Genomic DNA, 72,089 nt, shown 5'->3' with positions numbered 1-72,089 from the left:
CACAATTGTCATTTATTTTTAGAAATGTATGCAAAAAAGATGAAAGAAAATTAAGAAGAATGAGTTATGATGGTGTTATGCATGTAATAATTGGTTGTTGATGTTTTTGGTGAATAGTATACATGACTCCAAGAGTCATATTAATACATGAGAATTATAGAATTGTGTATGATTTATTAATTTAAATTTTTTATTTTTTAATTGAAATTTCATGATTGGATGGTGGTGTTCTTGGTGTGATTGATACGTATGACTTCAAGAGTGATATTTGCCACATAAAAATGAGGAAAGACATATTGTGGATTATTTATGTAATATTTAAAAATAAAAGATTAAACATTATGGTATACTATTGGTGTTTTCATAATTTCTTTAATTAAAATTTACAACATTTAAATTTCAAAATTAGAAGTAAAATACAATTATCAGGGTTCGAACCATGGCACACCTAGTTATTCAATTTAAAAGTGAAATTCTAGCTACTATGTTACTTTACAAAAAAAAAAAAAAAGAAGCAAAATTATCAATTTGAGACTAAGTTCAAAATTAAATCATCAATTAAGTCATTTTTTTATGACGTTAAAATTCTCATAACATATTCCATCGATCAACATAGAATGATATTTTGCAACATTATTGCTCTTTCATAGAATATCAGGAACAAGTCCCCCGTGAGTTTAACTCAGTTGGTAGGGACATCGCACTATATGTACATGAGTTTGAGTTCGAACTCGGAACACTCCACTTATTTACCTTTAAGGTGAATTTTCTAATCACTAGACTACTTGACAAAAAAAAATATTGGGAACAATAATTTAAGTTAATGTAAAATCATGTCAATAGAAGTTAATAAAGAAAAGAAATTGAGGCACACTCTTTCATCCATAAAAATCACATCTATTAAATCAATTTGATCTCCATCTTTAAAATTAGGTATTTTCCACATTCTAATGATCATAATCTTGAGTCTCCATATTTTATATTTTCTCTTGACGATTATTGTTAGAATCAGAGATACACAAATAAGAAAAGAGAAAGACGGCTAGGGTTTCATAAGAATACCAATAGCTTAACATTACAAAGAGGTTACTAGAGAATATATAATAAAACCTAATGGATTCTAAACTAACAGGCCCAATAAAATAGACTATTATTTTATTATCTAACACCTACTCTCAAACTCACGATGCATCAACAAGAAGCATTGTGAGTTTGTCAAACAAAATACGAAAAAGATACTAAATACTACAAACTTCAAACACTACCCTTCAAGCTAAAGCTTACTAAGCTTTAAGCTTGTTACAAATTAAACGAACAAATCCAAACCAAACAGAAGAATCAACCAATAGAGGGAGAATTGCAATCAATCGGAAGAAATCAGGGAGAAGTGCAATGCAATAAGAAGCCATGAAGAAGTGCAACCAATCAGAAGAAGTCAGAGAGAAGTGCAATGCAATCAGAAGAAGCCAGAGAGAAGTGCAATCAATCAGAAGAAGTCAGGGAGAAGTGCAATCAATCAGAAGAATAACCAAACCACTAATAAAATCAAATCACAATAAATAGAACTCTTCAACTCATCTAAAACATAAAGTCCTCTTGTCTACGACATGTCCTAATCAGCCTCCTGAATTATGGATCCTGAGGAACTTGGGAAAGTCAAACCTTTTTCATAGGAGGCAGACATAGCACGAGGCTGAGTAGAGAGAAACTTTTGAAATTGCTCAACAAGATCAGATGCTTGTGAAGTAGTCCCAGGTGAGTATATGTGACCAATGTTAGAACCCACCATAGTAGGAGCAATATCAGCAACATTGGATGATGGAGACTTAAAATTCATTCTACTCGCCTTCAACAATTTTGAACATTGTGCTTTCCAATGACCTTTTTCCCTGCAAAATGAACATTCATCAACACCAATAATAAAAGACCTCCCATATTAACAACAAAAGAGAAATATAAAGACGGCTAGGGTTTCATAAGAATACCAATAGCTTAACATTACAAAAAGTTACCAGAGAATATATAATAAAACTTAATGGATTCTAAACTAACAGGCTTAATAACATAGACTATTATTTTATTATCTGTACCGGGCCATGGACCAGCGGGTGATTTGTTAAGGTCCAATACGAAAAAGCCCAATCAATTATAGTCCATAAGGTTCACACCAAAATATCTCATGTTTCTCACCATGATGATGACACATAAAGATCACCACCACCTCCATGATCCACCATAACTTGGAGAAGAAGGAAAAGAAGCTTGGAGAAGAAGGAGAAGAAACCGCCCACTACCCATGAATTCCTCCATAAGCAAGGCGGTTATCAAGCAACAAGAAGGAGATGTTTTGCCTATAAATAGGATCTTCTTCAAGAGAATAAGGACTCTCTCATTCTGATAAACCACCATACTTTCATTCTTGTAAAGTTAATCAATTTTTTCTCTGATCATACTTGTATCAATTATCAATCTTGAATAATGCAACCCCCTCTGAATGTTTACCAGAACATTATCTAACACTTACTCTCAAACTCACGATGCATCAATAAGAAGCATTGTGAGTTTGTCAAACAAAATACGAAAAAAATACTAAATACTATAAACTTCAAACAATTATATCATCAATAGAGTCAAATTTTGTAGCCATAATTATCCATAGAAAACATAGAAGATGAGCTATGATGATATACTAATTTAAAAATAAAACATGTTATATTATTGAAAAATAATATTACAGTGTATGCAAAAAAATCAATAGTATACATAAAAAAAAAAATCAATAGTATACATAAAAAATGAAAAAAAAAACTATTAGAAGTGATTTTTTTTTTTTTTTTATCAAAATTGGAGAAAGAGATAGATTAATTTCAAAGGTTTATTTTTTGTGTGCTCAAAATATGCATATCGGTTCGGTTAATCGGTTTTAAAAAATGAAAATCGAATTGAACCAAGTCAGTTTTCATCAGTTTGGTTTTGTTTTTGAACCAAATCATAAAAGATCAAATTTTTTCATATTTGAATTGGATTGGATCTTCAATTTAATCGTTTTTTTTATTCGTGTACGCTCCTATGTATGTGCATCATTTAAAAAAGATAATTAAAAGTGCTATGTCCATATTTAATGGAAATCATGGGAACATGATTGTATAAATCAACGGTCCAGACTCATTTATGTGTCATTCGTCTCTACAAGACTTGTATGTTGTGATTCGTCTCCACAAGACTTGTAAACATGAACATTTTCCTTTAATTAAGCATTTATCAAAATATTGTAATCATATAACTATAAGTGGATGCTTCGCTACATATCTTATTTATATATGAAAAATGCTATATGTCACGAATAAAAGTTCCCGAACACATCACGAATGAGTTGTGCGCCTTATGACTTTACTTATTTCTCTTCATTTGTTAGTTTCTCACCGTCTTATCACAAAACCTCTCTTTATTATGCCAATAATTTATTATCAAAACAGGTGGTTCTAAAAAGTAACGCATGAGTAAACATGAAAGTGACAAATAGCATGCGTTGAATTTTTTACTTTTTATTAGCTATTAGTTGAATTGAATTGAAGTATGGATAACCGGATAAGTAACAAATAATCCCCAACGGTGGATACACAATACACTACTGTATTATTAATTATTTTTTTAATTAAAAGCAAAAAAGTGCTTTGCCTTAAATTAACAAATGAGCTGAATTTGACATACGTGTACATTTTCGTGATCATTTCGGGAGAGGAGTTTCGCACTGTATAGCACTCCTCTTTGTATATGTACCGATATACTGTTAAGGTGAATAATTCTAATAGTTTCACAAATAGTATTTATTAAGATGTGTACCAGAGTGTTCACGATAAGTATTTGTGTGTATATAAGCTATCATATTTTACTATCTTGCTATTAGGGGGCGGGTTCGAACCAAAAGTTGTCAAAATTCAAAAACCGTATAGTCAAAAAATGAAGCCCGATCCGCCCAAAAAATGGAGAATGGTTTAAACGGGTTATTGGGCTGTTTTGATTCAGTTAGAAAAAAATTCAAAATAAAAATAAAATGAAAACACTAACAAACCCAACCTTTAAAATTTAGATCCAGAAAATATGTAACAAGAAATGAGAGAATTATGAAACTAAACAAACTCATGATGAAAGTGTTAAAAATCCTAAATCAACACAAAAAAAGTAAGAAAAAAAAAACTCAAATATAATTAAAAACATAACCTTTGATTTCAAGAAGTTAAACAAACAAAATGAAAAAGGATTAAGTTCTGGGTTTCAAAATGTTTCATAATTGTTTCAGTCTCCATGGAATTGAGGTGAAGTGAGAAAGTGTGAAGATGATGCAGGAGAAGAGCTTAGAGTGTGTATATCGCAAACCCTAGTGCAAAATGCGGTATTTTGATTTACTCATGTTGACGAGTTTCAAGCACAGTCGATCCAGTCCCCTCTATCCGGACTCGCCCATATCAAATTGAATTTTTCAACCCAATGACCCGTATCCATTATAAACAGCCAAAATCTCAGTTTTTTAATAGGATTGTTTTGGGTTGGGACGGACATTGGTTTTTGTCCGGCCTATTTGCTATGGTGTAAACAAATTTTAAAAAGTTATATATGTTATAATATTATAATATATAATAATGAATTATATTCTAAGATCTATATATAAACCTTATTTAGTATTTAGGGTGTGTTTGACCTACCTTAATTTTAACTTTTTTCTCCTTAAAAAAAATAGGGTCAAACAGTTTTTTATTAAAGTTCTTAAAATCAAAAGTGACTTATTTGGTATGAATAAAAACTACACATAAGTGGCTTCTAGCAAAGTTAGTTTCAGCAACTTTTTTTAAACACGCAGAGCTTTTAACTTGAGTCCATCCTTCGAAACTGACCTATGCCAAAATAAATTGCATTTAGTTTTTCTTTCTTCTTGATAGTCGGTTTTGTGTTTGTTCTTTGTGTACAACCATTTATTCTAGGGGGGGGGGGGGGGGGGGGGGGGGGGGGGGGGGGGGGGGGGGGGGGGGGTTAAAACTGCATTTAAGTGGATATATTCTTATTAGTTGAAAAAAAGTCAAGTCAAACGTAACCTAAGACTACTCTATCAATTTACAATTATTAATCTCATAAAATGTCTATTATGATTATGAAGAGGACATATTCTTATTCATATATATTTTGTTGCTGTAACTAACCTTAGAACTGTTTTTACATTTTTACAAGTGAAGAGATGGCTCAGCTCCATCCTGCAGTACCTAACTATGACTTTTCTTTCTTCTTTTGTTAGCATAATAAGGTCACTACACTGATTCTATACTGTACATAAAGTTTTCTTATAAGAGATTTATTGTAAACTAGTTCATGATGATGATGCCACTGTAATCCAATAATTTTGTATGCATAAACTATTTGGTGTACCAATAATCCTTGTCCAAACCCATTCTTTCCCTTCTACAAGTTTTATTTCTGCCAACTGCCACAAGTCATTATGTTAGCTATATAAATAAAATCCGCTTGATCCGCAAAATATAAATACTGGACAGAACAACACATGACAAAGTTTAAGTTATTGAACAAATGTTGTTCCTCGTACCATGTTTGGTGGACAAAACTGTTATTTTGGTATATTTGACAATTTGTGCGGAGGACAAAAAGTTGCCCGTGATTCAATGGGGTACAAGAATTTTAGTTTTTCTCTTGTCTGGTGGCCCCGGCCCCGGGTTTGTCCAGGAACAATTTTAAAATTAAATACAATACAATTGAAGTCGCTTATTTTTTAGCCGATGAAACACAATATATAATGTGGTTATATACTTATATTATGATTTTAATATCATATAATTGGAAATCACAGTGAACTAAGGTTTTTACTTACCCTGCCATCTCTAAGTTCAAATATAGCAGAATCACCAGAAAATGGAACTGGTCTTGTAGATGCCACCTGTGTTTTATAAGATTCAAAAAATCATTTTCATGTCATTATTTTAAAGATTAAATAAACATACTTTTTTTTGACAAAAAATAAATATACTTTTAGTCATTATGAAATTTATATTCTTTGTTTCGAGTCTCTACATCAATTGTTTAGTCATTACTCATTACACATACTACGAAATACAAACACAAATACGAACACTGACACGTCAACACCACCGACAATAATTGAGAAAATGACATAATTGAACCTAATCGTATGTGCCAGTTTCATGACGGTGTCAGACAGTCCGAGGTGTGTATGTGCTTCATAGATTACAAATTGCAAAACTACACGACTTTAGCCCCTAAATGTGGACTAAAAACGTGCAGTTTTATAATTTATAACGACTAAAAAGTGAATACACTATACAGAGACTAAAAACAAAATTCGAGATAAATATAAAGAATATGTTAAAGCATATGTAAATTTTATATAACCAGTAATTATAGACTGACACATACCTTAGGATCACATTTCATGATTAATAAGTCACCAATATTCTCCTGATCTTCTTTAACACCTTCATCATTTAAAGAAGGAAAGCCACAATCCTTCCATTTCCAAGCATTTTTCTCCATATATCTAAGGTACACTTTTCCATCTGAACCAATCAAAAGTAATTGATTCCCTTCAAAGCTAGGACCAGGTGAACCAATCAGTGTTACACCTTTATAAGGTGTTCCATGTTCTATCCAATTCCATTCATTCCATGTATTCCAATTGTATTCAACAAGGCCACCATCTTCTGAAAGCATGAAGATTGAGCCTGTGAGTGATTTCGACATTGGTCTTATAACTGTTCCAGGAAAATTTGATAGAATCAAGTGCTGAGATTGGTAATGTTCATGCCATAAATCATTCACTTTGTTGTATTGGTATAAGCGTCCGTTTCTTCCGGTGACGAAGATTATATTCTCCCGGAACAATTCTTGATCAACTATGCTTGCTACTTTGACATTTGGAGGATTTTTGCAATCCTTCCATTTGAATTTCCTCATGTAAACCTAGGTTGAACATGTAAACATTTAACTTCACATTTTCGATATGTTTTCGTACATATAAATATAGGACATTCCAGTTTTTAGTCGTCCAAATTCTTCTTTTAGTCTCTGCCGTTTAGTTTCCCTTAGTTTGGTGCTAATAGGTCTAACAAAAGCGCTCGTCACATGACGTGGCGTATGTGACTTGTCTATAGCACAAAAAAAAAAAAAAAAAACCAAGACTGACGGCAGAAACTAAAAGTGAATGTTTTGAAAATGTGACGGATCTAAACAATTTTTTCTTTTCAGAGGGACTAAAACTGAAGAGATTGTATTTAGAGAGATTTGTAACTCAGTTCATTTATACGAAATGCTTTGAACTGTAATGTGATAGACTTTAGGAAAACATGTCATTGATGATTTGTAACAGTGTTGTGTTTAAGCATCAGTGTTGTGTTCGGTGCTTGTGTCAGTGTTTCATAGGCTCTATCTGTTTACCTACCATGAACTGAAGTAATCTTCCATTTTTGCTCACAAAGAAGATTGAATCTTCAGTGGTAACCCTTTTCCTTGCTAAACCTGGTAATCGGTCCCACGGTTGACCTCCGACAACAACATTTCTTCCTTTCCTCATATCAGTACAATTCTTCCATGCTATTTCATTTCCACTCCATTCTCTAAGAAGCACACTCCCAAAAGTATCAACCATGAATAAACTTCCATTATAGTTCCCTACTATACCATTCATAGCTGTAGAACTATCATGTTTTAACCATATCCATACATCCTCAATACAAACATGTTCGAAAATCAAACCATCACTTGTCACCAAGAAAAATGACTTTCCTTCAAACATCAATCGCAGGCGAAAGTTTTTACTAATCCAATCATCAGGAAGATTGTATTTGTATTCTTCTGAAGAACTAATAAGTTCATTAACTTTTCCTAGAGATAAGTAATAATGATGTTCTTGGCTTTGTTTTCTTCGACCGGTAACTGAACTTGTTATTCCTGAATCTTTTGACTCGTCTTTTATACCTGTCATACAATTCCGCGGTCCGCGCTCTTCTGTGCAAAATTCTGCATTCCATCCTTCACTCTCTGGTGCATCTAATATGGACCAAACATATTTAGTTGTTGATGATGTTTTTCTTCTAAAGTTTTGTGGCAATGATGGTCCTGCACTTTCACCACCTAGTCCTGATAGATGTAATTCGGCAAGCCTACTGTCGTCTAGTGCAAAGAGTATCCTGCCAACTTGTAACGGTAAGCCTCGTTTACCTCTTGCTGCTTTTGCATGTAAAGGGTGATGATGACTTATCCATGCTTCTCCTGGAAGTTGATTATTTGGAGAAGCGCCTGTTTTCATGTGAGAATTCAATGTCTAGAATGCCATGAATAATTTGAAGGATAAAAGGATAGCATAACTGTCATCAACAGTTTCAATGTATGAGATCATAATATATGAGTCTGTTTGTATTGACTTATTTGAACTTATATACCGACTTAAGGACATGTGAGACTATTTGGGAGAGTTTATGGAATTAGCTTATTACATGTCCGTAAGTTGTTTGCAGCTTATTTCCATTAGCTCTTTGGTATAACTTATGAAAATAACTTATAGCTTGCATGAAAACAGTTTGACTTTAATTTTTTATTTTGTTATAGAATTGCGTATACATAAGCACTTATATGATAAGCGCTTATGTTATAAACACTTAACTAAGCTGTTTAAACAAACTTGTCTTAGGTGAAACAGGAGAAACCCAAACATATCTTGATAATGATAGAATAAAGAACAAGACTGAAATTACCTAATTTTGAAGTTTATATGTAATGAAAGCAATGTATTCATATCATCACATATCTGTCATGGATATTGGATAAGGCTAAAATAGATTATGCATAATTAGATAACTGACCTAATTGTTTTGGAATTTGATATTCAAAAACAGATCCAACTGAAGTAGTAAAGAATAAAGAAATGGAAGTTTCGCTAGATTGATCATCTCTCATAGATGGTGTAATAGATGTCAAATTTTGATGCGGCGGACTTCCATGGACTATCCATTTCCATTTCCTTTGATGTAATCTTCTCTCCACTAAAGTACCTTCCTATATAATCATCAAATATTTTAGAAAAAATGATTTCCAATATACTCCCTTCGGTCCTTTTTATAGGAAACGACTCACTTTTACACCAGATACATCAGTTATTCAATGAACCTAAAAAGTCAATTGTTTCTTAGAAAAAGGACCAGAGGTACGCAGTATATAGTAATAAATTCTCAAATAGTCTCATGAGAGGGAATTCTACATTTTGCCAAGTTACACATGCTTAAGACAACATTTCCTATTTGATATCATGGTTTTAATTTATAGTACCTTGGTTAAAAGAAACAAAGATTCAGAATGATCACCACTTAATCCATGTAAAGTGAAACCCTTAGATGGTATCAAAGATGAAACTTGTGCCTTTTTTTCTTGCCATATATGTCTCTTCCATGATGGTTTTGATTTACTATTATATTCATAAAGATCTCCAGCAGAACTACATTATAACTTATAATTGTTAGTGCTCAACATGGCAGATTATAGCATTAAAAAAACAATAAGTTTTAAGTCAACATGTTTCAAGAAACACAAACATATCATACGCGTGCGCGCACATATACACACCTTATGGTGTATACTACTTCTCGTGTAGAAGCGACATCAGCTATTGCTGCAACGTTTGCTCCACTTGGTTGGCCATGATTTATCCATCTGTTCTATATGTATGGCAAAATAGGGCCTGGATTAGTAATATTTGCTTAGTATTATCGAACTTAAATAATGAATATTTGCTTCAAAACTTGAATTTTTACCTTGGAGGCTCAATCTCTGCAAGTTCTACTAGTGTTCCTTTCTTTGTACAGAAATAACCTCTCCTGTCGATAAACCAACAAAACAAACTAGGCATTAAGAGAAAACTATCATATGATAAGCACTCTTGAATAAGTACTGATATAAGCCATTTGCACAAAATGTCTTTTGAACCTTAAACTAAAATTTAACTAGGTACTCACTTCCTATCATCGGAAGACACACCAGACTTTATCAATATTGGATCAGTATCTGTGATTTGATTGAGTGTATGTGTGAATTCAATCCAAACTGGTTGTGAAATTTCACCAAGTTGCACATGCATCTGCCAAACAAAAAACATTAATAATTAGTCAATATGTGGGACAAAGGTACTTCTTTGGTTCCAACAACTTGCAAATCTTAAACACTTATCATATAAGTACTTATGCATAAACTATTTCAATAACAAAAGATAAAACAATGTTTATTCGTTTTCATATAAGCTATCCTGAAGAGCTTATGGAAATAAACGAAAAACAGCTTATGGACATGTCATAAGTTGTTTCTAAAAGCTGGCCCTGATAATCCAGAGTTCAGCCGCCACATAAGTAAAGTCTAACTCTAACCAAGAATCAAACTTGGATTCTCCTAAACGATTCGTCCTAAGGGGAGCTCATTAATCACATGATCCCAATCACTTGGTTGTCATACAAGTTCTTATGTCAATAAATAAATAGAAATAATTCAATCCAAACAATCATAACACTGACTCTTTTTTTTTTTTTTTTGTTTACAATGCAACAGAGGATCGAATCAGGACCTCATGCATACTACCCAAATTCCTCACCACTAGACCAAACCCAGTGAGTAGTGACTTATGACAACACGGACTTTTCTAAGCTATATGAATAATAAGAGTTTCTCAATGAAATGGAAAATTAAGAGAAGTGATAAATAGTTATAACCTGATAAAGATTTCCTGATTCAGATAAAGCAAGAATTTTCTGACAAATGATAAAAACTGCAACTGCATGTCCTTGTGATATAGGTAAATCATGAGGAGCAATCACCCATTCTAATCCATTCCAAAACCTCTCATAGATACATCCACTTTCACCAATGATCCAAACAGAAGTCTCAGACATTTTTGTCAAAGAAATTCTCTTTCTCAAAGGCAAAATAACTCCCAAACTCATCTTTTTCTCATCCAATTCATGTTCTTGCTCCAATCTTTCTTCACTATTAACACAAGGAATCAAATCACATGGTAGTTTCACTTCAATCCATCTATCATCTATTTCACTAAACTTCCAAAACTTATCAGTTTTCTGCTCAAATCGTCGATCACTTTGTCGAAAAAACTTATATGGATAACATGAAGAAGAAACCTCAACTTTACAAAATCTAATAGACAAGAATAACCATATACCATATATCAAATGGAACATTGACATGGTAGCATAAGAAGAGGCACATATAAAAAACAGACGGTCCTAGATATTAGGATTTGTTTGTTTTCCTAAGAACAAAGTTGCTTGGTTGATTTGTTTGTTTGTCTGTATTTTATACCATAAGAGGTAGGTAAAGGTACCTCATATGGGCCATGAATTTATATGATCACTTGCTGAAAGAGGTAGAAAAAGTTGATTATTTGAGAAGGGTATGTTTGTGGGGCAGAATCATATTATCATATGGTAATAGCTACGGTTTAAGATACTGAAATTCTCAGATTCTATGTAACTACTACAAATATTAATCAGTGGTGGATGTGAATGGATTCTGTTTTTTTTTCTTTCAATTATATAAATAATGAAATTATTATTTGATGAAAATAAGATGACATAATCTGTGTTTCATGAGGTAGTTTAACTACCGTGGAACTTTGTTAGTTTATTTGTACATGATAACAATGGAGAGAGCCTTCATCACTTACAAGGCTTTGAATAAATTTGTCAACAAAGACTTTGTACTTAGTACAACCGTACTGTACAATACAAGAATATTAGAAGGAGAAAGAGAAACATGTTTTAGATAATCTAGAGTTTAACCGAGAAATAAATAAATTTAGCCGATAATTTTTTAATCAAAATTTAAATTCGGATTTGTAGTTCATTAAACACTTGAGATCATATATTTATTTTTGTTGACAAAAGATCGCCAACTCGGTTGATCATCGTAACAATATTGGTGTTAAGACACATTTATTATTTGTTACATATATGCACATAACCTCTACCTTTAATTTATTAATGTTTGAAATTAATATTTTATTATTATCAAAATGAGTTGCTCAATTTAGAAGTTAAATTCAATTTACTATCGTTTTTTGGATCTCAATTTTGCCTCTTCTTTTTTAGTAGAGTTTTAGCTCTTCGTTAACACCTAAAAGAGTTTATAAAACATTTTTTTTTCAAATATAAAACATTTCTTTACAAGTAAATCTATCTTAATTAAGAAATTTTAATTAAGATCAACGGTTGACAAGATAAAAATTTCTTCTTGATGGTGGTTGAAGGTTAGGAAGAAAGATTTTACGTTTGATTTTTTATAACTTTTATAATATTAGAATTTTGTCCTCTTAGTACCTTTTAATATATATTTTAGCTTATTCAAAAAATAAAGATATCTCCTTCTGAAAAACTATAATTGAAAATCAAATAGAAAACTACCAACTAAAACTAAATTCATGTTATTTTCATTTTTGAGCCCTTGATTTAATCATTTCATTTTTGAGCAAGAATTTAATTTTTGTGCAACCTACAATATTTTTTTTTTGACTAATACAAAATATAAATAAATTTTGTGTGGTTGTTTGTTGGTTTGCATTTGTAAAGAAACAGTATTAAGATTCCTGAGTAGACTTTTACTATTGAGTAGGAGTAGGAATAGATTCCACTATCTTAACATGATGCTGCAACTACTAGTGAATATCATGATATGTGACTACTACCATTGGATCATCACAAAATCATACCAACCAATGGCTCTGATGATTTGATATTCTACACTTTTGACTCAGCGAATATATAATATATAAAATTAAAAATCTAATGAGTTTCGTATCATGCTGATGCTGGTTGGTTTTGTGAAAGGTGTTGATGATAGAAGATCGATGGGTGACTTTAGATGCCATTAATATTTCTTTAAAGCCGTCTTTAATAACAACTGAAAAGGACATAAGCACTTATAAATGGGTGGTCTACATTAATCATAATCTTAGCGGTTATCGGTGCTGAACTTTATAGGGAGTACTCCCTCCGGTCCTTTTTATAAGGAACACTTTGAAAAAATCACACAGACCAATAAAGCACATTTAATATAGTTATTTTTATTTAATACTCTTATAAATTTAAATTTATTCCATGTATACCCTTATTTAATTACTCTTTATTTAACTAACTTACTTATTTTTAAATTCTCTCTCATACTAAATAAGGGCACAAGTGAAATTGGACATTTAAAACATTTGAAAATTGGTCAAAGTTTCTTATAAAAAGGACTAAATTTTTTGCCCTAAGTGTTCCTTATAAAAAGGACCGGAGAGAGTATTACAGTTCGATCTTTCGCAACTTTGATCATGATACAAAACTCATTAAATGAGTGTGCTTGACATCTATGGGACACTTTACGTCTATCTAGTCAATCAAAATTTTACAGTAGCGATCAATATTAAAAACGACAAAAATATGGGGATTAAAAATATAATAAAAAAATGTAAAAGCTTTTTTAAAAGTCCGTATAGGGCCTAAAAATATATTTAACACTTTTCAAAATTTCTATTTCTATAAAAAAGAAAGAAGAAAAAAAAAAAAAACAAAAGAAAAAACGGAGAGGTGAAGAGAAGAGGCGAGTGGGGAAGGGTATATAGTAAAATTTTTGAAGTCTCCTGATTGAGCACAGCCATGTCATGGTCCCACAAGTGGTAGACAGATCACTTGGCAGGTTTTCGATTGGTGTAGAAAATTTGACCATCGACTAATCTGTTACTTAGCGGATGCTCAACAAGACAAGTAGCAGATGACAATTTTTAATTTATTTTTTCTAAAATTTCTCATTTTTAAGGCATCCGTTATTTAAATAGCGAAAAAATGACATTGGAAACCAATACACGAGAAGCACAAATTCTCTAATATTCACTTGAGAAGTAATCTTCCACACCCTCCACAACGGCCTCTGCATGTCATCTTGTAGGATCCCTTTTTTCTTAATGTGCTAAATCTAATTATTCATCAAAGGCTTCTAATTAAAATTATCTAAAAAAAGAGACTGCTGATCTCTCAATGACTACAAATTCACCAAAAGCAGAGTTTTTAATTGGTCAGACAAAACGTTTGGTAGGCCATATTTGTCCGTTTTGAGCTTTATGTACAAAATTGCATGAAGACACGTTTGATTGCACATAGGGCTAAAGCAACAAGACTAAATAAATTGTTTTTTTTATCAAGCAAAAAAAAGAAGTTTTCTTAAAAAAAATAAAAAGACTAAGAGGCAGTTTGTTATAGTTTGTTTTAGAAAAAAAATCATTTTTTTTATAAAAATAATCATTTTTAATTGTTTTGTGTCTGTTTGTTACATATTTTTATAATCAGAAGCTAAAAATAAACAGAAAATAGCTAAAAATGAGAAGCTACTAAGAGTAGCTTATAAAATAATAGATTTTTTTTAGAGGAGAGAGAAAATAAATGTTAAAAGGAGAAAATTGTTTGTAATTAAAAAAAAAATCACTTTTATAAGTAGTATCAAAACAAACTAAAGATTATTTTATTTAAAAAAAGTGATTTTTATTATAATAAATAAACACAAAGTAAATTCAACTTTTATAAAAATCTCTGAAATCTAATCTCTAAATTATTTTATATCAAAATCACTATTTTTTTAATCTATAACAAACACACCCTAAATAAATTGTCAATGAAGATGTTAATTAAAAACTACTTACATGTTTAGATTTGAATTTGATACCTTTCTTCATATTAAATAAAAATGAATAGAGTGAAATAATTAGTAGCACAATGATTATGTTGCATTATTTGTTGTGTTGATTCCTTAACAAATATGGTCCGGATCAAATTGACCTCTTGATAACAATAAATTTGAAAATTTCAGGATCACTCTCAAGAAAGGAAACCATTTTATGAGCTTGAATATTCATTTTTCTAAGCATACTCCTGATGAAAATATGCGTATACATTATATACTTCCTAATACAAAGCTAAGCACCGACCACATCTGCAACAGAAAGTTATGTACGGAAGAATTTCTTGTTCATATGTGTGCACATTGACACGCGGCTTGCCACACAACTCATGCTGTAGCACAGACTTTCTACTAGTTCATGAAGAAAATCACAACCAAATGTACATAAAAACGAATAATATATTGTTTCTCTATTGACCCCTTGCCCCTCTTAGTCTGTTTACAAGAGATTCTATTGATTTTTGGAGTCTGGTTCCTTCTGTTTGCATCACCGTCTGAGATGCCTCGCGAAGATTTTGAATTCCACGACCCAAACTGGCAATTGAGCGGGCGGAAGGGAGAGATTCAATAGCGCACTCAATCCCATCACCATACAAAAACAAGCCTGTGCAAGTTCCGACGCTGGCTGCAAATGTAGTCCAAGGCAAGAAGCCAACACGCTGCATCTTTCGCTTCCTCATTATTTCATAGAATGATGTTGTCATCGCTGAAACACTGGTGTTTTCAGCAGAGGCTATAACACTTCGAGTAACCACTCTAGAAGTTGCAAATCCAGGTGCCACAACTTTAGACGAACCAACGGCAACACTCAGTAGTTTCTGCATCTGGCTTAGTACAATCTTGAGTGAAGCTGGAATTTTGAAAGTAACGACCTTTGTCAGAGAAGAAACTCCTAAAACTGCTGTTGCTCCAGCCCCAACCGCCACCGCAGGTCTATCCGATAACAACCGATTCATGTCACCATGATTTAAACCAACCCCTTTACCATCAGAATCCATGATTAATTCTCCAACAATATCTTTAGCTTCACTCGGAAGAGGAGTATCCCAGTGTTTCCTGATACCTGCTAAGGTACTCGCGTCAACTACTGCGACAATGGTTTTAAACTTATCAGTCTGGCTACGAATGGCCTGTGCAAACAACACTTCTGACTTGTCATCATCTGGAAGCTCTGAGAACTCAATCTTATTAGACGTGGAAACGTCTTTCTCGCCAATAGGCTGCATCCCCTCATTATTTAAGATTGTTCTAATCCCCTCAACGGCAATTCGGAAAGTATAAACCTCAGAAACAGATTTATTATCGAGAACCTCCCCTCTGTTCACATCCAACAACATCTTTTGCGCGTGTGCCAATGCATTTGCCGTTGATGGTAAATCAGAAAAAATAGCATCTCTACACCATTCAGAAAACATATCATTCAACTGCTCAAGCAAAGGATATATATCCTCTGCAAATGCAGGAGTATTATAGCTATCCGTTGGCTGAATTTCAACCAAACCCCCCTCAGAAACCGAATAATTTTTACTGTCACCAATCAAAACAGGATCGACATGGCCAGATAAATCCTCTGCCAACACCATCCTAACATCTTTATTGAGAGAAAATCTCTTCATACCGATCGAAGCTAAAGAAGCAGCACCATGCTGCCGAGGAAACAAACTATTCACAATACTACTAAAACGGTTTTCAGCATCAAATCCAGTAGAATTATTATTATTTTTACTATCATTCTCGTTATTACTTTCATAAGAATTTCCTAAAGGGAATCGAACAACAATGAAGGATGAACTGACATTTTCAGCAGCTTTTTTAGCAGCTAATAAAGGACCATTAAAACCAGTACCAAAAATCTGCTTAAGAACAAAATCAGCAGCAACACTCTCATATTTATCTCTACCAATTTTATCAACAAAACAACATTTAATAACACCGAAAGCAGAAGTAGGTACCTCGTTTTCATCTTCTTCATCAAAATGGAAAAGACTGCCAGCTTGAACAATAACAGCATCAGGTTTAATTTCATTGATGAGAGAGTTTGCATCGACAGATGATTGTTCTGATAAGTCGACAGAAGAGAGAATGTAAATTATGGATTGAGTATTTGGATCGCGTAATGCAAATACAAATTGTTTAGTTTGATCCGGGATGTTGAGTTTGTTTACAAGTTGTTTTGATGATTTGAGTTCGTCGAATTTGGTCGTAGAGAATGGCCATAGGTGTTGGAGATTCCATGGAAACGTAATAGCCATTGCGGAAGAGTGTGTTTGTGGTGTGGATTATGTGAAAGGAGGAGGAAGAGAGAATAGAGAATATTTAGCTGCTTCAAAATTACTACGAAATGGAGAAGTCTCTAGTGTGTGTCTTAAATACAAGTAATCAAAACAGATCGGACAGGAAACTAATCGTTGTAGATTATTTTTTATTGCAGTTGTCTTTTTAGCCTCATTTTTTGAAACTCTCATATTGGATTTTGGTTAGAGACCAGACAAGTCAACGAAGAAGTTGTTATATTCTTGCATGAGTGAGCGACCACTTTCCTTGCTATTTCTTCCTTTTTAAAATGGCTTTTAACAAATACAAAAAGAAATTGTTTTAAAATAAATGTGATTTTCACTTTTTAATGTAAATTTTTGAAATAGATTATTCATGATGTGTTTTGTTTTTTCAGTCGTCCAAACACACCTCAATCCTTAGCAGGGATGAAAAATAAAGTCTAAACTTCATATATGATCAAGTTCGTGTATTCCTGCTCTAACTTATACATTTAAGATTCATCGTTCAAATAAAAATAAACAGATGAGTCCGATTGTCATTTACAAGTTTTTTTTTAAAAAAATAACATAAGATATTTTTTTAAACATTTATATTTTTCTTGTTGACTGAAGGGAAGAATAAGGGATGGGGTGGTGTTCGTGGAAGCAGCTGTACTGGTGGGTGGGTTCATCTAGCATGGAGTTTTTGACCATGGTTGTGAAGTTAAGTGCAAGTGGTTAGTTTTGTTAGTATTAATTACAAAAATGAAATAAAATAAAATAGTATAATCTTTAAAATACCCCCACCCACCCCACCATACACGGACACAAAAACTTGAGGTGGTTGCTCAAAAGCAGACACTTTTAGTTTGTCTCTGACGGAAGCAAAGATGCATATTGGAGACAATGGTTTTGTGAAGGGATCTGCAAGTTCTGCTGTAGGAACATGAAGTATCATGAGTTGCTTGGCAAGAACTTTTTTGCGAACAAAGTGATTGTCGAGTTCTATGTGTTTGGTTCTAGAGTGCAAGATGGGATTATGAGCCAAGACTACATTAATAATGGCTATACTTTGATACTCACCTAGTTCAGAGAGAAGAGATTGTATCCAACATAGTTCTACATTAGTATTGGCTATACTTTGATACTCAACCTCTGTGCTTGAACGAGTTACCGATTGTTGTTTGTTTCAACTCCATGACACCAGATTTGGACCCAGAAAAATGCAGGAGCCGAATGACCAAATAGTCATCTGGAAAATTTGGTGCCACTAGAGTTAGAGCTCATGGACATAGCAACTAAACATAAAAAGATATACATATGTTCATCGAATTGAAAATTAAGAGTTAGCATCCAGGAAACCAATTGACAACAAAATTTGGCACAGTTTTGAAAATAATTGATATATGTTTTACTGCTTTTGGATCAAATAAGAATGTGTTTCCAACCCAAGCAGAAAAGTGGGTCACATCACATCCAAGAAAAGGCTACAGTATTTAACAGGAATCAGATCTTCTGCACAAATGCATTACCAGCACCTTCCAAGAGAATGCTGTTTTAAATTGACCGAGAATGCTGTTTTAAATTGAGTTTGAAGACCCTGAGAAAAAAGTTTCTACTGGAACAAGAGTCATAAATAACAATCTAGTGCCCCCTTCCACCGCTTATAAGAACAATGCAGGACAGGAAACCAAAAAGAATCTCATCATATGCCAATTTCTCTTCAATAATATTGAAACAAAGGAAAAAACTGAAATTCCACACACTTGTAAACTTAACATCTACCAACTCAACACAGTAGCAATAACTTACTGCTGTCACATTTTTTGCATTTGGAACGTGTAATTGTAACTCACAATGAATAGATACACAAACACACTACCAATCTCCAGAGAAACAAAATCCAATCTATTAAATTCGAAGTTATATATACTAGAGTCAGACAAAACGGAGGAAAGCAGACCACAATTTTACATAATCTCCACAACATAAACTATAGGAATTTGGACAAAGTATGTTGTCAAATATGCTAATTAACACTATCACATTGATGTTATTCTAGCTTCCAAGCAGCAAACGTGATTTGCATAATAAGTTAAAAACTAACCTGCCAAGACTTGATGATTTTCATCATGTTAAATAGAAATCAATAGACCGTGAAATTAGCATTGTATATTTTTCTTTTCAGTAGGACAGACTCAGTTGCATTATTACAGAGTTTGTGCTGTAAATTTCTTAACAAAATGATCCCGATCAAATTGACCTCTTGATAAATTTAGACAAGAAATTGAATTTCAAGATCACTTGCAGTCAAAGAAACCATTTTATGAGCTTGAACTTCAATAGTCACAAAATAAATTCAAATAATATCATGGCATCCCGAAATTTAAAAGTATTAAAAGACACCTGCGGTATTTTCAAATTACCCCTCAAAGATGCAGGTTTTTTTAAGTTTTGAAATTATGTATATCAGCGAATCAGATAGGGTCCACTTCAGGTGTAAATATGAACCAAAGGTGCTACAAAAAATTCTTTAACACCAAAGAACGGAAGGATAAAAGTTTTATGATTGAAAACAAATAGCACAATGGTTAGGAAGAGGGGGGAAAAAGATTTAATTTCCTAATCATGTCCACTCTGATCGAAAAAATGTGTATATTATATACTTCCTAATATAAAGCTGACCACTAAAAAATTCAACTAAATCTGCGACAAAAAACTATGTACAGAAGAATTTCCTGACCTCATACCAATCAGGGTACACCACTTCATGAAGACAAGCACAAGCAACTGTACATCAAAAAGACTTATATTGTTTCTCTATTGATCCCTTGCCTTTCTTATTTTGTTTACAAGAGATTCTATTGATTTTTGGACTCGAGTTCCTTCTGTTTGCATCACCACTTGAGAAGCCTCACGTAGATTTTGAATTCCACGACCCAAACTGGCAATTGAGGGGGCAGCAGGGACAGATTCAATAGCGCACTCAATCCCATCACCATATAAAAGCAAGCCTGTGCAAGTCCCGATGCTTCCTGCAAATGTAGCCCAAGGCAAGAAGCCAATACGCTGTATCTTTCGCTTCCTCATTATTTCATAGAATGCTGTCCTCATAGCTGAAACACTAGTTTTTTCAGCAGAGGCTATAACACTGTGAGTAACAGCTCTAATCTTTTCAGCAGATGCAGCTGCCTTCATGATACCCGGCGTTTTGGCTCCAGAAGTTGCAAATCCAGGTACAAATTTAGATGGACCAAGGGCAACAGACAGTAGTTTCTGCATCTGGCTGAGTACAATCTTGAGTGAAGCTGGAGTTTTCAAAGTAACAATCTTCGTCAGTGTAGACATGGGGACTACCTTTGTCAGAGACGAAGCTCCTAAAACTGCTGTTGCTCCAGCCCCAACTGCGACCACAGGTCTATCTGCTAACAGCCGCTTCTTATCACCAGGATTTAAACTAACCCCTTTACCGTCAGAATCCATAATTAATTCTCCAACAATCTCTTTAATCTCACCAGGAAGTGGAGTATCCCAGTGTTTCCTTATACCCGCTAAGGCACTAGCATCAACTACAGCTACAATGGTTTTAAACTTATCAGTCTGGCTACGAATGGCCTGAGCAAACAGCACTTGAGACTTGTCATCCGCTGGAAGCTCCGAAAACTCAAACTTCTTCGACTTCGAAACATCTTTCTCAACAATTTGCCGCATCCCTTTATTATTCAAAGCTATCCTAAGCCCCTCAACAGCAATTCGAAAAGTATAAACCTCAGAAACAGTCTTAGCATCAAGAACCTCACCTCTATTCACATCCAACAACATCTTCTGAACATGTCCCAACGCCTTCCCCATAGACGGTAAATCAGAAAACATTTCATGCAAATCCTCAAGCAACGGATATATAGGCTTTGCAAATGCAGGTGTTTCATAACTACTTGTTGGTTGAATTTCCACTTTACCCGTCTCCAAAACAGAATCATTTTTACTGTCAACAACCAAAAGAGGATCCATATAGCCAGATAAACCCTCTGCCAACACCATCCTAACATCTTTATTCAAAGAAAACCTCTTCATAGCAATCGAAGCCAACGAAGCAGCACCTTGTTGCTGTGGAACTAAACTATTCCCAATATTTCTAAAACCGTTTCCGGCATCAACTCCACCAGAAGAATTAGTACTATCATTATCATTACTATTACTATTACTATCATTGTTGTTGTTAATCAAACAAGAAGTTCCTAACGGGGATTGAACAACGATAAAAGTGGAACCAACATTTTCAGCAGCTTTTTTAGCAGCTAACAAAGGACCATTAAAACCAGTACCAAAAATCTCTCTAAGAACAAAATCACCAGCAACACTTTCATATTTATCTGTACCAATTTTATCAACAAAACAACGTTTAATAACACCAAAAGAAGAAATAGGTACCGGAAAATCAAGAACGTCGTCGTCGTCGTCGAAAGGTGAAACGGCGGCACCGGATTGAACAATAACAGCATCAGGTTTAATTTCACTGATGAGTGATTTAGCATCGAAAGATGAACGTTCAGATAGGTTTAAAGAAGAGAGAATGTAAATTAGGGATTGGGTTTTGGGATCGCGTAATGCGAAAACGAATTGTTTAGTGTGATCGGAGATGTTGAGTTTGTTTACGAGTTGTTTAGATGATTTGAGTTGGTTTGATTTGAATGTGGAGAATGGCCATAGGTTTTGGAGATTCCAGAGTAACGTAATCGCCATTTGATGTGGAATTGTTTGTTACGCCAGAATGAATGAGTGTGGATTTTAGGAATGGGAGAGAAAAAGGAATGTTTTGCAGTTTCCAATAGGTACTGCGAAATACTCTACTCTAGTAGAGACAACTCTACCGCATGAGTCACGTATTTATTGAGTGTATTGCATTATTATAACCTTAACAACAAAAAATATTGAATAAACTATTTTGAATGATGTTCACAATTTCAATAACAAAGTTGTCTATTTCACCGTTCAATATTCGGCTTGTGCGAATAAAAATATATTTATCGGGAGAGAACAACCCTTAAAAATGAATCTCAATTATCTCGAGGATTAGTCTCCACAGTTTCGCGCGGGCGGAGGATAATTTTTGCATTGCGCATATTGGTGTAGTTAGCACAAGTTGTATAGCAAATTTATTGATATTTTTTCTCAGAAAAAAACAGCAAGAATTTATGCAAGTTGTTAGCTCTAATGAGTATACAACGGTGGAAATGCCAAGAATGCCAAGAAAGATGATGAAAGGAGAGATATTAGATATAGTGAATAAGGAACCTCTACAAAACAATGACTACAGAATGCTACACATTGTTGCAGACTCGCAACATCTCTTTATATTAAACAAATGGAGTTTGAAGTAACCCAAAAAAAAAAAAACAAATGAACCCTTTTTTGCAATTTCATTTCAAAACTTTTAAGAACTCGACATTAATGCCACTTTTTAAACATGAGCAGTGCTAAATAACACGAAGAGTTAAAAAACAAAAACTACGAACGTGGTTACAAACCACAACTTATGCGTTTTTAATTTATTTATTAACATAGTGATTAGTGACATAATAAGCTTCTTTCTACACAGCAACAAACCACTTTGTCGGCAAACTGTATTTAATCACCGAAACAATAAAGTGGCACCATCTCTTATCACACTTTTTGGATAGTATCTATCAGTGCATCAAAGCAGCCACACTATCAACTAGTTTTATAATCCAACTATAAAATTTGTTTGTTGCGGCCATTTTAGCTGTCTCATGGGTAATTTGTTAGAATATTTTCTAATATTTTGTGGGCTGCAATCAATTGTGGCTTTTGGTTTTAATAAAAACGGGTTGATGTTGTTATGATCCATTTGATGATGCTTAAGCCCGATAATTGTGATCAGTAATAATGGGCTTGAACACTAATTCTGATTTGTGTAGAAACAAAGTGTAGGCCCAACTCTAGAGTCCATGATGACTGGTACTAGGGTTGTTATCTTATAAATAGATTGGCTAGGTCCCCTTTGCCGTCACGAAAAAACACAGTAAGCTCATTTGTTGTCTTCCCCATCAAAGACCTCAAAGACTGGAGCATGTGATAGGCAAAGGAAGACCTTGTCTAATATATTGGTGATTCCGATATCGGCTATTCTGATAAACATGATTGTCGATTCAAGTAAGTGTGTTCTAATTTCATATAATATATCGATCTCTAAATTGTTAATTTATTACATGTGGTATCAGAGCTTCTATTATATGATTTAGAACCCTAATTTTGATGAATTGAAAGATCACCTAATACCTGCTTTTGTGCATATCATGGCTATCGTTAATCTCTTTGGCAAATCGGTTTTCATGTCGGTGATATTTTCTCCAATTTGTGGATATGCTGCGATCGATTTTATTTGCAGTACCAAGGCTTATAATTAATTTGCACGAATCAAATTTTTTGCTCAACCAATTAATTTGCTTGAATGAAACATTGTTTTATGAATGAATCTTAAGAAAAAGATGTGCGGTGCGTAATATTATATTATAGAACCCTAATTTCGAATTTGCCTTTTTTTTTTTTGTTTTTTTTTTGTTTCATGTTATGCTACTATATAATGAATCATAGATTCATAGCCATGTTTGATCAATGAGAAAATTTTATTCGGCTATATTTTGTTTTTCTCAATCAATCACGTTTTATCAATCTGGTGGCATTGAAACTTTTAATGACCCTACCTACCACAATTTTACATGAATTTGTTCTCTGATAAAATTGCATACAATTTTGGTATGTGGTTTCGGATCATATGTGTTATGCCGCCATTGACAAAAGTATAAAACAGGATTATACCTTTGTGTTATTATTAATTTTACGATGAGGTGTCATTATATGAACATGGGCTGCAGTATTTGTCCTTGAAATTTGTATGATAAAACAATTATTTGTTATTAATATTGCACAATTAGTATGATAAGCAAACTGGCAAACAACATCATATGGGACTTGAGGCAATGCGCTTTATATTGTTCAAGAGGTTAATGTAGTATGGCTTTGTGACAGTACTCTTAAAATCAATTATTTGTTTTGTCATTCTTTATTTTCTTTATTGTGATACACTGCTTCAACAATATTGAGCAAGAACGAGCCGGAATTCACTTCGTGTCATCGTGATCCAGTTTCAGTCAATCAGGTGAAGAATATAAAATTTCCAATATTTTGTTTTCTTGGGCATATGATTAATAATTAATATTGTGATTAATTTTGGCATCATCTAAGGAATGTTTGATATAGTCACAATTTTGATATAGTCTACTCCCTAACTTTTATGTGATAAGAGTTTGGTCCATCTATCTATTTTCTAATATTTGAACTTTGATCACATTTTTTATTTGATCAAATTTTGTGTGACTATTAATAAGGTGTGATTGTGCTTTGGATCGTGATGCAATTTTATAAATATCGGTTTTATGTATGCCGTATGGTTCCTGTTCATGATGAATGGATCTAGGTTTTGGCTAATTCAATATATTTTCTTTTTGGAAATCTAAAATTAATGCATCAGATATTTTGGGCATGGATATTAGTTGTTTCTATATGTACTCCAAAGTTGATTGAATAATGATGCACCAGATATTGTTAATTAAACCAGCCAATCCTAGAATAATGTTGATCAATCGCATATATGATCCATATTTGCTAGATGCATGAATTACCGTGTTTGGTTAATTTTATAAATTATAAGTTGCCTTGTTATTACCTTCTCAATTGTAAAATATCATTAGAGATAATATTTTAAAGTAATTAAAAATTGAATTATCTTTGCATTGTGAATTATTAGAGTCGTTTTATTATGATATAACGGTTTATTGTTGATTTGTGAACTGTTTGAGATGACACCGTAAAAGACTTCATGGTACTCTCGAATCATCAAAGTTCATTGACTCTATTTGCAAGGATGTAAGTCACATTCTTGAAGGTTAGTTGTGCAATTATTTTTCATGTTGTGACTTATTATGCAATTGAATATAAGGAGAAATTTGTTTTCAATATCGTCTACTCCTTTTGAAATAATAAATGTGCAATTATATACTAAAATTTTGTTGTTTTTCCAGAATATTCTAAATTAGAAATTCTCTATATAATAATTAATTGATTTCATGTTATATACTCCAATTTTTTAAATTTTACTCTATTGAGTGAGAGTATTTAAAGTTTAATATTTTGAGAGTTCTATTCTGGAAAAATATAAATTTAGTGTGACATTGTTTGACATGTCCATTGTGTGATAGAGGAAATAGTTGAATATTTGTTTAAATATTTTAACATTTTTGGATTGGTAATTCAACTATAATTCTCTATCAAGTGGGAGAGTTTTACATGTCAACTATTTATAAATGTTTATAGAGACTTATATTGAGGAGTCCTATGTTATTTATAAAAGTTCGGGACTATTTGTTTTATATCCTCAATAATATTCAAATAAAGTCTCATATTATTCCGCTGCATAATTTATTTATTTATTATATTGAGTTGACTGTTTCACAGTAATGATCTCTTATGAGTTGACTGTTTCATAGTAATGATCTCTCTCCCCAACTAAAGACATATAATTATATGTGAAAACTTTTAATTATTGATTCCTATGCAAGAGATTTCATGCGTTGGTATAGGTCGTTACCATCAAAGTGGGACCGCTTATATCAATTGATGGAATTTTCTTTGTAGTTTGAGGAATGTTTTTAATTGTGACATGTGATTTTCTGCCTAAAGATGATAATTATATGTTGTAGTTAAAAATTAATTTGAGATGAAGTTATTGGAAGATGTATTGATCGGAGGAATTTGCCTGCCTAAAGGTGACAACTTTCAAAGTTCAATGTATACTTATTGATTAACTCATCTGAGGTTTTGTCTAAGGTTTTGACCTTAGTTGGTGCATTCTGCCCAAAAGTGATTGTACTATTATATTGGTCTCTTTTGATAATACTAATCCAATTTGGTTTTAATTCAAATGAATTTCTCCAGTTATGTTTCCATTGAAATGTTGAACATCATAGATCACTTGATTAGTGGGAGATAACTTATATTCTTTTGATATGCTTGATTAGTGGGAGTTTAAAATTTTATATTAACTCCTTCATAATTTTGAAATTATTTTAATCAAATATAAATAAATATTATAGTTCAGTGTTGTTGGGATCACTATGCCGGTGATCAACACTATTTTGGAGCTGAGGCATTATATAAATAAATATTATAGCTCAGTGTTGTTGGGATCACTATGCTGGTGATCAACACTATTTTGGAGCTGAGGCATTATGGTATCTTAAGAACCATGTAATTTCTCTGGCTTTGAGGCATTTGAGAGAAATTATGTCTAAAATATTGGAGCTCGATGTTGATTAGATCATTATACCGCGGTAGTCAACATCATTTGGGAGCTTGGACTTGTGGTATCTTATGGACCATAAAATTTCTCTGGCTTTAAGGCATTTGAGAGAAATTGAGGACTGACGAAGAAAATGATAGTATGGTTGAGATCACAGACATATCATTTTCTCGCTACACTCTACGCAGATGACTAGTCGACGGAGTTTGGTGGTATTTGTAACCATGGAAGGTGTTGTATTGATAATGATATAATTACCGCTATGATTCGATATCATTTAACTTTTGTTGGATGGAGTTTTAATTAGATGTTGCATCTTTGGATCAATGTGGCCACGTTAAAATATGTTATCAGCCCGAGAGTCGTTTTCAAAATGTTTTCTCAAATTAAAAAATATACAATTGATTTTGCCCAAGTGGGAGAATGTTAGAATATTTTCTAATATTTTGTGGGCTGCAATCAATTGTGGCTTTTGGTTTTAATAAAAACGGGTTGATGTTGTTATGATCCATTTGATGATGCTTAAGCCCGATAATTGTGATCAGTAATAATGGGCTTGAACACTAATTCTGATTTGTGTAGAAACAAAGTGTAGGCCCAACTCTAGAGTCCATGATGGGTGGTACTAGGGTTGTTATCTTATAAATAGATTGGCTAGGTCCCCTTTACCGTCACGAAAAAACACAGTAAGCTCATTTGTTGTCTTCCCCATCAAAGACCTCAAAGACTGGAGCATGTGATAGGCAAAGGAAGACCTTGTCTAATATATTGGTGATTCCGATATCGGCTATTCCGATAAACATGATTGTCAATTCAAGTAAGTGTGTTCTAATTTCATATAATATATCGATCTCTAAATTGTTAATTATTACATAATTCCCTCTTTGTGTGCATCTGTACGTGCATCTTCAAGATTTAAGAATATGTACAACTACAAGCTTGCCTTGCTACCTCTGGCAGAAACATTTGGTTGATTGTAACATGTAGATGAATTTGAGGATTGGAATGATCGACTTAAATGCATAGTATCTCTTTTCTATTTAGAATTGATATTAAAAAAAAAAAGGACAGAGAGGAGAGAAGGTGAGAGCAGTTTGTTTTTATTTGTTGCAATGCAAAGGCATGTTCGCAGGTTTCGTGGAAAGATACCTTCGTGGCATTAAGCATTTTCCTTTAAACATATACAGACAACACCAGCACGATTCTAATTGTTGCTTTCCTGAACCAAGAGTCCAGAATCACCCTTTGAAATTTTGTGCTAAGCATGAACTCTAAAACTTCACTATTGAAAGAACAATAAATATTACAAAAATTTGACTTTCCAAAGCTAATAAAAATAAAATACAACAATTTGATCGTGAAATGGAGTTCAGTTGAAAATGAATAAACAAAGTTGGGGTGCGGCCACTTAAAAACGCTCTGATAATACAACCTACCATACCTGTGTTACAAATTGAGTGTTGAAACTTGTAATCTAGGATACTGCTAACTACTGAAAAAACCAGGTCCAGCTCGAGAAAGAAGCTCTTCACCGGCATCCTTACCCATCTTCATCATATCTTCATAAGCACAAGGACCAATCTAGAAGTTTAAGTAAGCTTAAGCATGGTAACTTTTGACGGGTCGGAAATTAGAACTAAAATTAAATAAATGTATTGCAAAAATGTCTGTACTGCGAGTTCCATCGGGGGAAGCAACTAATCCTCTAAACAAGCAATTGCCATCCTTGTCCCTGCTAGCATACCCTGCAATAAGCGTCCAGCAAGACCCATCCAAAGTCGTAAGGAAGGAAAGAAGGCTCTTTCGCATGAAATTGCTAGTCTTGCTGAAGCCAAATGAGATGTGTCCTAAAAAGTTACGCGATCGTGCCAAATTCCACACGGCCGTGTAACTTCATGCTGATAGCAATCTCATCTTTTGGCCTTCTATTTTCACTCCTTAACTGCCACTTGTGGCTTTGTAACCCTTAACCATTTGTTTCCCACGAATTTCATGACTTGTAAGCCTATATAAAGGCCCCTTGGCTTGACAAAAATCATTAAGCAAGCATATTGTAATTTCTAGTTCATATTTCTTGTTTTCGTTTTTGTTTATTGTTCTTAGTTCATAGATTAGTGTTGTGTGCTGCTCATGATGTATGTCAAGAATTATTGGCTTGATGCCTTTCTCATTGCTATTTCTTGTATATATAGAGGTTACAAGGTTATACAGGTAATTACACTAAATAATTACATTTAATGAGAACAAATCAATATTTGATTTGTTTTCCTTATTCTAGAAACAAACTAATAATTATAATTAAGAGGACAGGTCAACTCCTTATTCACATCCCCCCTCAAATTGATGCGGTTGGTCAAGGAGCATCAATTTGCTAACAAGAAACTGATGGCGTGGGCGCGGAACAGCTTTGGTAAGAATATCTGCAACTTGGAACTGAGTACTGACATGAGGAAGTGCTATAAGTCGGTCATCATAGGCATCACGAATGGAATGACAATCAACTTCGATATATTTTGTGTGTTCATGAAAGACAGTATTTGCAACAATCTGGATGACACTTGTATTGTCGGCATAAAGTGATGTAGGCTCAGTTTGCGGAAATCCAAGTTCAGCCAAAAGACCACGTAACCAAATAATTTCCGAGCATGCAGCAGACATGGCGCGATACTCAGATTCAGTAGAGGATTTAGAAACTCTTGCTTGCTTCTTACTCTTCCATGAGATCAACGATGAACCGAGAAACATGCACCAACCAGTGACAGATCGACGAGTGTCAGGACACCCTGCCCAATCGGCATCGCTATAAGCACTCAATTTAGGAGTGATTCCGGTGGGAAAGAAGAGACCACGATGAGAGGTGCCTTTCAAATATCGAATGATACGACGAACCGCTGCTAAATGAAGATGTCGAGGAGAATGCATAAACTGACTGACTTGCTGAACAACAAAAGAGATATCAGGACGAGTAATAGTCAAGTAATTAAGGCTACCCACAAGTTGTCGATACAATAAAGGATCAGGCAAGAGATCACCATCATCACGATGATATTTAACATTAACCTCAAGAGGGGTATCCACCGGATTAGCTGATTCGAGACCAGCCATAGAAATCAAATCGGTGGCATACTTATGTTGATGGAGAAGAATTCCTTTAGATGTAGAATGAACTTCAAGACCAAGAAAATAATGTAGGGTACCAAGATCTTTCATGTGAAATGCGGACTGTAATTGTTGCTTAAGTCGCTGAATGGAAGCAAGATCAGAACCGGTAATAACCATATCGTCAACATACAAAAGAAGAAGAACGATACCCGCAGGTGTGCTATGAATAAATAAAGAGGAATCATATTGACTTTGAGTAAAGGAGAACCCAAGGAGAGTGGAGCGAAATTTCTCATACCATGCTCTAGGCGCCTGTTTCAAACCATATAAGGAACGTTTGAGCTTACACACACCTTTAGATGAAGAGAATAGACCTTGTGGCGGAGTCATATAAATATCTTCTGTCAAGTCACCATGTAGAAAAGCATTCTTCACATCCATTTGATGAAGAGACCACCCACTAGAAGCAGCTATAGAGATTACCGTGCGAACAGTTGTCATCTTGGCAACCGGTGCAAATGTCTCATCATAATCAATTCCATATTCCTGCTTGTTTCCTAAAGCAACCAAACGAGCCTTGTAACGGTTAAGGGACCCATCATAATTTAATTTCACGGAATACACCCATTTGCAACCTATGGGTTTGACATCAGGAGGACAAGAGACAATATCCCATGTAAAATTCTCTTGAAGAGCTTGAAGCTCTTCATTCATTGCTTTTATCCAACGCACATCTTTAACAGCCTGTGAGTAACAAGTAGGAATAGATATACTAGACAATGAGGCAGTCAAAGAAGTATGTGAAGCATCATACCTGTCTGGTGAATATCGATCTGGTGCTCGAGATATTCGACCAGAACGTCGTGGTTCAACCATAGCAGGAGCAGGTGGCGGAGCAGTGTCTGGAAGGGGCATGGGAACCTGCTGTCTGGATTTCCTGACATATACATATCCAGGTTTATAACGTTCTATAGATTCAGGCATAATGGAAAAATTAGGAAGAGTAACAACATCATCCAAGGCAGGAGAAACACGATGAAACATAAATTGATCCTCAAAAAATGTCACATTACGAGAAATGCGGAAGCGACAATTAGATACATCATAACACACAAAACCCTTATGAGAGTGACTATACCCCATGAATGCACATTGAACAGATTGTGCTCCAAGCTTATGTCTTTCAAACGGAGGTAGATGAACAAAACACACACACCCAAAAGTATGCAAATCACTATAATCTGGGTGAGTTTTATAAAGACGAAAAAAAGGAGAATCAAGATCAATAACCGTAGAAGGAAGACAGTTGATCAAAAAAACAGCTGTGGAAAGAGCCTCCACCCAAAATCGAGATGGTACAGACGCTTGAAGAAGTAAACTGCGTGTAACATCAAGCAAATGACGATTCTTGCGTTCTGCCATTCCATTTTGTTGAGGGGTATTAGGACAAGAACGTTGAGACAAAATGCCTTTTTGTTGAAGAAACTCCTGAAACTCATGAGACATGTATTCACCACCAGAGTTAGAACGAAATTTTTTAACACTTCCATGAAATTGAGTTTCAACATATGTCAGAAATTTCTGAAACATAGAAAACACTTCAGATTTAGCGCGAAGAAAATATATCCAAGTAAACCGACTATAAATGTGACAAAATATTTATAGCGAGCATGAGAAACTACTGGAGACATACCCCATACATCACTATGAATCATCTCAAAACAAGTGGAAGCACGATAAGCACCAGACGGAAAAGGTAGTGTTTTACTTTTAGCCAATTTGCAAACAGAACATGAAAGAGATGCATTAGAAACGATATTTTTATTGCCCAACAAACGATTTTTAAATAAATGAGATAAAACAACAGAGTTTGGATGACCCAATTTCCTATGCCAATCCTCATAAGAATTCAAAACATTATTACAAGCAAAAGATAAATGACTAGAAATAAACTGGAGTGGAAACAGTCTTCCCACTTTAGGCCCCTTCGCGATCACCTTCCCCGACACCTGTTCCTGCACAAGACAACCATCACGAGAAAAATTAACATTACAATTGTTATCCACCAATTGACCAACAGATAATAAATTGGAAGCAAGTCCAGGCGATACAAGCACATCTCGAAAATCAGAGTTAAGGTCACCAACATTAGTGATAGACAGGGCATTGCCATCAGCAATTTGAATATTCTGATTACCATGATAAGAATGTAAATTGTGCAAGTATTCAGAGGATCCTGTCATGTGATTGGATGCACCAGAATCAAGAAACCATGGGCAAGAAACATTAGAAGACTTACCCTGAATTCCCAAGGCTGAAAGAGCAGAAAGTACCATTTGTTGGATTATTTCAGACTGTAAAGCACCATCAGTAGATGTACTGGTGATGGAAGGACCAACTTCAGAGCTTGTAGAGGCATGAAAAGCTTGCACCGGACGTTGTGTTCGTCGTGGAGGACGAATAGGGCAATCAGAGATAATATGGTCCCGCTTCTTGCAATAATTACAAAACTTCTTACTGCAACCACTAGCAAAATGTCCAAATTGTTTGCAAGAGAAACATTGGATATGTCGAAGATCATGACCGGACGAGAATTTAATAATGAATTTTTTACACAATTTTGTCACAAAAGTGGCATGGTATTCCGTTTTTCTTGTCCACACACCTCACCACAAAATGGTAAAGCTGAACGTAAAATACGCATACTCAATAACTTCATTCGCACTATCCTCGCTCATTCATCTATGCCACCATCATTTTGGCATCATGCCCTACAAATTACCACCTACCTTCATAACATTCTCCCAACCAAAATTCTTTCTCATCATTCACCAACCCAATACCTCTATCGTAGGGATCCCTTGTATACACACTTACGAGTCTTTGGGTGTTTGTGCTATCCTCTTTTTCCTTCCACCACCATAAATAAACTACAACCTCGCTCCACCCCATGTGCCTTTTTAGGATATCCACAAAATCACCGCGGTTACAAATGTTATGATTTGTCTAGCAAGAAAATAATAATTTCTAGACATGTCCTATTTGATGAGACCCAATTCCCTTTTGCCAAAATACACTCTCCCTCCACTCACACATATGAGTTCTTAAGTGAAGGCCTACATCCTCTTCCACACTACCACCTCCAACATCATCCAAACCAAGCTGAACCAGAACCACATACAACTGAATCGCCTCAAACAGCCACAACACCTTCTTCACCTACCAACCAGCCTTCCTCTTTGCCCAGTAACTCGTGGCCACACCCACCTATATCAACCGAAGCTACACCTTCTCCACATACTTCACCGGTCCACCAAATCAGCCAAGAACCATCCCGAACCATGACAACCCGTAGCATGCATGGGATTCACAAACCTAAACGTCAATTCAACTTGACCACCTCAATTACACCATCACCTTTACCCCGCAACCCTAAAGAAGCCTTGTCCGACCCGAATTGGAAAGCTGCCATGCTAGACGAATTTAATGCTCTTATTAAAAATAAGACATGGGAATTGGTGCCTCGTCCCCCAGATGTTAATGTTATTCGTTCCATGTGGATTTTCCGTCACAAAAAGAAATCAGACGGTTCATTTGAGAGATACAAAGCTCGATTAGTTGGTGATGGTAGGTCTCAACAAGTTGGTTTGGACTGCGATGAAACATTTAGCCCAGTTGTGAAACCATCGACTATTCACATAGTTCTTACCATAGCTCTCTCAAAATCTTGGTCCATTCATCAACTAGATGTTAAAAATGCATTTCTTCATGGTAAACTTCATGAAACTGTTTACATGCATCAACCGATGGGTTTTCGAGACCTCATTCATCCAGATTATGTTTGTTTATTGAAGAAATCTCTTTATGGCCTTAAACAGGCCCCTCGTGCATGGTACCAAAGGTTGTCAACAAAAAAAACTCAATATGTTCTTTCCGCAAATTCTAGTCTAATTGAGAGTTCACAATCACAACTATATCCCCTTTTACGATAGAATATTGTGATGTGTTTATTGAATACAAAGCTTCAAAGGCCATCACGATTCACAATGACTCTCTACACTACAAAAGTTTTTCTATTTTGCCGCGGACTATTAGCCACGATTACTTGGATTGTGGGTAAAGAACTCGATTTATCATGGTCAAATCCTGGCTAAATCGAATATTTTGTTATAAGACTCACACACGTGCATACATTTTCCCTCATTTTTTTCCTCACTCCTTTTACCAATTTCCCCAAATTTCCCTTTTCCCAATTTCTCCAATATTTCATTTTCCTTTGCTAGAAAATATCTATGAAATCTATCTCTTGGCCTCGCCGGAAATTTTTCTCTACCGCCGCATCAATTCCATCTTCCGTCTTGAAATTTCTTTTGGTTTATATATATTCCGCAAAGAAATGTGTCATTTTCCTTCAATTTCTATCAATTTAAATGAAGAAACATGTAAATCTTCGTCGTTTCCATCTATTTCTCAATTTGCAGCAACATGTTAATTTCTCAATTTTCTCATCAGCGATCAAACTCATCTTTCCCCGAACCAACACCGCTTTTGCCGTTTGTCATTCTTGCCGTTAGAAAGATTTCCTAAGCCATTCTTGTCGTTCGCAAAAGTATGATTTCTTTTCATCTTTTAGTTTTATTTTATGCCCTAATTTTACTTCTTTTGTTAGGTTTTAGTTTACTTTATTTACTTCATTCATATGTCAGACTTAAACCTTCAATTTTTTGATAGGTCAAACTTAGATTTAGTAAAGCCTAGTTCGATTTAACCTATTTACTACAACATTTATTGTTTCTGGCAACACATTTTTATACAACATGTGTAAATGGTTGCCTAAAAGTAAGACAGGCAACAATTTTCGCTTGATGCCATATATGTTTTGGCAACAACATATAATTGTTGCCTAAAATGTGAAAGGGTACAGTTTTAGCCTGTAACAATGACGTTCATTTGGCAACAACTGATAAGTGTCTCCTAAGATGTTTTAGGGGACAGTTTTGAAGCGATGCAATATTTCTAATGAAAAGGCTACATTTATCAAATGTTTCTTTTAAAATTCAGCATTACATTTTTTTGGCGGTATTATTTAGTGTGAAATTTTTTGGCGTATTGTTTCCCTCCAAACTCCAAAGTGTAAAATATTTTTTTTCTTTTTGGAACAAGTGTAAAAATGTTTTAATAATAAAAATAATTTTTTTTGAATAAATAATAAAAATAATTACTAATATAATTAATGTAGTTATTTTTGTGAGTCCTCTTTGAATTGCTTTAAGTTCTTTCTCTACCTTAGATTAGATTGAGACATCATTTTTTTACATGATTTTTTTCTTCTACAATATAAAAATAAAATAGAGAAAATGATACATTCATTAATAGTATAAAATAATTTTACAATACATTAACGATGTATTTTTTTTACACATTTATCCAATCAAATTATATCAGTATCATTTTTATAGATTTATTCTTAAAATATATCTTAAATGTCTACATATCATGATATAATTAGATGTGTGTCGAAAAATTACATCGTCGAGCTATATAAATTGAATAAAGACTTTAGACCTATCAGTTTGTGCAATATTGTTTACAAGATTATTACCAAAGTCTTGGTTCTCTCCCGCTCCTAACATAGGGTTAGTTGATAGATATATCAAGTGGAACAATAATAACTATACGTGTGTCATTCTTAATGTGGATGGAAGTTGTCTCGGTTCTCCCGTTCGATCCAGATTTGGCGGCATTATTAGAAACACTTTCGGCAACTATCTTGCAGGCTTCTTAGGCTTCATTCAGGGGTCATCTGACATTTTGCTCGCTAAAATGTATGCTATCTACAAGGGTCTCCTACTGCCCAAAGATATGAGTATTGATGAACCTGTTCGCTACTCTGATTCTTTACACTGTGTCAACCTCGTCAAAGGTCCTCAAATTAAATATCATATTCATGCTGTGTTGATCCAAGATATAAAGGAGTTGCTCTGTTAAACCAATGTTTATCTTCATCACACACTTAAAGAAATGAATCAATGTGCAGATTTCTTGGCTAAACTTGGAGCCTCCTCAGATGTCGACTACTTGACTCATGCTTATTTTCAAGAAGGCGTTCGTGAACCTCTCATGAACGACGCAATTGGAACCTTCTTTCTTCGCGAATAATTTTTGTTTTTTTGTTATTTATCTTTTCTTATTAGGTTCCTTACAAATTGAATTCAAAAAATAAAATAAAAATGCCAAAAAATTGAAGTGAGTATATATATATATATATATATATATATATATATATATATATATATATATATATATATATATATATATAGGGTTTTGCTAACGTGCACCCGCTTATTTTTAAGAAGGTGTGTGTTAGCAAATGATAACTAAAAAGTAGTTAAATATACCTTAAGGTGTATGTTGCTAATGCATACCTTCATAAAAAATAGTGGGTGTGCATTAGCAAATCTCATATATATATATATATATATATATATATATATATATATATATATATATATTTGTCTGCTTTGCAGCTAGCTTAAGAAAAGTAAAACAGTAAAATTTATCTTTTTGGATAAAAGAACACTAGTCAAGCCATTGGACAACACGTCAGGATATACTTTTTCTTTCTTTACTTCTTTCTTAAAAAATCCCAAATTCACTTGAGTTCTAAAAACCCTATTGTGAAGATGAACCATTTCCACCCACTGTGACGGTGGCTGAGAACCATTAAAGGGGAAATCTGCATAACTCTCACCTCAAATTTATCAATAATCTTCTTCTCTCGGTTCCCATTGTGACGACGCAAAAGAGTGAAGTTCGTGACACGAAACGGAGCAAAATAGTCAACTTCTAAATCTGCAATCACATTGATCGTTCAGATTGATTTGTGAGTGAAATTAACACTGATTGTTATGTTATATTTATTCTTTGGTTTAACCATACTTAGTATTTTTCGATTTTTTTTCAAGGATTCACCAGATTCGCCGTCGTATATGTTCTTGCGACAACACTGAATCTTCCTCTGCGAGAAGATTTGCGACACTTCTGTCTTCAAAGGTTAGTTCTTTTCCATCTACCAATTTCCTCTTATGTATTATATTTTGATTGTGTATCATTTTGTTTCAGCTTCTCTATTCGAAATAAAAATTAAATTTGAATTCTTTTTATAAACAATGAAGTTGAAAAGGAAAGGTAAATTAGGGAAATAATATATCCTCAACTATTTTGGCTATTAGAAAAAACAAATGAGGTGATTTATGTTGAATGAATTAATTGCCACCTGTTTTTTCTAAGTTGCTTATCAGTTCTAGTTTCACGAGGTGTTTGTTCTGTTCTTGTTGTGTCTTCTTTTGGCTACGGTAAGGCTTTTGTTGTGGTGTGTGAATTTGGTGCCGTACATGTTCTAGTGTGTGTTGTATTTGAGTTTGAATTAAATGTTACCCTACCTACTCTACTCCACAACCATATGAGATTTAATTTATGAGTTGGATTTTCTATTTTCATCTTTATCAAGCGATTCATCTTTATACAACCCTATGCTTAGTTTATTTTTTTATGATTAATATATTAGGTTTTTAATTCCTTAAGGTACTTATGGATACTGATAGTGATAGTGATGATGAGGTATCATCCGATGATATTGATGGCTTACTATTTGAGATGTTTAAAGATGTCACTGAAGCGGATGGGATACATGAAGGGCTAAATGAAGATGTAAAGAAATTTTATAAACTAGTTGATGATGCAAATCAAGAGCCATATCCTGGTTGTATCCTAGTTGATGATGCAAATTTTATAAACTGAAAGAGTAGTGTCTGACTTAAGGCTCTTCTTAGGAACATTGGCTAGGAACTCATCATTTTGTCCTCTAATTTACACAAATTGGTCAGGAATGCCAGATAAGAATATAAAATGTTTCTGGAAATATACTAATGTATGTGTGTATGAATTTGAATGTTAAAAATTCTTTGAAATTTTGATCTTATTTTATCTTGTAATTGTTGTAGTGGAAGTTTATCTTGCCAAATGAAGCACAAGATTGGGTTGACACTACTGTTAAAGATGCATGGAGAAGATATAAACACAAAATTAAGAAGAATCATTTTTTTAAGTATTCCAACATGACTGAGAGACTTAAACATCGTCATCCAAAGATGCTAGAAGTTCATTTTAAGAAGCTTTGTGAATACTGGAGTTTGAAGCCTATACAAGTAAGATTTATAATTAATATGTATGTATGCATGTATGTATGTATGTATAAATAATGTATTGTAATATTTTCTTTTAACTATAAATGTAGTCAACAAAAGTGGAGGCATGAGATGGGTCTCAAAAACTTTGCGTTACTTCGTGAAAAATGGTAATATTCTTGTGTTTTGCATTACTCTGTTAATATTTACTTGAACTGCTTGGATTGTGCTTTGAAAGATAGAGCTCAAATTGAATTGCCTGATCTGATTACCCAACTTGAACTGATAGATTAAAATGCTTGAATTGATATCTTTTCTGCATCAGTACTGGTATGTTGCTGTCTGTATAAGTGCATATTGCTGCTGTTGCACTGATGTTATCTGTTTTTTCTTCCTTTCCTAGTTTTTTTGTGTTGGTACTGGGCGAGTTTGTTCCCCTCACCTTTGATGTTTTTGTTTCCTTTTTATTAGCTTTTTCTTATATCAGTATTCATTTGATTTATTATGGTCTGATATAGATCGAGGGGTTTATTACGGTCTAGTAGGCAATTGAATTATTTTGATTTGTGCAGCGTGCAAAGGAAGGAAAAGAGCCCACCCAAGCAGAAGTTTTTTTTGAAACTCGGAAAGGAAATAAAGGAAAGAAATTGGATGTAGAAACTGAGAAAGCAATTGTATGTTAAAATTTATCTTTAAAATAAATTTAAATTATATGCAGTAAATATTGATATATTAGTAGATAATATTTAATTTTAATTTTTGCTAGGCCAAACTTCAAGAAATGGTTGAAATTGAGGAAAATGATACAGAAGCATTTGAAGTTGTTTTTGGGAAGGAGCATACTGGCATTTCAAGAAGATGCATTTTCGCATTAATTTCTCCATTGGCAACTGATTTGGATGGTTTTGTTTGCTAGGCGCATACTTGAAGTGTTAAATTTCATCTATGTGACATTTTGTTTACCATATGCGTCAAAGTATCAAACTACGATAGATATTTTGTCTACTATTTTGTATTTGACTTTTAACACGTTACGTTTCTCTATCAATTTTTTATTTGGCACATTATATATCTTTGTTAAATTATATGGCTAATCAAAGAGCTGATTTGAAATTGTAGTGTGTTGTGTATGTAATTAATTAACGGATTATAAATTATTGAGTGTTTAATTATAATGATTTGTCTAATATAGCAAATTTAAATGCAAAATTATATCGAAACATGTTGCCTAAGATATATGCAACACTTTTCAGTTGTCTACGATTACCATATATTGAGATCATGCCTACAGCATATACTGCTACTGTTTGAAAGTGTTGCCTATGCTAATAGGGAAACACTTAAAAACTGTTCCCTTTGCTTAACCTTTAGGCAACAGGCAGAAAATGTAAACAAATATGGCAACACTTATCAACTGTTGCCTAAAGTTTGCTAACAAACTGTTCCCTATTATCAATAGCTCAGGCGACAGTTTTCGAAAGTGTGGCTAGAAAGTGCGAAAACTGTAACCTTATACAATAGGTAACGCTCGCTTATAAAACAGTTGAAAACTGTTCCCTATACCTTTTGGTTACAGTTTTCATGGTTTAGGCTACACTTTTGAACTGTGGTCGAAAAGCAAAAATGTTGTAGTGTTCTAATCCTAGAAGTGAGAGATGGTGGTGGTTAATGTCAGATATGAGGGAGGAGGTTTTGTTGTTTTCTTCTGGTTTTTTTTAATTTAAAAATACTAAAATTCAGACTTTAAATCTAGGCCATTGGAAATTTTAATCGCCACATGTCCAATATCTGTGAGTGGGACTGAATAACTAGAGTATTCAACCGCATAAGCAGATTGACTCCGATCCTTGATATAAGAAGAAATTCAATTTTTAAATACAAAAAGTGTAACCTATATGGGAGGCCCCCATCAATGGTCAACAAATCTCTGTACTCTATTATGGAATTTTTGTTTCTTGAAAAGGAAGATTGTAAACGAAGGGAAGTCACTAGTCTACACTCTACACTGTAGTCATGACTCATGACATTGGCCTTGGCATTGCTATAGAGCCTAGATACCTGCTATGTCATGTGCCTATCTATCGTACAATAACACTTTGTTTGAGAGACACACATAAATGCAAAGTGTGCAAAAGTGGGTGTGCAGGAGTTAAAGTTGAACGTCATTTCATTGCCTTTTCTTGTATCAGGTCATTTCATTGCTTTGATTCTTGGTTTTTCACCAAAGAGAATCGTGAACTTCAACATCTATACTCATCGGTCATCAATTATGTTTTGAACAATTTTCTAGGTATCCACTAATCGAGGAGCTACTCCAACGTGTAAACTTTTCGTACAACTATATGTCAGAATGGGTCTGTTTGGCACGAAAAAAAGTAGGAGAAAATAAAATTACGTAATTAATGGATTTGGACTATATTAGTCCAAATTCATTAATTAATTTGCGTAATTTTTTTTTTCATTTCACTTTCTTTCCGTTGTACCAAACGGACTAATAGTGATTCATCGAAATTTTGTAAAAATTACAATTACGAAAATCCATGGTAATTTTGTAAAAGTTAATTATATAGTGTAGTTTTTGAAAAATCACAATAGATTACAAAATTTTAATCACCCAAACATATACTAGTACTACTTACTTCAATTTGGATTGTAGTCAGATATAAAGAAGATTTAACCAAATTATATGATTGTTATTTGGACTGTTTGATCTTAATCGAACGGCAAGATCTTCCATAACTACATGAGTTGATGCAGTTTTGCATGTATGCAACCCAAGTCCTACTTACTTACGTTATATATATATATATATATATATGGAGAATGTTAACATGTGCATATATCGCACATGCTAAGGTAGTAAAAATAGAAATTATGCTTTAAAATTTGTGCATTTTAACTTTTCAAGCATTAAATGTCGTGAATCATTAAATGTGAAATTTCTATATTAAGATACTTTATCATGTGCCCTATATGCACATGTTAACAAGACCCTCTATATATATATATATATATATATATATATATATATATATATATATATATAGTTGCAAATAGCAGCAGGGGCCACATAGGAAGAAAAACTCATTTGGTGTTTGTCTCTCTTTTGTGTTAGCCGAGAAGAGAGAAAGTACTGCAGTGTTTCAAGACAAACAAAAAGGTGTAATTAGTTTAATCCACTTCTTCATCCATTTTCATGTAGTTAGTTCAATGAGAAACTGAACAGAACTCTCATTAGTGTTGTTTCATGTTTAATCTAGAACCTTTCTACATATAACTCTTGGATCAATGAGAAACTGAACAGAACTTTCATTAGTGTTGTTCCATGTTTAATGTTTTTATATTCATGTTCTTTGTTGTGCATGTCCTTGTTTAACTATAATAAGTTGGAGTCAGAGCTAATGTGTGTTTGATGTTTGAACAATGGCAACTTATATACATTGAAATGTTGTAATGTGCAGTAGCTGGAGAAGCCATGGAAGGAGGTAGCTCAAATAATACAGCTGCAGGTTTTTTTTTTTTTTTTTTTTTTTTTCAATTTTCACTGTAAAGTTTTCTAGCATTTCTTTTTGTCTCTTAAATAGTTGTTTTTTTTTTTTTTTTCAACAAATATGACACCATCTTTTCACATTATTTATTTATTTTCTCAAGAGTTATATATAGCATTAATTTGTCAAGATATGTTTTGTGTGAAATAATGAATTAGAAAAAAAATATTTGATTTGTTACTATTTAAGATATTTCCAAAGAAAAATCAAGTCCTAATTTTTAGGAAAATACAGTCCTACTAACTAATATTCTCGGAACACCAAGTCAAAAAAAAAAATGTTCTCGAACACTAATTAAGAAAATTTAATATAGTAAAATTATCATAAATTTTTTGTAGTAACACTTTAAAATATGAAAAATACAATTTTCAATACAAATTTTTCTTTTTTATAGTGCCCCAATAATTAATGTATCCCATCTCTATTAACAAAAAAAAAAATAATTTGATGGGAATTTGATTAGGAGCAAAGTTGACAGAGTTGGAAGTGTTACAAAAAGAACATGATGAAAAAAGTTCCAAAATTCAAGAGCTGAAGAAACAGATTGCATCAGCAGAGCAGCGTTTGGAAAAGAAAGAGGCCACAGGGGACAAAATGGAAAGTTTCAATGCATTAAGCCAGAAATATAACAGTCTGAGAGAGGAATACAATGCAATTCTAGCTGAAAAATCAAGTGGATCAAATTAATAATTTTACCTCTTAAGTCTTAAGTTATTATAATATTATTAGATGAACAATTAGTTTTATTTGGTAGTAATATTGCTGTACTGAAATTTCTACCAAAAATAAATAAATATTGCTGTACTGAAACTATAGTTCATATCTAAATCATAACTCAGCCAATTATCACCAATATATCAATGCATTAGATCTCAATATAATTCATGACAAAAATAATACTAACAAAATAATTTATTCAGCAAATCCATACTTGGATCTCAATATGAGTTATATCTGTTGGAATTTGCCTTTGAATCGATGATGCAGAAAACAGGTTTTGGTTCTGGTGTTGGCGCGGCACGAAGGCTTCGTGGCGCAAGGGGCCTTGGGCTGCAAGGTTTGGATATATGTGAGCATCTGGTTTCGGCACGGCGCGCGGTCTCCATGGCGCAAGGCACCATTGTGCTCCTGTCTTGGCCGGGAGTTTCTGGTTGTAGCGCAAGGCGCGCTGACCTCTGCGCATTGCGTGGTCGGGAGTATATATTGCTGCTGCTTCATTTGTTGCAGCCGTGAGAGAGAGGAAGAGAGAGAAAGTGGTTTTTTTAGGGTTCATCATCCAACGTTAAGATTAGAGTGTTAGAGCGTTTCTCTTAGGTAATCTCTAGGGTTGAGTAAGTGATTGTAACACGTTGTAAACACTTATTGATTGAATCTCTTGGTCACAGGAAGAGATTCGGGAAAAGGGTAGATTGAGGAAAACTCTAAATCTTGTAACTCTTGTGGTGAATCTCATTGTAATCAAGTTTTCTATCGACGGTGGAACGGAGAGCTCTCTCTCCCCCAGAGTAGGTTGATTTTAATCGAACTGGATAAATAATTTCATCGTGTTCTTTATCGCTTTCATAGTTTTAGCTTTTGTGTTTAATTGTTCATTCAATTTTGATTTAGTTGCTTATTCGTTTACTCCACACAGTACAAGATTATTGGTAATATCATTTTTTTTTTGTGGTAAAAAAGGAGAAACTAAGCCCAAAAGAAAATAACTATACAAAGGAACTAAATGAGAGGTCGCGATTCCCAAAACATCCGCCGGAAAAACATGACTAATGTTATTAGGACACTTAGTAAAAAAACACAACCATTGTACATTTATATTTATACTACCATTCTATCACCATATAATAATCTATATATTATATGTTTGAGAGTTTCTCTCTCGTGAACCATTTCCTACATGACATTTTATGATTTATCGCTTCCTTAGGTGGCATTCTATGATTTACTCAATTCCTATGTGGCAACCTATTAGAGTATTATTCTATCTTTTTACTTGGCCTTTGACTAATTTGGAAATTCAACCATTTATCAATTATTGTTTATAAATCGTATTAAAAATAAATTAAAAAGGAAATAATTCAAATTCAAATATAAATAATTATATAATAATTAATTTTATATGGTTTAAATGCAGTTTTACTCCCCCTCCCCTTTTGAAAAAATCAGAATTTTACCCCCTATTTTAAAATCCGGAATTTTACCCCTCCAATTTTAATTTTTTTTAGATTTTGTCCTCCTAAATTCTGCACAAAATCTGCTTTCGAGTCTCAACTTGAAAGCTTCGCACATAACTCAATTTGGATTAATAATTCACAAAACTGATACCAAAATGACCGTAATCGATTTAGCTTTCCACAAAATCAAACCCCACTAAATTTGGAGTTACAGAGAGAGACTAATTACATTTTTAGTGAATGTCTGTCCAATTACTAATTCTGCAGAAATCTACTTGTGATCTTCAAATTCAACATCGTCTACCGAATGCATCGTAAAATTTGACGAAATTGAATTTTCAACAAGGTTAATTTCGTTAGCATTCCATACATGTAAATACTATTAAAAAATGAGCTACAGGGTGAGAGACATGACGAAAATACCAGTAGTAGTTTCATACGATAATTAATTTGGACAGACCTTCTAAAACAGTAATTAATCTCTCTCTGTAACTCCAAATTTAGTGGATATTGATTATGTGGAAAACTAACTCGATTGCGGTCGTTACGGTATCAATTTGATAAATTATTGATCCAAATTGAGTTATGTGCGAAGCTTTGAACTTGTGGTTCAGAAACAGATTTTGTGCAGAATTTTGGTTGGTGGGGGGGGGGGGGGGGTCCAACAAAATATAAAATAGGGGGGTAAAATTTCGAATTTTTCAAAACAGGGGGGTAAAACTACATTTAAGCCATTTTATATATACATAACAATGGAGTTTTTTTTACGTATTAAGTGTAATGTTTTATTTTGGATATGTAATCAATACATAATCAAATATAATAAATCTATATATTATATGTTTGAGAGTTTCTCTCTTATGAACCATTTCCTACATTACATTATATGATTTATCGCCTCCTTAGATGGCATTCTATGATTTACTCAATTCTCATAATGGTCCGTTTGGTGCGCAGGATAGGATAATGACAAGATATGATATAAAACAGAATAAGGATATGATAAGATATCAGCAAGATAACAGTTATCCTCAGTTATCGTATCCTGTGTTTGGTGCACACAGGATAACAAACAATGTAACTATTATATCTTGTTTTTAATACATATTTGCTCATAATAATATGATAAGATATATAACAATTTAAATGATAAAGTCACTCTTGTAAAACAATTGTTATTTTTTTAAAATTATTTTGTAATACTTTGAATTTTATAAATAAAAAATATAAATAAGTATTCAAATAACTTTATAATTTCAAATAAAAATCATGAGAAAATAATCAAGTTTAATTTTTTATATGAATCATGATCAAATAAATAACTCAATAAAATATACATGTTAGATAAGCCAAATAAATATATGATATATCTCATACGTAAATAATAAAACTACGATTGCAAAAGAATTATATTTAATTTTTTATAAAATTTAAATTAATATCCATATTTTTCAATTTTTTAATAATTATTTTACTTTAAAATATTGTAATTTTAGTAAAATTTTGATTTTTTAGAATATATTAATTACAAAATCAACCCTGTGAGAAAATCACATATATATTTAAAAATTAATTATTTTATTATTTATATTTTATTTTATTTATTTTAAAATATGTTTTATAGAATAAATCAGTAATTTTTCTTCTTCTTATCCTATCCTGCTGGTAACTCAACTCAAATTCAGAATAGGATAATCTTTAGGATGAATTATAACTATAGAGAGACAAGATAGAATAATCTTTAGGATGAATTATAACTAGAGAGACATGATAGGATAATCTTTAGGATTAACTTATCATATCCTGTTGTGTCATCAAACACTAGATTGCCACAGGATATGATACAATTATCCTATCATGTCTCTTATCCTGTCCACCAAACGGGCCCTTATAGTATTCTTCTATCATTTTACTTGGCCTTTGACTAATCTATATATCATTTTACATAACAATGGAGCTTTTTTACGTGTTAAGTGTGACGTTTTATCCTGTGTTTGGTGCACAATTGATATTGACATGATAAAATACATGTTTATTTAAATGAATACGTTATTCTTGTAAAACAAATATATACCGAATAATAAAGAATAAAAAATCATGAAATTGCATTAAACAACCATTTATGCTCTTATGATCTTGATAGTGAAATTCATTTGAAGAATTAAAAGTTATCAAGGATATTCTAACAATTGAAAGTATAATCTTTAACTTTTATTTCACATTATATATTTTTATATGACTTATAAAAAAATCTTGATATATTGATTAACTCTTTGGTTCTCGGGAAAGGGAACAACGATAATTTAGAGTTCGGCTGCGAGATAAGTAAAGTCGGGCAAAATATTGTTTCCACCAGAAAATCGAACTCGGATTCTCCCAAACAATTTGTTCTAAGAAAATCTCATTAACCACTCGAACCCAATTACAATTTTCACAATAACATAACACAAACAAAAAATAGAGAGGGGAATTTATTTAGTAAACCAAAACTAGATAAAGTAAAGTATAAACACTAGATCATATTTGATTTTTCTCTTCATGTAACCAAAAAAAGATCATATTTCATTTATTTAGTTCAAATGGATATAAACATTGCAAACAGAACCAACATGTGCATACATACATGACACACTTATTCATAAATAAACTAGAAAACCTAATTTAAATATCAATTTATTCAAAGAAAACCTAATTGATATTTAGGTGATTTGTTAGGATTAAAGAGTCCAAAGTGTTGTTCAGTTGCTGCTCCAGGTTTCTGATTTTCATCAAACAATGCAAACAAGTATGCCTCAATAGCTTGACCAGGTCTCATAGGAGTCCCATTTCCGCTCTTAACATGACTGATCAAATTAGCATAATATGTAGCAGCATTGCCAGTTGTGGCGCTATCTTCGCCCACAGATGGCCACCCAGTCTCAGACACAATTATCTTCACATTCGAACCTCCAACTTTCTCAAGAGCAGCGTATATCGAATCTAATTGTGCATCAAAGAGATTTTGGTACCCAACATCATTGATTCCTTGTTGCTTAAAAAGAGCATAGTCAAGAGGAATGTCTTGTTTATTACCAATATAAGCAAAATAGGTATACACATTAGCAAGAAGTGGTGCACCGTTCCTAGCAAGAAAGTTAACTATTGGAGTTATGTATGAAATTGAAGAAGAACTAAATGCTCCTGTTGATGGAGGATATGAACTTCCCAATAGGGCCATGTGTATAGCTGTTGAAACCTTAATTTGATTTTGTAGATTTGAAGATGCAAGTGATGTATAAATGTTTTCCATTGCATGTAGAACAAATTGTGATGTTGCATCTTTACTAGGATCTATTTCATTTCCAACAACAATGTACTTAAAATTGACATTTTGAGAATATTTTAGTATATTGTTTTGGACCCAATTAGTAGCTGATGAAACATCATTAGCTATTGATTGAATTTCTTCATTAGGGACCCCAATGACAAGTTCTATGTTAGAACCTCCTAGGGCTTGCAAGGTTTCTTGATTAGGATTATATATTCTCATTTTTCCAATGTTATTTGTTTTGTAAAGATCTATTACTTCTTTAGCAGAAGGTAAGTTATTTCCTACTTGCCCGTAGCATACTCCTATTGATTGTGCTGCTGCATTAGATGAAAATAATAGCATGAGTCAAATATATATATAGCAATAGTAAAATGTTTTTTTGTGAAATTATTATTTTTAGTCCTTATGTTGTAAGAGATCCATTAACTAATTATGTGTCTAATGGAAGGTCATTTGGACAGCTTATATAGGTAACAAATAATGAATGTGTGTTGTATAAGAAAATAATGAATATGTGTGTGTGGTGTTACATTTAGCATGTGATTCCAGTAAAAAGATAGAGAAGAAATTAAAAAAGAAAAATTCAATAGAGTCTGTTTGGTTCTAACAATATTTCTCAACAATAAATACTCCGTATATAATAAACTAACAAAATATTTGTGCATTCACACGGGTCTATTGGGTTTAGTTTGATATATAAATTTGACATTTGTTTTCCTTTTCTCTGTACATTTCTATTCTATTCTTTTTTTTTTTCTTTTTCTTTTTTTAACTTTAATATGAAATTTAGTAAGGTAAATATTTACTATTAATCAACAAGTTAAATAATAAGAATTGTCTTGTACATAACAAAAATTTCAATTATAGTAAGACTAAAATATATAACTTGTAATTGTAAAAAAAAAATATATATATAACTTGTAGAAAAAAAAAAACATAAAATAAATTTGAAGAAAAGTAATAAAAAATTAGGAGCCATACCAAAAACAGGAAATTAGCATGACAACAAAATATAAGAGTGCATGTTGCCAAAAAATATAAGTGCGCAATAATATACACATGAAGGTGACGATGCAAATAGGTGCAAAAAAAGAGAAGAAACGGTAAGACAAATGAAATGAATAAGAATAAATTTAGAATTTTAAAATAAAGTTGAGGATATTTTCTATGTCAAAAAAAAAATTTGAGGATATTTTATGAATGTAATTTTTTTTTTTTTTGAAATAGAATGTAATAAAATTTTAAACAATAAATCTTTCTTTCATTCTCTCCAAATCCCCAAATTTAGGGAAGTAAAAAGAGTAAGTATCAAAGTTTACTTATTTTATAAGGTCATGAATAATATTAACAAAATGTTTTTGGAAGTTTTAGTGGCTAGAGGTTTAGGTATTATGCTAAATGTTTTGGATTTGATCCAAAGCTCCATTGTAAATAAGAAAAAAATGTTTTTGAAAGGATGAAAATCAAACTTTTTTTTACAAGATAAAAAGTAAGTATCCAAGTTTACCTAATTTATAAAGTCACCAACAGTAATTTCATAGAGATAAAAACAAGAGATGAAAATCAAATTATTTTTTACATATGTTCTAACTTATTTTTTACATATGAATATAATCCGTAGAGATATTTGACAAGAATTAACTTAAAAAGTAGTATCATTTGATTGAATGTATGTATAAAAAAACAAAAATTACACTGTGGATGTATGTATAGTAAATCCTAACAGAAAAAATATGTTTACATGATAAAAAGTAAAAATTTCTCATAAAAAATTATTTAACTCTATATCTTTTGTAAGTTTTACATATATAACCAAAAATCGCTTAATGTAAAATTAAAACATATATAACTTTTGTATTCTATATGTACTTATAAATAACTTTCCTACAAAGACATCAACATGAAAAGCTACTTGAAGGAGACCCTATTAAAAAAGACCATATAAATATAAATCAACATAAAACAAGATGTGTACCTGTTCCTATTGTCTCCAATCCAAGAAGAACAAGAAGCAACAACATGAAAACCATCTTAAACATTGTTATGTAAAAAAGATGGAAAGGGTTTGAGCAAAAAAGAAAAAGATGCAAAGGGATAAGTTTCTTAATTCTGTAGGTCAAACTACATTATAAATAGTAAGTAATTTGCCTCGTTGATTGAACATTAATATCAGTAATGATTGAGTATCTCCCAATATTGCGCGCAATAGAATCGCAACATTAATTGTCACATGTTATTTTTTTTTTTAATAATTTATTTGTTTAAATAATCCTTTCAAACTAGAATCAATGTTTAAAATACTTTTTGATCTTTTTTACTTTTTGCGCATAAATATTTTCCAATCTATTATATATAATTTTTTTATTTTATGAAATATACCAAAATTATAAGTTTTATATAACTAAGTGTGAAATGCATGACTAGATTATAAAAAAATTAAAAAAATGCATGCCTGGTGTAGATAAAAGGAATGATAATTCTTGTCCAAAAAAAGGAATGATAATTACTTGATTAGGAGGAATTAAGCAACTTAATTATATAAATATATATATTAAGTAACAATCTATATTTACTTGATTAGTAGCCAAAGTGATCACTATAAATAGATAAATTACAACTGTGACTCCAATTCATAAGGGAGCCAATTGCCTATGATTAAGAGCCGATAATAACAAGGAGTGCATAATTGTTTGTGTTATCGGTAAGTATATTTATCTACTGCTATTAATAAGGAAGTACCTTAATTACAGTAACAATCTATATTATCTAATAGTAGAAATTTAAAGTTATTAGGTTTGGTCTAGTGATGACGGGTTTGGGTAGTATGCTATATGTCATGTGTTCGATTTCCAGCTCATTGTAAACAAAAATAAATAAATAGTGGAAATTTAACCAACATAGTGTGGCACAAGTGGTAGATACTTGAGTCCCTTAATTATTTGGTCCTATGTTCGATCCCCGACTGGTGCGTATGGAAAAACATTTGTTGGGAGAGGTCAATCCCTTAAATGGAAAAACAAATCTATCTATATATATCTATCTATATATATTATATGTTTGAAAGTTTTTTCTCATAGAAACTTTCCTGTGTGACATTCTCTTGCTTAGCCAACTTTGTTTTCATCCTACATGACATCTTCTCAAACATCAGTTGCTTATGTGTCATTTGTTTACAACTTCTTGAGTTTTATGTTCATAATTTTGGTAGTTTTTGATCTTCTTATCACGTTTCAAACTCCTATTTAAATTTTTTTTTAATTCTCTTTGTTTATAGATTTCCTATGTGTCAACCTATTAGAGACTACTCATATACAACCAACTCATAGTATTTACTTTGCACATTCACAAATTAGGAAAATAAACATATTATATTTATTAACAAATCAAAGTTGAAGTTGAACGCAGATGTAACTTTGATTTGTTAATAAATATAATATGTACCAACAAAAAAAAATTATATATGAGTTAGAAAACAAAGAGAACAGTGGGTGCCAGTCGCAACATCTAACAACATGATGCAATAATTTTTGGAGGTGATAAGAAGAAAATAAAAAGTAAAAAGAATTATATCGATCCAATTTTAAATAAAACTATTTTTTTTACTCAATTTCAATAAAACCATAAAAACGAAAACACACTTTTTTTGCAGGTACTATTAAAGAACTATATCAAAATATTCATAATTTTAAATACCTATCGAAAAGCCCCTTACAAAGTCATGGACAAGAATTTATATATTTAATATCTATAGCCAAATGTAATTTAATATATAAAAAATTCATAATTTTTGTTTATTCATTACGTTACATATACCAATTATTTTTGACAATATATACCTATTTTATACTATTGAATTTTTTTTATAAATGTTTTTCTCTCATTACTCTACTTTTTAAATTTTGTGATATAAATAAATTATTATCTTTCTCTCAGCAAATATTCAATAAAATTAAATCTACCTTTATAAATAATTTTTGTTTAGGCACACTCACATCACTTTAAAAAATTAAAAGACAAAAGGAATAATTAATTAATAGTAATTGATGTGACTATTTTATTTAATTTTTATTTTTTCTTATTTATGTATGTGTGGTTAAATGTACTTTATTTGTGTTTGTGCCCATCTAAGAGTTCCTCCCCTAAATTATGTTAGCCGACCCCGTAATATGTTTGCCCATTAGTTGTATCCAATAAATTTAGAGGAATGCTATTTCAACATCAAATTTGGGGACAAAAATTTGACATCACTTTTTCTCCACTCACAGACATGGATTCCAATGCATACAAATAATATTAAAAAAAAATAAGAAGTGTATATTTGTTGTATTTTTGTTAGAAATTTGTGTTTGAATAATATTTTCCATAAATTTAATTGCAAACAAAAGAGCATCTAATAATCAATTACTTTAGTTAAAAATAAAATAAAATAATCAATTACTTAAAACCGTAAAAAATACGGGGCGGATGGTTTTTTTTTATGGGAACCTATATCTATACACATTTTTTTGGGTAAGATATTTATACACATATTAATACGATATATCTGTTGTTTTTTTTTTTACACATTTATTGGCCATCATTAAAGTGTATTATTTATTTAAAAAAAAATCAAAATTACCTCGGTATTGTTCATTTATCTCTTTGGGTATGACATTTTGTTCTTCATTTCTCATTTTTATTAAAAATGGTACAAATGAATAATGATTGGGTTAGTTTGGAAAAGGCATCCGTTTGATCTTTCAAAAAGAATATTCATGGGTGAGTTTTATTTATTAGCTTCACAATTTTCAAGCCACTTAAGAGTAGAATTAGTAGCATTCAAACTAACACTAGATGCTTGAACAAGAGAAACAAAAATCCACCGGTGGTGATGGTGGTGGTCGTCGATGGTGCTTGAACAAGAGAAACAAAAATAATCAATTAAGTTTTTTTTTTGAAGCAATAATATTTATAGTTTTATCGGTTAAAATCAATGTCAGGAAATACCAAAAATGTATATTCATTATTTATGAGTTTCATACTCACTTGACATACTTCATTTTTCATTCTTCAACTAATTTCATGAATTTCTTTTACTAAACTAATTGTTATTTTAGTATAATTTAATGGATATGTGGTGAATTTTTCGGTACACATCTTATGTGGATGTGTACCGGTACATTGCTGATGTGTTAATAAGTGACAAACATTTAATGCATATTTGTTTCTTTATTATGTTTTCTATATTAAACACTACTTTATAATATTTGCAAATATATCCTTCATACAAATATAATCATCAATCATTTCCACAATAAATCAAGCCTCCATCATATCTTTCAACTTATAATAATAATTACGATTTTACCTTTTTTTTAAACAAACGTGTTTTTCAAAGAAGATTCAAATATTTTAATATTATTATAATATTTTATTAAATAATATGGTTCTACTATTTTAACAACATATCACATTTTTTCTAAAAAAAAGCGTATTGCATGTTTTAATAGCTTATAATAATAATAATTATTTTAATATTATTAATTTATAATTTAATGCAATATTTATTTATTTACTTTTATAATAAAAAGTATTTACTTATTGGACTGAGCAATGGGCTTAGAGGCAAATTCAACTAGCCCAATTAATATAAGAAAGAATATTAGGCCCAAATCCAGAAAGATCTAAAACGCCCCATTAGGCGATACGAGGCCAAGGCGTGATCAATAATCACGTGTCAATATCCAGAAAATAGATTTAGTATTATTGTAAATATCTCCTTCTTCCCTGTGTGAACAGCTGACTTGAGAAGGAAGAAACCAACTTCCCATAACCGCCATAGCTTGGAGACCAAGGTTCTCATCCCTACTTTCACGCTGTGACACCAAAGAAGGCGCTGTAGACCGGATTTCTAGGAATCTTTGCTTGGAGAAGAAGACTAGATGCTCTATAAATAGCTCCATACTTTCATTTGTAAAGGGGGATTGGAATCTGACTTATAAAACTCCCAGGGTTGTTGGGATTGAACCAAGTGTAATCACACCATTTAATCAAAAATACAACCCCCCTTGTTTTTTACTAGAATATTTTGGCGCCCACCGTGGGGCTGCGGTAAAATCATTTGATCCCAGCCTATCACAGCAACTAGACGAAAAATCAAACATTTCCACATGGCTGGAGAACACGGAAATAACGACAGTTCTAGCGTTAACACCTTGCAAGCCGCCGTGGTAGAAATACGGCGCTTACAGACACAGATTGCGGCCATCGAGGCCGAAGGGACACATGAGAAAGAAAAAGCGAAAATGATCTCAGAAGAGGAGGAAGGAGAGAGCATCATGGATGTACAGCCTTTGGCGCAGCACTTATGGGATACCCAAGTAATGGAAGCAATCAAGGTTCCTCACCTTCCTACCTTTGACGGAAAAACTGACCCTCGAGAGCATCTGATGGCAATTGGAACACAAACCGCCATAATCAACGCTCCGGAACACCTGAAATGTAAACTACTAGCCGGCACCTTCAAGGATGTAGCCTTGCGTTGGTACATGAACCTTCCAAGGAATTCAATAGAAAGTTACGCGGATTTTCACAAAAAATTCGTTCACCAGTTCGCCGGATCGAAACACGTGAAAGTCACATCAACTAGCCTTTTTTCCATTCGCCAAAACCACGGCGAATCATTGCGTAGTTTTTTGGCCAGATTTAGCGAAGCTACCATTAAGGTCTCAAATCCAAACCAGGAAATGTTCGTGGCGGCCTTTCACAATGGGCTAAAAGCAGGACATTTCAACGAATCCTTAGCCCAAAAACCAGCCTCGTCAATGCAGGAAATAAACAAGAGAGCGGAGTGTTATATAAAGGGTGAGGAGAGTAACGCCGAGAAAAGGCAAAGAGACGCCAAGGAGAGGGAGTATATGGGACGTGCTACCAAAGTGCCAGAACACCCGCGACCAAAAGCGGGAAACCATCAAGGAGACCCATGGCAAAGGCACCACGGTAAACCCTACCGTCAACCGCCCAGGAGAGAGTTCAGAAATCACCCCGCCAATGAAGACTTTACGCCATTAAATGCCTCAAAAGTTTACGTTTTAAATGAAATTCTGGCCAGTGGTTTGGCAAACCTCCCCCCAAAAAGAACCAACAACATTCCATTGGGGCTCAATGATAACGCCTGGTGCGCCTACCACAGGTGTAGAGGTCATTCTACGGAAAAGTGCTTCCGCCTAAGAGATTTAATCGAAGAACTGATTAAAAGCGGACACCTCCGGAGGTTCATAGACGATGCAGCTCAAGGCCGGGTCGTCGTGCCCAAAATCCCCAGACAAGAGCCACGGGATCCCCCAGGGCCAAGTAGAGAGCCTCCAAAGGAAAGGATCTCTGTGAATACAATAGCAGGAGGATTCTCAGGAGGAGGTGAGTCAAGCTCAGCAAGGAAAAGATATGTACGCCGAGCCATCTCGGAGATATACCTCGTAAGACAACCCCAACCACTCGACGTTCCGGATTTGGCATTTACTGCAAAGGATGGACTGGAGGTAGCGCCTCATGATGATGACCCCTTAGTAATACAAGTCCAAATTCTGAACTGCGATGTAAAGAGAGTATTGATCGACTCAGGGAGTTCAGCGGACATTATGTACTGGGAAGCTTTCAAGGCCATGCAACTAGCGGAGGAGCAATTGCAACCATACGCAGGAGCTCTGGTTGGTTTTTCCGGAGAACAAGTAGATGTAATGGGCTACGCCTCACTACTCACTACCTTTGGAGAGGGTAGTAATGCCAAAACTATCAAAGTGCGATATCTGGTAGTCAAAACTCCTTTCACCTCCTACAACATTATCATAGGAAGACCTACTTTTAACACATTGGGGGCGGCCATGTCCACTCTGTACCTAGCAATTAAATACCCTCTCGATAACGGAGGAGTAGGAACAGTTAGAGGCGATCAGATCCTCGCCAAAAAATGTTACGAGTCCAGCTTAAAGATACGGCATCGAGCATCCAATACAAATGGAGCATCCGAAAGAAGACAAGCCACAGTTCCGGGTGGCATAAACATCATAGAAAATTCAGACATGGACCCAAGGGAAGAATTTCAAGATAGAAGGGTGAGCCCTATAGAAGACCTGGAGCAAGTTCAAATCGGCGATCACCCACACCAGACAACCAGTTTAGGAACGGCGTTGCCCAATGAGGAGAGAAGAAGAATCATCAAAATCTTGAAGGACAACGCTGATCTATTTGCATGGAAACCCTCAGATATGCCAGGGATAGATGAAGGGGTGATAACACATAAACTATCAATATCACCCAACACAAAAACAGTCTCCCAAAGAAAAAGAAAGGTTGGGGAGGAAAGGCGAGCTGCAATAGCGGAAGAAGTGGAGAAACTAAAGGAGGCTGGATTCATTGAAGAAATAAAATACCCCTCGTGGTTGGCAAACGTCGTCATGGTGAAAAAGGCCAACGGAAAGTGGAGGATGTGAGTGGATTTTACGGATCTAAATAAGGCATGTCCCAAAGACCCATATCCTTTGCCCAACATAGACAGGTTGATTGATGGCGCTTCAGGATGCAAGATGTTGAGTTTCATGGACGCCTACTCAGGGTATAATCAAATAAAGATGAACCCCACAGATGCCTGCCATACAGCCTTTATGTCGAATACCTGCAATTATTTTTACAACGTTATGCCTTTCGGGTTGAAGAACCCAGGAGAAACATACCAAAGGTTGATGGACAGGGTTTTCTCCGAGCAAATAGGAAAGAACCTAGAGGTATACATTGACGACATGGTAGTGAAAACTCCCGAAGGAAATCGCCATGACGAAGATCTTTTGGACATTCTGGGATCAGTAAGAAAGTACAACATGAGGCTAAACCCAGCAAAATGTTCTTTCGGGGTGCAAGCAGGAAAATTCCTAGGTTTCATGCTCACTAACAGAGGAATAGAGGCCAATCCGGAAAAATGTCAAGCCGTCATAGACATGAGAAGCCCTACATCCGTGAAAGAGGTCCAAACACTGACAGGCAGAATAACGGCGTTGTCCAGATTCCTATCATGCGCAGGTGAAAAAGGTTTTCACTTCTTTGCATCTCTTAGGAAAAGCGAAAGGTTCTCCTGGACGCCTGAATGTGAAGAGGCTTTCAGGCAATTGATGGAATTCTTAGCATCTCCACCCATCTTGACGGGCCCGTTACCAGGCAATACCCTTTACCTTTATCTTGTAGTGTCGGATAGAGCCTTAAGTTCAGCTCTGGTTCAGGAAGTAGGGGGCGAAGAAAAGCCTATATACTTCGTAAGTAGAACCCTTAGAGGAGCGGAAACAAGATATCAGAGGATAGAGAGGTTATCTCTTGCGGTGGTTGTCACAGCTAGGAAATTAAGACAATACTTTCAAAGCCACAAGGTAGTTGTTAGAACAGATTATCCTATCAAGAACGTCCTCAGAAAGCCAGACTTAGCAGGAAGGATGGTAGCATGGTCCGTTGAATTGTCAGAGTTTGATATCACGTTCTCACCCAGAGGGGCCATCAAGTCGCAAAGACTAGCGGATTTTGTTTTAGAAATGTCTACCCCGCCAACAACTGAGAAAACCTCACCTTGGACCCTCTCGGTAGACGGAGCCTCCAACGTACGGGGAAGTGGAGCCGGAGTAGTGTTGGAGGGTCCAGATGGCATTATGATAGAACAATCATTACGGTTCGCCTTCAAAGCTAGCAACAACCAGGCCGAGTACGAAGCTCTGATAGCGGGAATGAAGTTAGCAAAGGATATGGAAGTGAAGGAGTTGAAAGCCATGAGTGATTCCCAACTGGTAACCAACCAAGTGTCAGGAAAATTTCAAACGAAAGAGCCACAGTTAATCAAATACGTGGAGGGAGTGCAAAGTTTAGCTAAACACTTTGACTTGTTCGAATTAGTTTATGTTCCTCGCGAACAAAATGTAACACCCAACCCATTATTTTTATATTTCTACCTTAGTAAAAAAATCTTTTTCAAAATACGCAACGGAAAGTAATGTTCGATATTATAAAAGTTGTGGTTCGAGTATTACATTCTTCAATCAAAATAATACTAATGTAGTTAATTAGTAAAAACAGTGTTTATACAAAACAATCATTTCTCAAAATGTATAGTTTTACAAATAAATATCGAAAGTCATAAAGACCCTATAGTCTAAATACAACCCTTTCCCGTGTCACAATCAGAGCGGAGCTTCATCGACGACTCGACATCGAATACCACAAAATCCTGTAAAATCTGGACCCCCAACGATCCAGCACATAACACATAAAAGAGAGTTAGATAACATACTCAAAATAATACAAGTGTAAGTAAATTGTACTTAAACACTTCTTCATAAAAACATGCATAATCATACATTATACATATACATCACCATCATTCATGCATATTCATATATCATGCATATTACTTCATTTATCACATAATCAATCATCTACAATTATATACCAAACATATAGTTTCACGTCGTCTCGGACAATACCAAAACATCAACAAATACATTGTTCAGATTATGGTCATGACGGACCCTGCGTTGTTCATTTTATAGTCATGACGGACTCTGCTACTCACATATGGATTAACAATCAACATTTACCAAGTATGTGTCAAACATCATTTATAATAAAATGCACACATAATCCCTAATGCAATCTAATGCTTCACATTCATGTTATGTCCTCTAGACACCTCTAATGCATGTGGTACCATCGTCTTTATCAGAGTATTTCACCTCCGATATCCGTCTTTATCAAACAAATATAGTTCGATATCCTTCTTTATTGGACAAGCCAATATCCCTAAATATTCATGATGCATGCACTCAAAACTCATGAATATATTCATCAACAATTTTGGCATATAGCCCGTCAACAATAACGTGGAACACTATCCAACGTCCGTCTTTATTAAGATAATCAATACCTTAATATCCGTCTTTATTGGAATATCCAATATACAACAACAAAATTCATGAATGCATGTATATGTTTTTCATGAATTCACCAACAATTATTTAGCATAAAGCTCGTCATTTACTATGTGGAACACTATCCAACATACGTCATTATTAAGATTAACAAAACCTTAATATTCGTCATTTACAACATCATACATGATTAACAATCAATATATGCATCAACAATCATCAACAAACATCAACAATCATCAACAATCATGTAAGAATAAGACACTGATTCGAAACTACATGCAAAGGAAGATCGCAGATGAAAAACTGGAGAAAACTGCAACATTTTCGCCTGGGGCGAAATATATTTCGCCTGGGGCGAAATAACTGCAGAATGACTGGTTCTCACTGACCAATTTTCGCCTGGGGCGAAATATATTTCGCCTGGGGCGAATTCTCTGCAGAATGGACTGGTTCTGATTTCTGCAGGACAGCCTCTCATTGCAACGATCATAACTTGGGCTACGAAAGTCCAATGGAGACGCACATATACTCGTTGGAAAGCTAACAAATAGGGCTACAACTTTTATGTTGGCCACTAAAACCAGTTCACAACGAAAAGAGGTCAAAATTGCACGTAAAGGTTCAGACCTCATAGATAACAATTTTCTACATTTCTCATTTCAAACTCTAAACTCCCAAGACTCTCACATAAACCATTTTTCATGTTATAAACCCCAAATAAGTTCATATTCAAGTGCAACAAGCATATCTAAACACAAAAGGACAGTTCATTTCTCAGATCTACGTCATAAACATCGAAAAAGTAAAGATTGACACTTTTTCATCAAAACTCTCAAGAACACAAAGTTCTTGAGTTTAATCTGTTATAAACTCGTTTTTTAACCATTAAATCCGTTCATTAATCATGTTAAAAGCATGTTAAACATATTAAGAACCTTAGGAACGATTTCCATCAAGAAAATCCGTTCTAAGCTAAAACGAAAATGGGGTGGAGGAAGTTCGGGTGAGGAGAAATCGACATTCTCCCCTTCCTCGAGTCACCCACGAATATGAAATCTACTCTCTTACCTGGATTCGAAGAAAACTCGACGAAGATCTCGAATCTCTAGCTTTTCTTCTTGCCCTAGCTCCTCAAGCTCTCTCTTCCTCTCTTCAAGAACACAAAGAACATGAGAAATGAATTTCTCTCCCTTGCTTCATGGCCATATGGCGCCACCCTCACCTCACACAAGGCCCATTGGGCCTCAAGCCCAATTGGCTTGGCCCAATAACACGTTAACTCTCTCTACTCGCTTAATAACTAAAGTACTCGATAAATAACTCTAGTTATTAACTTAATTAAAATTCCACGTTAATAAAATATTTTAACACATAAAAATAATAATATGAAAATTGGGTCGTTACAACTCTCCCCCACTTAAAAGATTTTCGCCCTCGAAAATTACGCTACTAAAACAGCTCCGGATAACTCCTATATCCGACCCGCCAACGAAACGCTCAAAACTCTACACATTACCAAGTATGACAAAATTAGTTTATCCCATCCAACACAATTTTTGTCCATTTATCAACAAGAGATCAAGGACGGCCAGTTCCTCAATTTGTCAATAAATGTTCAACAATCATGATATCGGCACAAACCATTCTTATCAAACCGCTAAAACGTCAACTTCGCACGAAACATCCATAGACTCACATTCTACGGTACTCACAACTCTACCCCAAAACAGGTACAACTAATCGAACACACTCTGAAAAGATACTCCCGTGGAATACTCCATAACTCCACAAATCCTATAAGTCTCTGATTCCCTCATGAATCACTTAACCGTGTTACATCACTTATTCATATTCGAATCTTATTCCAACTTATCACTTGATAGTTCAATCCCAACAATCACTTGATGACCAACATTCTCAAACTTCATTGACACAAGCTAAAAACTACCGTCTCTAACCGTCAAATTCCTTTTCTCACATATCTCCAATCATTGAGTCGAATCCCAACACGACTATTCCGTTCCCAAGTAATCTCTCAACCAACATTTGCATTCCTTAACGCAACATTTTCCAATACCACTTCTCCTTAATCCCTTAGCAATTCGCTACTTCAAAATTAGGCTACCGCCTAAAATTGGTTCTCCAAACAATCATAACCTCTATCTCGTTGATTCCAATAACATCTTCAATTCTCTCACACTCCATCTATTCATGTTCCCCATCATCTTGTATTGCAACAAGCACACCCTTCTCCGTTTATTCACTCATCGAATTAAATCCACAAAGCTCCAAATACTCGTCATACGATCTAATCCCAATATGACATCTCTAGAAAATTTCCAAAATTCTCGTCCAAAATACATCTTAAGTTATGCACCAAGTCACTACCGTTTCATCATCCATGATGAAACAATTTAAAATCCTTTACTTCATTGTCACCGATTGTGACCATACCTCATCAACATCCACGATGCATCTAACAAAACTAGTCTCTACCGACTCTTCCATTCCATGAATCCAGATTCCTTAGCAAATACTTACTCACTCTTATCTTGTGGGCACTACCAAATGCTCTCTGACACTTACCTTAGGCATCACCTTCAACTCCTTACTATACGTGCTCAAACACAACATCTACTCACATGTGCGGTAATCCTTTTCGCAGACTCTCACCTAACACAAGTCACTTCCAACATGACCTCCTATTACTCACTCTCAACACGTTCTTTAACGGCGAACTTTCTTATTCTTCATCATTCAAAAATGATACCTCTCTTTTAGCTTCATCTCCACTTCTAGGATCTCATTCAACTTCGACACAAATTGCCCTGTCATTATCCAAATCCAATTACCCTTTCTTCGGCAAGCCTCTCACAAAATCTTTCGAATTGTTATCCTACTTCCATCTTCGAATAAACTCGACTACTCATACAATCCTATTATGATATTTCTCAATTCCATTCTCATCTACTTTAAAACCTACTTCCCTTCATCGATTAATTAACACCAACGGTTCACTAATCTTCACATCTCTTTCTCGAAGCTTCTCAAATCTCTTCCGAAAGTCACTCCACTCATGTAAAACTTCTTACTCAAGCATCTGCTACAACATCCGATCCACTTGGATGACAACTTACTTCAAAATCATCACCTCCTCAAGAATCTTAATCACTCCCTCTTCTTCATATTCGACTCATTCCGATCAAACAGGTACTTCAACCTTGGTCCACAAAAATGATGCCTTCAAACTTTTAGTGCAACACACGATCTCCAACCGTCTCGAATTCTCTTCATCTCACTTAACCAATCTCACTAACTCGGTCCGACAACTTCTCTTCAAGTAGTTTCTCACAACTTGTTGCTCCCATTTATTCCACTTCGAACAACGTCACCACTTCCTGAATATTCCGCTTCAAGAGCATCTCTACTCATCTCATCTTCTCACGTTCGAAACATCTCGGAGGGACATAACCTTCTCCCCCACTTATCTCAAACCCACCTACACTCTTCCACTATAACTTCTGGTGCTCACACCTAACGGTTCTATCGTCTCTAAACATATTCTTCCTAAGAAGAAACTAGTATCGACATCGTTTACACGCATGTCGCATACAGGGGACAAAACCTAACCCACGATACCTAAACACTAACACAAATTCATGCAAGCATTCAAGTAACCTATACTTCCCTCACTTCTCAAAGTTAGGAAATCAAAACAACACAAGAAAAATGAACATTGCATAGCAATAATTCATACTCACATTCAATCAACTCAGAACAAGACATCAACAAAAAATAAATTTCTTGTCTGGCTCCCTCGCTTAGCAAAAGCTAGCGAGCTCCCGGCGAGACAAGTCAAAAACATTCACAGGATATGGCAAGACTTAGCGAGACTCAGCGAGGTTCATTCTTCGCCTAGCGAGCACATCCAAAAATCTGGGTGCTCTGCTACGGTTTTGAACTTACGCTCACTAAACTCTCGTTTTCTCGACTCACTAATCCACAAAATCCAAAACATCAAGCATATAACATCATTATAGACTTGAAAGCACAATTAGAATCATGCATCACAATTACAACATAGGATTATGAGATCTTCATGTTTTTACTCATAAAACGCTTAACAATTCAAATGCCTAGTAATCATCTAGCACATGTTATAAACAAACATATAACAAACACATACCAGGACACATTAATATCCTACTCTTCTCACCATTTTGAAAATTAATTTTCACTCACTCAAAAGAAAATAACTCTATATTTTCACCAAAATCTTCAAGAAATAATATTAGTTTTTAAAATTATTTCAAATCATTACCACATGCAGTTTTATATCATGCCGGATCGTCACATGCAGTTTTACATCATGCCGGATCATCAACAATTAGCAAATAAGCATCAATCCATCAAGTTTAAACTACAAAAAGGTTAAACTCTACGCATATACAACTATTATAAACATAGGAGTATAGCACTCACACCATTACTCACAAAAAGAACGAATAATTTAATTCAATTCACATCACTCATAGTTCCTAAATGAACAACATAAGTGATTTCACAAAACAAACACAACAAAATTGTTAGACAAACACGACTGACACACAATACTCACTTGGTCTGACTGCACAGACCTGCTCTGATCGACACATAACCCACACAGTCCGAAGACGACCTGCTCTGATACCAATTGTAACACCCAACCCATTATTTTTATATTTCTACCTTAGTAAAAAAAATCTTTTTCAAAATACGCAACGGAAAGTAATGTTCGATATTATAAAAGTTGTGGTTCGAGTATTACATTCTTCAATCAAAATAATACTAATGTAGTTAATTAGTAAAAACAGTGTTTATACAAAACAATCATTTCTCAAAATGTATAGTTTTACAAATAAATATCGAAAGTCATAAAGACCCTATAGTCTAAATACAACCCTTTCCCGTGTCACAATCAGAGCGGAGCTTCATCGACGACTCGACATCGAATACCACAAAATCCTGTAAAATCTGGACCCCCAACGATCCAACACATAACACATAAAAGAGAGTTAGATAACATACTCAAAATAATACAAGTGTAAGTAAATTGTACTTAAACACTTCTTCATAAAAACATGCATAATCATACATTATACATATACATCACCATCATTCATGCATATTCATATATCATGCATATTACTTCATTTATCACATAATCAATCATCTACAATTATATACCAAACATATAGTTTCACGTCGTCTCGGACAATACCAAAACATCAACAAATACATTGTTCAGATTATGGTCATGACGGACCCTGCGTTGTTCATTTTATAGTCATGACGGACTCTGCTACTCACATATGGATTAACAATCAACATTTACCAAGTATGTGTCAAACATCATTTATAATAAAATGCACACATAATCCCTAATGCAATCTAATGCTTCACATTCATGTTATGTCCTCTAGACACCTCTAATGCATGTGGTACCATCGTCTTTATCAGAGTATTTCACCTCCGATATCCGTCTTTATCAAACAAATATAGTTCGATATCCTTCTTTATTGGACAAGCCAATATCCCTAAATATTCATGATGCATGCACTCAAAACTCATGAATATATTCATCAACAATTTTGGCATATAGCCCGTCAACAATAACGTGGAACACTATCCAACGTCCGTCTTTATTAAGATAATCAATACCTTAATATCCGTCTTTATTGGAATATCCAATATACAACAACAAAATTCATGAATGCATGTATATGTTTTTCATGAATTCACCAACAATTATTTAGCATAAAGCTCGTCATTTACTATGTGGAACACTATCCAACATACGTCATTATTAAGATTAACAAAACCTTAATATTCGTCATTTACAACATCATACATGATTAACAATCAATATATGCATCAACAATCATCAACAAACATCAACAATCATCAACAATCATGTAAGAATAAGACACTGATTCGAAACTACATGCAAAGGAAGATCGCAGATGAAAAACTGGAGAAAACTGCAACATTTTCGCCTGGGGCGAAATATATTTCGCCTGGGGCGAAATAACTGCAGAATGACTGGTTCTCACTGACCAATTTTCGCCTGGGGCGAAATATATTTCGCCTGGGGCGAATTCTCTGCAGAATGGACTGGTTCTGATTTCTGCAGGACAGCCTCTCATTGCAACGATCATAACTTGGGCTACGAAAGTCCAATGGAGACGCACATATACTCGTTGGAAAGATAACAAATAGGGCTACAACTTTTATGTTGGCCACTAAAACCAGTTCACAACGAAAAGAGGTCAAAATTGCACGTAAAGGTTCAGACCTCATAGATAACAATTTTCTACATTTCTCATTTCAAACTCTAAACTCCCAAGACTCTCACATAAACCATTTTTCATGTTATAAACCCCAAATAAGTTCATATTCAAGTGCAACAAGCATATCTAAACACAAAAGGACAGTTCATTTCTCAGATCTACGTCATAAACATCGAAAAAGTAAAGATTGACACTTTTTCATCAAAACTCTCAAGAACACAAAGTTCTTGAGTTTAATCTGTTATAAACTCGTTTTTTAACCATTAAATCCGTTCATTAATCATGTTAAAAGCATGTTAAACATATTAAGAACCTTAGGAACGATTTCCATCAAGAAAATCCGTTCTAAGCTAAAACGAAAATGGGGTGGAGGAAGTTCGGGTGAGGAGAAATCGACATTCTCCCCTTCCTCGAGTCACCCACGAATATGAAATCCACTCTCTTACCTGGATTCGAAGAAAACTCGACGAAGATCTCGAATCTCTAGCTTTTCTTCTTGCCCTAGCTCCTCAAGCTCTCTCTTCCTCTCTTCAAGAACACAAAGAACATGAGAAATGAATTTCTCTCCCTTGCTTCATGGCCATATGGCGCCACCCTCACCTCACACAAGGCCCATTGGGCCTCAAGCCCAATTGGCTTGGCCCAATAACACGTTAACTCTCTCTACTCGCTTAATAACTAAAGTACTCGATAAATAACTCTAGTTATTAACTTAATTAAAATTCCACGTTAATAAAATATTTTAACACATAAAAATAATAATATGAAAATTGGGTCGTTACACAAAACACGAGAGCAGATTGTAACACCCAACCCATTATTTTTATATTTCTACCTTAGTAAAAAAAATCTTTTTCAAAATACGCAACGGAAAGTAATGTTCGATATTATAAAAGTTGTGGTTCGAGTATTACATTCTTCAATCAAAATAATACTAATGTAGTTAATTAGTAAAAACAGTGTTTATACAAAACAATCATTTCTCAAAATGTATAGTTTTACAAATAAATATCGAAAGTCATAAAGACCCTATAGTCTAAATACAACCCTTTCCCGTGTCACAATCAGAGCGGAGCTTCATCGACGACTCGACATCGAATACCACAAAATCCTGTAAAATCTGGACCCCCAACGATCCAGCACATAACACATAAAAGAGAGTTAGATAACATACTCAAAATAATACAAGTGTAAGTAAATTGTACTTAAACACTTCTTCATAAAAACATGCATAATCATACATTATACATATACATCACCATCATTCATGCATATTCATATATCATGCATATACTTCATTTATCACCTAATCAATCATCCACAAAATACACCAAATATATAGTTTCACGTCGTCTCGGACAATACCAAAACATCAACAAATACATTGTTCAGATTATGGTCATGACGGACCCTGCGTTGTTCATTTTATAGTCATGACGGACTCTGCTCCTCACATACGGATTAACAATCAACATTTACCAAGTATGTGTCAAACATCATTTATTATAAAATGCACACATAATCCCTAATGCAATCTAATGCTTCACATTCATGTTATGTCCTCTAGACACCTCTAATGCATGTGGTACCATCGTCTTTATCAGAGTATTTCACCTCCGATATCCGTCTTTATCAAACAATATAGTTCGATATCCTTCTTTATTGGACAAGCCAATATCCCTAAATATTCATGATGCATGCACTCAAAACTCATGAATATATTCATCAACAGTTTTGGCATATAGCCCGTCAACAATAACGTGGAACACTATCCAACGTCCGTCTTTATTAAGATAATCAATACCTTAATATCCGTCTTTATCGAATAACATAATTCGATATACTTCTTTATTAGAATAACATACTCTAATATCCTTCTTTATTAAGTTGATTAACACCTTAATATACTTCTTTGATATTTAAACAAACATCATCAACAATCAACAACAATTATAATTCACAAATATAATCAACAATTCATCAACACATCATTATAAGCATCAACAAGCATCAACAATCATCAACAATCATGTAAGAATAAGACACTGATTCAAAACTACATGCAAAGGAAGATCGCAGATGAAAAACTGGTGAAAACTGCAACATTTTCGCCTGAGGCGAAACAAATTTCGCCTGGGGCGAAATTCTACTGGTCTACTGGTTGCTCACTGACTAATTTTCGCCTGGGGCGAAATCTCTGCAGAATTAACTGGTTCTGATTCTGCAGGACAGCCTCTCATTGCAACGATCATAACTTGGGCTACGAAAGTCCAATGGAGACGCACATATAGTCGTTGGAAAGCTAACAAACAGGGCTACAACTTTTATGTTGGCCACTAAAACCAGTTCACAACGAAAAGAGGTCAAAATTGCACGTAAAGGTTCAGACCTCATAGATAACAATTTTCTACATTTCTCATTTCAAACTCTAAACTCCCAAGACTCTCACATAAACCATTTTTCATGTTATAAACCCCAAATAAGTTCATATTCAAGTGCAACAAGCATATCTAAACACAAAAGGACAGTTCATTTCTCAGATCTACGTCATAAACATCGAAAAAGTAAAGATTGACACTTTTTCATCAAAACTCTCAAGAACACAAAGTTCTTGAGTTTAATCTGTTATAAAACTCGTTTTTAACCATTAAATCCGTTCATTAATCATGTTAAAAGCATGTTAAACATATTAAGAACCTTAGGAACGATTTCCATCAAGAAAATCCGTTCTAAGCTAAAACGAAAATGGGGTGGAGGAAGTTCGGGTGAGGAGAAATCGACATTCTCCCCTTCCTCGAGTCACCCACGAATATGAAATCTACTCTCTTACCTGGATTCGAAGAAAACACGACGACGATCTCGAATCCCTAGCTCTCCCCTTGCTCTAGCTCCCAAGCTCTCCTCTTCCTCTCTTCAAGAACACAAGAACATGAGAAAAATGAATTTCTCTCTCTCTAACAAAGCCTCTTAAACCGCCCCCCACTCATGAGACAAGGCCCATTGGGCCTCAAGCCCAATTGGCTTGGCCCAATAACACGTTAACTCTCTCTACTCGCTTAATAACTAAAGTATTCGATAAATAACCCTAGTTATTAACTTAATTAAAATTCCACGTTAATAAAATATTTTAACACATAAAAATAATAATATGAGAATTGGGTCGTTACAACTCTCCCCCACTTAAAAGATTTTCGCCCTCGAAAATTACGCAACTAAAACAACTCCGGATAACTCCTGTATCCGACCCTCCTACCAAACGCTCAAAACGCTACACATTACTAAGTTTGACAAAATTAGTTTATCCCATCCAACACAATTTTTGTCCATTTATCAACAAGAGATCAAGGACGGCCAGTTCCTCAATTTGTCGATAAATATTCAACAATCATGATATCGGCACAAACCATTCTTATCAAACCGCTAAAACATCCACTCCGCACGAAACATCCACAGACTCACATTCTACGGTACTCACAACTCTACCCCAAAATAGGTATAACCAATCGAACTCTCCGAAAGATACTTCCGTGGAATACTCCCATAACTCCATAACTCCACAAATCCTATAAGTCTCTGATTCCCTCATGGATCACTTAACCGTGTTACATCACTTATTCATATTCGAATCTTATTCCAACTTATCACTCGATAATTCAATTCCAACAATCACTTGATGACCAACATTCTCAAACTCCATTGACACATGCTAAAAACTACCGTCTCTAACCGTCAAATTCCTTTTCTCACATTGAGTCGAATCCCAACACGACTATTCCGTTCCCAAGTAATCTCTCAACCAACATTTGCATTCCTTAACGCAACATTTTCCAATACCACTTCTCCTTAATCCCTTAGCAATTCGCTACTTCAAAATTAGGCTACCACCTAAAATTGGTTCTCCAAACGATCATAACCTCTATCTCGTTGATTCCAACAACATCTTCAATTCTCTCACACTCCACCTATCCATGTTCCCCATCATCTTGTATTGCAACAAGCACACTCTTCTCCGTTTATTCACTCATCGAATTAAATCCACGAAGCTCCAAATACTCGTCATACGATCTAATCCCATCCATTAAATTCTAATCGACCTTTGTCTTAGTATTCTTACTCATGACTCCTTGTCTAATCCCAATATGACATCTCTAGAAAATTTCCAAAATTCTCGTCCAAAATACATCTTAAGTTTATTCACCAAATCACCATCGTCCCATCATCCATGATGAAACAATTTAAAATCCTTTACTTCATTGTCACCGATTGTGACCATACCTCATCAACATCCACGATGCATCTAACAAAACTAGTCTCTACCGACTCTTCCATTCCATGAATCCAAATTCCTTAGCAAATACTTACTCACTCTTATCTTGTGGGCACTACCAAATGCTCTCTGACACTTACCTTAGGCATCACCTTCAACTCCTTACTATATGTGCTCAAACACAACATCTACTCACATGTGTGGTAATCCTTTTCGCAAACTCTCACCTAACACAAGTCACTTCCAACATAACCTCCTATTACTCACTCTCAACACGTTCTCCAACGGCTAACTTTCTTATTCTTCATCATTCAAAAATAATACCTCTCTTTTAGCTTCATCTCCACTTCTAGGATCTCATTCAACTTCGACACAAATTGCCCTGTCATTATCCAAATCCAATTACCCTTTCTTCAGCAAGCCTCTCACAAAATCTTTCGAATTGTTATCCTACTTCCATCTTCGAATAAACTCGACTACTCATACAATCCTCACTTCCAACGATTTAACAAACATACCAATCCTATTATGATATTTCTCAATTCCATTCTTATTTACTTTAAAACCTACTTCCTTTCATCGATTAATTAACACCAACGGTTCACTAATCTTCACATCTCTTTCTCTAAGCTTCTCAAACTTCTTCCGAAAGTCACTCCACACACTAGACTTAGAACTCCAAATTGTTCAACCAACTCATCCTACTATCATATGCACGACTCACATAAAGCTTCTTACTCCAACATCCGGTACAACATCCGATCCCCTTGGATGACAACTTACTTCAAAATCATCACCTCTCAAGAATCCTAATCACTTCCACTTCTACATATTCAACTTCTTCTAATCGAATAGGTACTTCAACTTCGCTCCACACAAACCATATATCCATACTTCTAGTGCAACACACGATCCTTGATCGTCCCGAATGCTCTTCATCTTACTTAACCAATCTCACTAACGCCTCACGGCGAAACACTTGGTCCGACAACTCCTCTTCTAATAGTTTCTCACAACTTGTTGCGCCCATTCATTCCACTTCGAACAACGTTACCAACTCCTGAATATTCCGCTTCAAGAACATCTCTACTCATCCAATCTTCTCACGTTCGAAACATCTCGGAGGGATATAACCTTCTCCCCCACTTATCTCAAACCCACCTACACTCTTCCACTAGAACTTCTGGTGCTCACACCTAACGGTTCTATCGTCTCTAAACATATTCTTCCTAAGAAGAAACTAGTATCGACATCGTTTATACGCATGTCGCATACAGGGGACAAAACCTAACCCACGATACCTAAACACTAACACAAATTCATGCAAGCATTCAAGTAACCTATACTTCCCTCACTTCTCAAAGTTAGGAAATCAAAACAACACAAGAAAAATGAACATTGCATAGCAATAATTCATACTCACATTCAATCAACTCAGAACAAGACATCAACAAAATAACTTTCTTGTCTGGCTCCCTCGCTTAGCAAAAGCTAGCGAGCTCCCGGCGAGACAAGTCAAAAACATTCACAGGATTTAGCAAGACTTAGCGAGACTCAGCGAGGTTCATTCTTCGCCTAGCGAGCACATCCAAAAATCTGGGTGCTCTGCTACGGTTTTGAACTTACGCTCACTAAACTCTCGTTTTCTCGACTCACTAATCCACAAAATCCAAAACATCAAGCATATAACATCATTATAGACTTGAAAGCACATTTAGAATCATGCATCACAATTACAACATAGAATTATGAGATCTTCATGTTTTTACTCATAAAACGCATAGCAATTCAAATGCCTAGTAATCATCTAGCACATGTTATAAACAAACATATAACAAACACATACCAGGACACATTAATATCCTACTCTTCTCACCATTTTGAAAATTAATTTTCACTCACCCAAAAGAAAATAACTCTATATTTTCACCAAAATCTTCAAGAAATAATATTAGTTTTTAAAATTATTTCAAATCATTACCACATGCAGTTTTATATCATGCCGGATCGTCACATGCAGTTTTATATCATGCCGGATCGTCACATGCAGTTTTATATCATGCCGGATCATCAACAATTAGCAATAAGCATCAATCCATCAAGTTTAAACTACAAAAAGGTTAAACTCTACGCATATACAACTATTATAAACATAGGAGTATAGCACTCACACCATTACTCACAAAAAGAACGAATAATTTAATTCAATTCACATCACTCATAGTTCCTAAATGAACAACATAAGTGATTTCACAAAACAAACACAACAAAATTGTTAGACAAACACGACTGACACACAATACTCACTTGGTCTGACTGCACAGACCTGCTCTGATCGACACATAACCCACACAGTCCGAAGACGACCTGCTCTGATACCAATTGTAACACCCAACCCATTATTTTTATATTTCTACCTTAGTAAAAAAAATCTTTTTCAAAATACGCAACGGAAAGTAATGTTCGATATTATAAAAGTTGTGGTTCGAGTATTACATTCTTCAATCAAAATAATACTAATGTAGTTAATTAGTAAAAACAGTGTTTATACAAAACAATCATTTCTCAAAATGTATAGTTTTACAAATAAATATCGAAAGTCATAAAGACCCTATAGTCTAAATACAACCCTTTCCCGTGTCACAATCAGAGCGGAGCTTCATCGACGACTCGACATCGAATACCACAAAATCCTGTAAAATCTGGACCCCCAACGATCCAGCACATAACACATAAAAGAGAGTTAGATAACATACTCAAAATAATACAAGTGTAAGTAAATTGTACTTAAACACTTCTTCATAAAAACATGCATAATCATACATTATACATATACATCACCATCATTCATGCATATTCATATATCATGCATATACTTCATTTATCACCTAATCAATCATCCACAAAATACACCAAATATATAGTTTCACGTCGTCTCGGACAATACCAAAACATCAACAAATACATTGTTCAGATTATGGTCATGACGGACCCTGCGTTGTTCATTTTATAGTCATGACGGACTCTGCTCCTCACATAAGGATTAACAATCAACATTTACCAAGTATGTGTCAAACATCATTTATTATAAAATGCACACATAATCCCTAATGCAATCTAATGCTTCACATTCATGTTATGTCCTCTAGACACCTCTAATGCATGTGGTACCATCGTCTTTATCAGAGTATTTCACCTCCGATATCCGTCTTTATCAAACAATATAGTTCGATATCCTTCTTTATTGGACAAGCCAATATCCCTAAATATTCATGATGCATGCACTCAAAACTCATGAATATATTCATCAACAGTTTTGGCATATAGCCCGTCAACAATAACGTGGAACACTATCCAACGTCCGTCTTTATTAAGATAATCAATACCTTAATATCCGTCTTTATCGAATAACATAATTCGATATACTTCTTTATTAGAATAACATACTCTAATATCCTTCTTTATTAAGTTGATTAACACCTTAATATACTTCTTTGATATTTAAACAAACATCATCAACAATCAACAACAATTATAATTCACAAATATAATCAACAATTCATCAACACATCATTATAAGCATCAACAAGCATCAACAATCATCAACAATCATGTAAGAATAAGACACTGATTCAAAACTACATGCAAAGGAAGATCGCAGATGAAAAACTGGTGAAAACTGCAACATTTTCGCCTGAGGCGAAACAAATTTCGCCTGGGGCGAAATTCTACTGGTCTACTGGTTGCTCACTGACTAATTTTCGCCTGGGGCGAAATATATTTCGCCTGGGGCGAAATCTCTGCAGAATTAACTGGTTCTG

At 34.1% G+C, this 72,089-nt stretch overlaps 6 protein-coding genes and 1 long non-coding RNA gene across 17 annotated transcripts; 3 read left to right on the top strand and 4 right to left on the bottom strand.

Annotated features, from left to right (window-relative positions):
- Nucleotides 1-5,138: 5,138 nt before the first annotated feature.
- Nucleotides 5,139-12,025, bottom strand: LOC123917657. 2 transcript variants are annotated; one of them, XM_045969432.1, is made up of 10 exons: nucleotides 10,770-12,025; nucleotides 10,026-10,147; nucleotides 9,825-9,887; nucleotides 9,637-9,723; nucleotides 9,343-9,508; nucleotides 8,880-9,072; nucleotides 7,460-8,316; nucleotides 6,439-6,981; nucleotides 5,876-5,941; nucleotides 5,139-5,473 (listed from the first exon to the last, which is right to left on the bottom strand). In XM_045969432.1, exons 1-10 carry the CDS (start codon nucleotides 11,256-11,258, stop codon nucleotides 5,360-5,362), a joined length of 2,700 nt encoding a protein of 899 aa, XP_045825388.1. In that variant the 5' UTR covers nucleotides 11,259-12,025; the 3' UTR covers nucleotides 5,139-5,359. The 2 variants fall into 2 exon arrangements, with proteins under 2 accessions (XP_045825388.1, XP_045825389.1); XM_045969433.1 differs by having other exon boundaries at nucleotides 7,460-8,289; nucleotides 10,770-11,974.
- A 2,909-nt stretch (nucleotides 12,026-14,934) lies between these two features.
- Nucleotides 14,935-21,779, bottom strand: LOC123917656. The gene has a single exon (XM_045969431.1). It carries the CDS (start codon nucleotides 21,777-21,779, stop codon nucleotides 19,857-19,859), a length of 1,923 nt encoding a protein of 640 aa, XP_045825387.1. The 3' UTR covers nucleotides 14,935-19,856.
- Nucleotides 15,192-17,033, bottom strand: LOC123914847. The gene has a single exon (XM_045966014.1). It carries the CDS (start codon nucleotides 17,031-17,033, stop codon nucleotides 15,192-15,194), a length of 1,842 nt encoding a protein of 613 aa, XP_045821970.1.
- Nucleotides 21,780-36,090: 14,311 nt separating the features above from the next.
- Nucleotides 36,091-38,816, top strand: LOC123917653. Of its 10 annotated transcripts, XR_006812515.1 has the most exons (7): nucleotides 36,091-36,400; nucleotides 36,483-36,570; nucleotides 37,102-37,398; nucleotides 37,521-37,724; nucleotides 37,814-37,873; nucleotides 38,276-38,377; nucleotides 38,470-38,816. XR_006812515.1 is itself a non-coding variant. In XM_045969429.1 (6 exons), exons 3-6 carry the CDS (start codon nucleotides 37,406-37,408, stop codon nucleotides 38,617-38,619), a joined length of 498 nt encoding a protein of 165 aa, XP_045825385.1. In that variant the 5' UTR covers nucleotides 36,097-36,400; nucleotides 36,493-36,570; nucleotides 37,184-37,405; the 3' UTR covers nucleotides 38,620-38,816. The 10 variants fall into 10 exon arrangements, 7 of the variants coding, with proteins under 7 accessions (XP_045825385.1, XP_045825383.1, XP_045825384.1 ...); XM_045969429.1 differs by lacking the exon at nucleotides 37,814-37,873 and having other exon boundaries at nucleotides 36,097-36,400; nucleotides 36,493-36,570; nucleotides 37,184-37,447; XM_045969427.1 differs by lacking the exon at nucleotides 37,814-37,873 and having other exon boundaries at nucleotides 36,097-36,400; nucleotides 36,493-36,570; nucleotides 37,102-37,447.
- Nucleotides 38,817-40,773: 1,957 nt separating this feature from the next.
- Nucleotides 40,774-42,045, top strand: LOC123917652. The gene is made up of 3 exons (XR_006812512.1): nucleotides 40,774-40,863; nucleotides 41,165-41,212; nucleotides 41,715-42,045. It is a non-coding gene; the product is annotated as an uncharacterized LOC123917652 (long non-coding RNA).
- A 4,054-nt stretch (nucleotides 42,046-46,099) lies between these two features.
- Nucleotides 46,100-47,074, bottom strand: LOC123914846 (glucan endo-1,3-beta-glucosidase-like). Its single transcript, XM_045966012.1, has one exon. The coding sequence runs from the start codon at nucleotides 47,072-47,074 to the stop codon at nucleotides 46,100-46,102; it is 975 nt and encodes a 324-aa protein (XP_045821968.1).
- Nucleotides 47,075-52,881: 5,807 nt separating this feature from the next.
- LOC123914845 lies at nucleotides 52,882-55,200 on the top strand. Its single transcript, XM_045966011.1, has 2 exons — nucleotides 52,882-53,241; nucleotides 53,323-55,200. The coding sequence occupies exons 1-2, from the start codon at nucleotides 52,882-52,884 to the stop codon at nucleotides 55,198-55,200; spliced, it is 2,238 nt and encodes a 745-aa protein (XP_045821967.1).
- Nucleotides 55,201-72,089: the final 16,889 nt, after the last annotated feature.

The sequence above is a fragment of the Trifolium pratense genome, linkage group LG3 (genome assembly GCF_020283565.1).
Source record: "Trifolium pratense cultivar HEN17-A07 linkage group LG3, ARS_RC_1.1, whole genome shotgun sequence".
Classification (NCBI taxonomy): Eukaryota; Viridiplantae; Streptophyta; class Magnoliopsida; order Fabales; family Fabaceae; genus Trifolium; species Trifolium pratense.
Note: the sequence above shows the minus strand (reverse complement) of the source record. Positions and strands in the feature narration are given on the sequence as shown.

Excerpts from the sequence above, each read along its gene's own strand:
- LOC123914847 (XM_045966014.1), bottom strand. The coding sequence starts at position 17,033 with ATGGCTATTACGTTTCCATGGAATCTCCAACACCTATGGCCATTCTCT.
- LOC123914846 (XM_045966012.1), bottom strand. The coding sequence starts at position 47,074 with ATGCTATTATTTTCATCTAATGCAGCAGCACAATCAATAGGAGTATGC.
- LOC123914845 (XM_045966011.1), top strand. The coding sequence starts at position 52,882 with ATGGCTGGAGAACACGGAAATAACGACAGTTCTAGCGTTAACACCTTG. Across the intron at positions 53,242-53,322 it reads TAGCCGGCACCTTCAAGGAT|TTCGCCGGATCGAAACACGT; the intron begins GTAGCCTTGCGT and ends TTCGTTCACCAG.
- LOC123917657 (XM_045969432.1), bottom strand. The coding sequence starts at position 11,258 with ATGTCAATGTTCCATTTGATATATGGTATATGGTTATTCTTGTCTATT. Across the intron at positions 8,317-8,879 it reads TCAAATTCCAAAACAATTAG|GCGCTTCTCCAAATAATCAA; the intron begins GTCAGTTATCTA and ends ACATGAAAACAG. Across the intron at positions 5,474-5,875 it reads TTGAACTTAGAGATGGCAGG|TTGGCAGAAATAAAACTTGT; the intron begins GTAAGTAAAAAC and ends GACTTGTGGCAG.
- LOC123917653 (XM_045969429.1), top strand. The coding sequence starts at position 37,406 with ATGCCAGATAAGAATATAAAATGTTTCTGGAAATATACTAAT. Across the intron at positions 37,448-37,520 it reads GTTTCTGGAAATATACTAAT|TGGAAGTTTATCTTGCCAAA; the intron begins GTATGTGTGTAT and ends TAATTGTTGTAG. Across the intron at positions 37,725-38,275 it reads GGAGTTTGAAGCCTATACAA|CGTGCAAAGGAAGGAAAAGA; the intron begins GTAAGATTTATA and ends TGATTTGTGCAG.
- LOC123917656 (XM_045969431.1), bottom strand. The coding sequence starts at position 21,779 with ATGGCGATTACGTTACTCTGGAATCTCCAAAACCTATGGCCATTCTCC.